Source organism: Lepisosteus oculatus, chromosome 14 (genome assembly GCF_040954835.1).
Source record: "Lepisosteus oculatus isolate fLepOcu1 chromosome 14, fLepOcu1.hap2, whole genome shotgun sequence".
NCBI classification, from domain to species: domain Eukaryota; kingdom Metazoa; phylum Chordata; class Actinopteri; order Semionotiformes; family Lepisosteidae; genus Lepisosteus; species Lepisosteus oculatus.
The window spans coordinates 32,979,514-33,051,602 of record NC_090709.1 but is presented as its reverse complement, the minus strand read 5'-3'; the positions used below and the strand labels follow the sequence as shown (position 1 = coordinate 33,051,602).

At 44.6% G+C, this 72,089-nt stretch overlaps 3 protein-coding genes and 2 long non-coding RNA genes across 5 annotated transcripts in view; 2 read left to right on the top strand and 3 right to left on the bottom strand.

Moving 5' to 3' along the window:
* The window catches only part of LOC138242341 (antigen WC1.1-like), an 11,829-nt gene extending 6,944 nt beyond the window's left edge, over positions 1-4,885 (bottom strand). Inside the window, exons 1-7 of the mRNA XM_069197835.1 lie at positions 4,687-4,885; positions 2,810-3,124; positions 2,127-2,444; positions 1,571-1,603; positions 1,417-1,455; positions 644-958; positions 1-278 (exon numbers count right to left, since the gene is read on the bottom strand). The exon at positions 1-278 is cut by the window's left edge and continues 25 nt beyond it. Of these exons, the coding sequence (XP_069053936.1) occupies positions 1-278; positions 644-958; positions 1,417-1,455; positions 1,571-1,595 (657 nt within the window). The 5' untranslated portion in view covers positions 1,596-1,603; positions 2,127-2,444; positions 2,810-3,124; positions 4,687-4,885. The remainder of the gene's footprint in view (positions 279-643; positions 959-1,416; positions 1,456-1,570; positions 1,604-2,126; positions 2,445-2,809; positions 3,125-4,686) is intronic.
* A 15,835-nt stretch (positions 4,886-20,720) lies between these two features.
* LOC138242388 (uncharacterized) lies at positions 20,721-23,749 on the top strand. Its single transcript, XR_011191542.1, has 2 exons — positions 20,721-21,437; positions 23,468-23,749. It is a non-coding gene; the product is annotated as an uncharacterized lncRNA (long non-coding RNA).
* LOC138242351 (class I histocompatibility antigen, F10 alpha chain-like) lies at positions 23,728-37,628 on the bottom strand. The gene is made up of 7 exons (XM_069197846.1): positions 36,942-37,628; positions 27,721-27,956; positions 27,343-27,543; positions 25,806-26,084; positions 25,581-25,690; positions 25,239-25,294; positions 23,728-24,191 (listed from the first exon to the last, which is right to left on the bottom strand). The coding sequence occupies exons 2-6, from the start codon at positions 27,860-27,862 to the stop codon at positions 25,280-25,282; spliced, it is 747 nt and encodes a 248-aa protein (XP_069053947.1). The 5' UTR covers positions 27,863-27,956; positions 36,942-37,628; the 3' UTR covers positions 23,728-24,191; positions 25,239-25,279.
* A 20,189-nt stretch (positions 37,629-57,817) lies between these two features.
* LOC138242550 (macrophage mannose receptor 1-like) lies at positions 57,818-61,214 on the top strand. The gene is made up of 5 exons (XM_069198085.1): positions 57,818-58,241; positions 58,703-59,053; positions 59,606-59,694; positions 61,005-61,107; positions 61,189-61,214. The coding sequence occupies exons 1-5, from the start codon at positions 57,962-57,964 to the stop codon at positions 61,212-61,214; spliced, it is 849 nt and encodes a 282-aa protein (XP_069054186.1). The 5' UTR covers positions 57,818-57,961.
* Positions 61,215-62,045: 831 nt separating this feature from the next.
* Positions 62,046-65,830, bottom strand: LOC138242370 (uncharacterized). Its single transcript, XR_011191524.1, has 3 exons — positions 65,468-65,830; positions 64,702-64,972; positions 62,046-64,296 (listed from the first exon to the last, which is right to left on the bottom strand). It is a non-coding gene; the product is annotated as an uncharacterized lncRNA (long non-coding RNA).
* Positions 65,831-72,089: the final 6,259 nt, after the last annotated feature.

Genomic DNA, 72,089 nt, shown 5'->3' with positions numbered 1-72,089 from the left:
AGAGTCTGTGCACTGGTTCTGATTCCAGGCAGAGGAGGGGCAGTGCCACAGCGTGGAGTCGTGAGGGCGGCATTTAAATTCATCGAGCCAGTGAGGAGCGGAGTACCGTCTGGGGCGAGATTCAACAACACGCCCACTCTTCCCACAGTTCAGCTCCTGACAGATCAGACTCACTGTGTCCTCACTCATGCTATTCCAGCACACGTTGCCCCAGGTGCCATTGTAGAAAACCTCCAGCTGACCAGAACAGCCCTCGGCCAGTCTCAGCTCCTTGAACTCTGGGGACACACAAGTGGACAGACTGAGAGAACCCTGCTCTGAACTGACACAGACTTCTAGATTAAAGACCTCAGATAGAAACAGCGTGTCTGATAACTACTGTGACATTAGATAATTGCATTATCTTTTTTCCCCAAATCATATTAATGTAATGGAATTCTGTTTTTCAAAAGAAAATAATACAATCTTGACATTTTTAAAATCAATGTCAACATTCAGTAAATTACAATCCAGATTGAGAATATTTGGATTATTATGTCAAGCACTATTACAGTAAAACTTATTTTCTTGTCTTGAACAGGGGATACTGTGCTTGCTCCTGGCAGTATAAGAACACAGTCCTGGTGTAACTGGAGTCCTGTACCTGAACACACCACTCCGACATCCTCCTTGTGTCCACAGTCATGCTGTCCCCACCCTGCTGAGGGACACTCCCACAGAGACGACTCGTTCCCCAGACAGCCCACCTCGTCCAGCCAGATGTGTCCAGTTCCCTGGCTGAAGGAGGCTGGCACTGGGGCACTGAGGGCCGTCCCACACTGGAGCTGCCTGCACACCACCTGAGAGTCTGCCAGGTCCCAGGAGTCATCGCAGACTGTCCCCCAGGAGCCATTGTGATAAACCTCCAGCCTCCCAGCACAGTCACCTCCTGTCCCAACAAGCCTGAGGGACAGCTGGTCTAGGAGCAGAGAGTTAGAGGTCAGTGCAGTTCTAAGAGACCACAATGATGACATCTAAAGGAAGAGAATCTGCTGTTAAAAGCTGAACATCAGCTCAGGCCACTGGGGACAGCAGACACATTACAATTACAGTGTTTCCTGACTTTTGGATAATTTAACCTACTTTAACTACCTAAAAGACTTCATGTTGATCATCAGAACTATACCATATATGTTAATGTTGTGTGTGACCACAGTTTGGCACAGAGACAATAGCTCCACAGGTGATAAACTCCAGTATTCAGGTAGATGTGTTTGCTGTAGATCCCAAAATCCAAGACTGTGTGTGTGAGATGCAGACAAAACTGCACACACATACACATGCTGCCTCACAGATGCATCTGGGATTGAGCTCAGCAACAGAGACATCAACACGCACTGAGAACCTTGGAGATAAAAAACAGGGGCTAATTCATACCTGGTGTTTTGGAAGAAGGAACAGCTGAAGAAGGGAAACCTGTGAAACAAACAGAGAGAAATCAGACTGTGAGCTGTGTGTGAGAGGAGCAATTTAGCACCAGAAACGAAACTACAATTAAAACAGCACTGAATAGTCCTTAATCTCTTTTTACCTGCTCCAGGTGAATTTCTGGTCATATTTGAGTCTGTAAAAGAGAAGGAAGGAGCTCATTTCTGTCCACAGAAGCAATGTTTCACAAGTGGAGTGTCAGCTGTGTGTGGGGCTCAGCTGTACATAACATCTTTAAACCCTGACTTTCTGAGACTCACTTTCTTTCCAGGCTCCTGTTTAATTGGGCTCTATTAATTAAACTAATTAAGCATGTCCGATATTAATTACAGATTACAGAGGTCCAGGACTTTCTTTAATCTTTTAGGACCATCAGTGATATCAATATAAATATAAAACTGATTTTTAGTCCTCAGTGTATTTGTGTATCTAACCATCAGAAAGAAAATGACAACCTAATAACCCCTTGAGGGAATATTTGAGATAGATATGACATGTTAAAAACACACTCATGTTTTAAGGTTGTGTGTTTTCATCTTTGCATCTCTTACATAACTGGCAGTGTGTAACAGAGCAGATATTCAGTCAATCATGAAAACAGTGTGCTTCTGTGTGTAAGCAGAGGGAGTGTCACTGTGTTTTAAATACACGATTCTCACCAGAGCAGATGACTCCTGCGTCCTGTCCATGAGAGCACCCTGCTCTCCCCCATGTAGAGACAGCACAGTGTGAGAGACGGCTCTCATTGCCCCGGCACTCAAACACATCTGCCCTTACTGGTCCACTGCCCTGTCCAAACCAGGCCTGTCCTGGAGCTGCTACAGCCTTCCCACAGCCCAGCTGCTGGCAGAGAACACTGGTATCTCTCAGGTCCCAGTACAGGTCACACACTGTCCCCCAGTCCCTGAAGAGCCACTGTAACTCCACTCGGCCAGAGCAGGAGTCAGAGCCATTCACCAGCCTGAACCCTGTGTATCCTGCAGACAGGACAGGGGAGAGAGCAGAGACACAGCTTCACAACATAACAACCAGCAATTACCCTCAATGCCATCTTCAAGTATACTTACAATACTGAGCTTTAAATTACTGTCATATAAGTATCTCACTAACATGTTACTGTTCAATCCAATTCAATCTGAAATACTTTATTCATCAGCAAGTCTGGTAATTTATGGTTTAATTAAGTTACTGTTGATCAGAAGATCATCGTATTGAGTTTTCATGGTTAAACACCAATCCCCAGTATTGAATCAGAGCTATAGCAACACTTATTTGTTTCTCTTCTAAGCTTCAGTTTTGAGCTCCATTAAAAACAAAATGAAATAAATTATCCTCCTCTTACCAAAACACTGCAGTCCCACATCGTTCTCATGGGTGCAGCTCTGTGTCTTTGTGGAGGACTTTGGACAGAAGAACAGGTGCGATTCACTTCCCTGGCACTGGAGCTCCTCTGTCCAGACCTGTCCCTCCCCCTTCCCGAAATGAGCCCCCTTCAGCACCTGTGAGGGAACCCCACAGTCCAGCTCTCGACAGACAACTTCTGCATCCTGCCAGTCAAAGTCAGAGTCACACACTGAGCCCCAGGTCTCTCCGTGCTGCACTTCCAGTCTCCCAGAGCAGAAATCACTGCCTCCAACCACTCTGACCCCTCGATGAGCTGGAATTTCAGAACAATAACAGAGATCACTGTCCCTGACCTTTCTGACAACTCAATGAGGTGGAATATCAGAATAATAACAGAGATCACTGCCCCTGACCAGTCTGACCCCTCAATGATCTGGAATATCAGAACAATAACAGAGATCACTGTCCCTGACCACTCGATATGCTTGAATATAAGAAAAGATAGGAAAAGAGAGCAGTAATAGAGAGTGAGTATTCATTATTTGAACAAAATTGTGAGGAATTCTAAAGAATACTAAAACTATACACTGTTTTGGAATTTTGGGAAATTGGTCAGCCAAAAATTAATCTGTAAATTATCAAGCACACATTCACTGCAGATCAAGTCACTGTCACAGAAACACTGAGAGATCAATGAAAAATAATTAAAATGACCAGAACCTCTGGACACCCCACTGTGTCATAGGGGCTGACATCCTAGAACTCTGGGCTTCAAAGTGGGAATTTTGGTTGTGAAACACAAGTGATTGACCTGCAGATATCTGAGACCCTGAACCAAGATGAAGAACACATTCTACCCCAAAGCAGAAATGAACACTTACATATAAAAAATAAAGGGAATTGGATTCAAAAATTGTAAATTATTTTTAATAAAGTTGTTTTAGACATCACATCCAAAGTGGTGCAGAGGTTATAGAAAACCAAGCCTAACACACCCAGGTAGTGCCTGACCAGCCCCCTGACAAAAACTCTAAACAGGACTGTCACAACCAGGCACTACTGGGGCAGAGCTGTCTGACCTGGGCACTGACAGATACACTGGACAAGACCAGGACTGTCACAGCCTGGCACTGCTGGAGCAGGACTGTCTGACCTGGGCGCTGACACACACTCTGGACAAGACCAGGACTGTCACATGCTGGCACTGCTGGAGCAGGACTGTCTGACCTGGGCACTGACAGACACTCTGGACAAGACAAGGACTGTCACAGCCTGGAACTGCTGGAGCAGGACTGTCTGACCTGGGGACTGACACACACTCTGGACAAGACCAGAACTGTTACAGCCTAGCACTGCTGGAGCAGGACTGTCTGACCTGGGGACTGACAGACACTCTGGACAAGACCAGGACTGTTACAGCCTGGCACTGCTGGAGCAGGACTGTCTGACCTGGGGACTGACATTTGTTATTATTCTAGTTAAATTATTCTGTATAAAAGATATTCAGCAACCAAACCGTTGAGTGTCATTGATTACATTCTTCCTCTTTTTAGTGTACTGAACACAATTTATCAGTAAAAATGACATTATAAGTTTAAGAACCCAACAAAAACAAGTATCAGTTATATTTCATGTAAACACAATTGTGCTCTGTTGATAATTATGATACTAATTGAAGGAAATTGTGAAATTCGTAATCATATATGTTATCATATTTATTTAAACATTTTAGGTAAACAGGAAATGGCTCATCCTACCTGAGCAAATCACTCCTGAATCTTCAGAATGATAGCACCCTCTATTTACTGATCTTATTATATTTGAGAAAATACATATTTTAAACAGTTTAAGTCAAGTTAAATAAGCTTGCCATACCTGAGCAAATGATGCCCGAATCTTCATAATGACCACAGGCTGAATTTGCTGATGTTGGAGAGCCACAGGCCTTCACTGCAGCCTCTGAGCCTCTACAGCTCAAATGCCAGATGTTTCCAGTCCCTGCTCCAAAGTGAGCTCCTCCTGGTGCTGAAACAGCTGATCCACAGCCCAGCTGTCTGCACACCACTGCAGCAGCATCCAAATTCCAGCGATCATCACACACTGTCCCCCACTGTCCCTCGTGATACACCTCCACTCTCCCCTCACAGGGACTGGCACCATTCACCAGCCTCACATCAGCACTGCCTGCAGAGAGAGGGGAGGGTTTTAACTCTAGTCTCCATGTTTGTTGAACAGTTAATACAATAATACATTCAGTAATACATTAGTTCCTCAGTCAAAAAACATACTCAACCAAAAAAAGAGGAAAATAATTTTCTAAGCTTTTCTTTATATATTCAGTACCTACAGATTACTTACAGTAAATGTCAGATTCATTCTCAAATTCCCATTTCACCTCACAAAAAACAATACCCACCTTTTGAAAAATGTTCGACTTATGAATCAATCAATAAAAACTAAATAACACCGAATCTAGAAGAAATCAGTACCTAGAATATTACTACAATGTGACAAGAAAAAGCCAGTTTTCCCTATTTTTACAGCTCTTCAAGGTATCCAAAAGGAAATTTGCAATTTTCACTCTTTCTTTTTTTGCACTTTACAACAAACATGCACACAGTATCATTAAACAAAGTGACAACATGGAGAAAAGGTCATTTAGAACAGAGAAGAGAAGCTGCAGTCTTGAATTATGAATCAGTGCAATACAGTCTCTCTACTCTGACACAATAGACATGAGTCTGTCAAACGAGACTGAAACATCCATAGAAAAGACTCATCCACTTTCCACTGGATGTAGATCACTCACTTTTTACTGGAGATCAACCACTATCTACTGGATAGCACTCAGTCAACATTGTAGATCACCCACTCTACACCAGAGGTTACCCACTCTTCACTCTCAGTGTAGATCATTCACTTTCCACTGTGGATCACACAGTCTACAGCAGAGACTGTCTACTGACTGTAAAGACTACATGACTTCAGAGGGCTTTGACTTGTGTGTGTGTTTTCAAAGCTATGGTCATTACAATAGTTAGTGGCTTCAACGACTGTGGTTCTAAGTTTCTGTATGCTTTGGTCACTATTGTTGGTGGAGGCTGTAATGACTGTGTTCATGGAAGTTAATGACAGTTTCCCCGTGTTTCTGAGAGGTGTCATTACTACATTGGACAGTAGCTTTACTATATTTCTGATTTTCCGGGTGCTGTGGTGACTGTGATGGTTACTGACTTTAATGACTGTATGACTTCAGAGGGCTTGGACTTGCATGCACAGTGAATATCAAAAGTCTATACACCCTTATTGAAATTTCAGATCTTGTTGATGTAAAGGCTGAAATCAAGACAAATCATGTCAGACCTTTTATCACCTTTAATAATATCTTGTAATCAAAAATATTTAAGTGCAAAACAAATGGATTATTTTTAAGAAAAATAATTAAAATGAAAATATTCAGTATAGTGGTCAAGAAGTAGTCAGTGTCTGCAATGACTTTGTTCCTGGGATTCTGGGACCTATGGTCACTGCAGTGGAGGGTGTATGACTTCAGATAAGTAATTTGTGTCTGTGTGTTTCTGAAGGCTGTGGTCACTACAGTGGACAGTGTTTTTAATGACTGGGACTCTGGGAGCTACTTTCACTGTAGAGGAAAGTAACTGCAATGACTGCATGACTTCAGAGGGTTCGGACATATGTTTCTGGGAGCTCTGGCCACTATAATGCATCATGCCTGGAATGACTGACACATCAGAGGTCTGGGGTCACTGCAGTGGTGGGTGTTTTACAGGTGCTTTACATGTTGTTCTAAAATGTACAGTATGTTAAGGGTATATTCTCATTGTCTCTTTCTAGCCTTTACCTGTCAACATATATATTTAACACACGTTTGACTTATTAAATTATATTGAAGCACATTATTTTTCACAAATACAGGATAGGTTTAACACAGACACAGATACTGACACTTATTATATTATTGTGGTGTCCTGAGAAACTGCTCAAAACTCAACTGCTGGGTTATGAATCTCTAAGTGCTTGCCTATTTAATATTTCAAGACTTAGTTTATGTGTTATTGTGTGATAAAGTAATAATTAATTTAATTTGTATTACCCATACTTAAATATGTGTATTTGATTATATACCTCCAATAAACCAATAAACATCTTATTAAACCTTCACAATATACAAAAAATATTCCATCATTTTGTAACTAAGACAACAACTAAGAACATAAAAGAAATAATTTGGTTGTGAAGTAGCACTCAAATCCTGTATAAACATAACACGACTTCTTATAGTTTTTAAATTCTTGTTGTAATGTCACAATGTCCTTTAGCTGTTAAATTATTGCTGTTACACCTCAGTCAATATTTCCCAATAATAATAATAATAATAATAATAATTCTCACAATTGATCTTAAATTCTGCATTTTCTGTTTGATAAAGCAATACAGAATGTAACCATTATCGGCCTGTCCTGCTCAATGTCAAAACACAGCAAACTTGGTCTATAGGAACCAGATAATGATAACATCAATTTTATTTTAACACTTTAAAAACTACAAGAGCCAATTGTCCTATGGCTTCAGTGTTTTACATTTTCAGAACCCAATTGTATCTCTTTAAAATGCAGATAGGTAACCCATAATTACCTATCATAATGGAACACCATTTCTTATAACACCAAAATTAAATACATGGTTTTACTGTAACTGAGTCTCGCAGGGCTTAATGACAGAAACCTGGACTGTCTGAACACACAAGCGATACAGTGGCACCATTAAAAATCCAGTGTAAACTTACTGTATACCTATTAATACATTAGTATTTAATAATAAAATACCAGTGTCTCAATAATCCTCCTGTTAGTTAATAACACGCTTATCACTATGAATACATCAGTATGTAACAATTAATTGTCAGTCTATCAGACTCAATAATACTTTGGTCTATAATTACACATATTTCTATTAATACATCACTCTGTAATAATAAAATATTAGTCTCAATAAAATTCCAGTCTTTAATAACACAATTCTATTAATACATCAGACTGTAATAATAATTGTGTCTCAGAAATGTACTAGTATTTAACAATACACTTACCTCTATTAATGTATCAGGCTTTTAATTATTTCTATGAATACACCATTCCCTAATAATAAAATGTCAGTCTCAATAATACTTCAGTCATTAATAACACACTGATTTCTATTCATACATTAGTCTGTAATAACAAAATAATAAATATTGATTTTAATTAATAAAATAACAATAAAAATACTTACTAAAATAAAATCACTGTGCTCGTTATTTTCAAATCACAATATTATATTATTATAGATACTTTTTTGTCTTCATTTTTTTCTATGTCTAAGAAATAGCTTACATTTTTTTTTATGGTGACAGATTAGGAGTTGTAAATACTTATATAGATAGTATATATATTTTATATATCAAATATTTTAGAAAGTATCAATAAAGTCCGATGATAACCAGCCTCTGCTATAGATTGATAACTTGTAAGTAACAGAACCCAGTCCTGTATCCCTAACCCTGTCCTCAGGGTGTGTAATAGCTTAGGAATGTTTATAACACTGATGGCAACATCTTAAAATAATGTTTACAGACAATTATACAGTAGATATCAACTGAAGTGTGAGCTATAAGGAATTATTTTATTAGTACTGCTTTTTGAAAAAAATGAAAATTGTTCAGGCAATTTTTTATTATTCACATACTCAGAAATAAACAATTATGACAATTTTGTTACACAGAAAGCTTAATTTTAAAAAGAATGTTAACATTTTTCAACCCAAGCTCGTTTTCAATTTAGATTTGTGTTTTTCATTTAAAACTTTGTTTTATGTCAGAAAATCAGATGATATAAAATTATTATTAATGAATTAGCTTTTGAACACTAGCAATTAATTCTTCCTGACTCATAGAACCCCTAAAATGCAGTTATAATAAATTTGGACAAATACCCAGAAACCTGAATTTAAAATAAAACATTAACATATCTAAGCCTATATTTTTCTAAAGAAGTTATAATAGAACATAAATATTTTTCAAGCCAATCTCATTTCAAAATACTTTTTTATCCTTTTTTCATCCAAACTTTAATTTCAGTTGTTGTGTGTCTAGACAGAAGAAGACTCAACACTTACTGGCTGAGCTGTGCAGCACCAGGACAGCGAGAGAGAAGATGGACAGGCAGCTCTCCATTTTCATCAAGACAGAGCGCTGTCTTCACCCCTGAGCCCACAGGGCAACTGAGCTGCTGCTCCACACCCCGGAGCCCCAGTAACAACACAGCCCCCCGCCCCGCCAATCACACACAGCACTGCCTTTTCAGACTGACAGCAGGAACCTCTCACACAGGCGGGACGCCAATCACACAGGGCCCTTTCAGTCTTCTCCATATATATCAGAGACACATCACTGTTTCCTCTCCCTGAAGACACTCCCAGCAGCGTGGAGGAGAGGAGAGACAGGAGCAGCTCTGTGTCTCACTGGAGGAAACACAGATACAGATACAGACAGCAGGGCTGCAGGTGCTGCAGGGCCAGGAAGAGATCAGATATTAAACTAAAAAAATTGTAGACAAGTATTATATTTTTAAATTAGTATCAAGATAATTAATTATGTATATACGGTCTTGTAATTCTTGCTGTCTGTATCAGGAAGTGTCTAGTGACTGGTGTCCAGAATGTGGTCCTGTCCTGCTGTCTGTGTCAGGCAGTGTCCAGTGACTGGTGTCCTGAATATGGTCCTGTGTGCCTTGCTGTCTGTGTTAGGCAGTGTCCAGTGACTAGTGTCCTGCAGTGAGTCACAGAGTTGTCGTGTCTCCAGACAGTAATGTCTTCTGGTCATGGTCAAGGGCAGTGTGAGGAGAGCCTGTGATCAAGGTGGCAGTGAGGTCATTCAGGTCAGCACAGGAATACAGAGACAAGGTGGACTGACTAAGAACTGGCTGTCCTGTGACTGTTGTAGCGGCGAGGCTTAATAATAAGACAGAATTAAGTGTTTCTGAGCTTTCCCAAATTAGGCCTCATTTCTCTGTTCATCTCTGTGGTGCAGCCACAGAGAAACCATTCATGCAAGGTGATTTAAGGTCCAAGGACAGCTCCCAAAGGGGGATGCACTTAGCTAAGCCTGGCTATCATGATCAATGGTCATCCATTGGTGCCTATCTGTCTAGGGAGTGCGAGTTGGACATCTGGATTGCATTCCTAAGTGTCAGGACTAAGTGACTCATATCTCACCTTGATCAACCAATCAGGGACCGGTAGGGCCGAGTAACCCACGTGGGACTCTGATGCCCATGGAACTTTCAGCCAATCAATGAGCTGAAGTTCCTCCAGGTAAAAACAGGCAACACAGAGAGCCTGAGAGATTCGACAAGATTGATTCAACAAGATTCAGACAAGATTCTAAAGGGAATTCAAAGGAGAATTCCAGGGCAGGACGGCCCAGGAGCAGAAGGCTCCCAAGGGCAGGACATTCTCGCAGCGCGCCTCCTGACCATCCTGAGACTCAGCCCGGACAACCACGGAACGGCCAGTGTGTCCGAGTGCCAGAACTTTCCTCTGTTCTAAGAGTCTAGAGTGGAGGTTGCCAGAGAGTAACCAGCAGTAGGCCTCGTGAACAGGTCGGAACTGTGGACAGCTGAATCACTATTCAGAACTAGCTCTTCATCATAAACGAACTGGTCCTCTTCCTGACTTGCTGGGACCCACAGTCATCTTTTCTCATGTGCACAAACTTTGCTAGTTAAAGCCAACAGTGAGCATCAGCAGCGCACCGTCGCAAGCCGCACAGCACAGCCTGGCACGGAGCCAGAGAGCGCGGATTGGACAGCAACAGCCTGCAACTGTTCCTTTGTGCCCGCAGGAGATCTGAATCCCCAAAAATTGGATGAGTATTCAACTTCAATGCATTACAGCTCGAGAATTCAATTGTTATCCCAACCAGTTGATATCAATTTAATTCCTAAGAGTTATGTACTTGTTTGAGTATCTAATGTAGAAGTTGTAACCAAGTTCACTTTACGAAACGGTCTTAATGAATGATATACTGAACGTATTTCCTCTTGATGTGTAACTCTTTGTAACTGATTGAATATATATCTTTTGTATTCTGATAACCCTCTCGATAAGATCTGTTAGGTTTATATGCATATTCTATGTATTAATAAATGTATCCTCGTGTATTAGTACCTGTGTGTGTGCGTTGTTTGAGTTATATCGCATGGTTGGATTCTAAAGCCACCAAAAGAATCAACTTTGTGATTTACTGCTACAATTAATAATTGTCTCAGTAAATGCCCAAACCCTACAGAACTGGTGCCTTCAGAGAGCCACTATGATTACATATTTGGCGTCCCTAAACCGGTATTCTCTACACTGTGATCAATAATTTAAATGAAAAAAAAAGCCCAGCAGTGATTGTCCCCTCTGTACTGAGCCTGATGGATAGCAGCTCTTCCAGTTGAGTCCCTCAGACCCTGAGTCTGTCTTTGTGCATCTCCAGTCCACACAGATGTTCCAGCCACTCCAGCTGTGGCCCCAGTGTCTCTCTGTGTGGAGCTGACTGTGAGACTGAGACTCTCTAACAGCACAGTGGAGCTGAACTGATACTGATACACCCCCAGGCTGAACAGAGTGAGGACTCAGGTCACTTCCTCCTCCTTATTCTTATAGGTAGTAGAAGCAGTAGCAGTAGGAGGAGCAGTAAAATATTAATAGTAGGTATTAATAGTAATAGTGGGTAGCAGCAATATCAGTGGCAGCACTAGTAGTAGCTGTAGTAACAGTAGTAGAAGCATTAGCAGTAGTAACAGTAGTAGTATTGGTAGTTATGCTATATTTTAACTCTTTAGTTCAACAATATAGCGTATGTGTTGCAGCTTCAGCAGAAGAGTAGGAGACAGTTTCAAAGTTGGAAAAACAGCTAAATGAAAAATCAGTCCTTGTTACAACACCCAGCGAGAACACAGCCCACCTCCTCCTTATTAATAGTAGTAGAAGTAGCAGTGGCAGCAGTAGTAACAGTAACAGTAGTACCTGCAGCAGTAGCAACAGTAGTACTAGTAGCTTTAGTAGCATTAGTAGTAGCAGTAAAATATTACTAGTTGCACTTGTATCAGTAGCAGCGATAGTAGGAGCTGTGATTTAAGGCACCAATTAAAACAATTCCTACAATGACATGACAACATATTTTTAGAAAGGGACATATTATCTTCAGTAAAACTGCACTATCTCTTCACTTCCATGTCTTTAGGAAACGGGCCTGTTTCGTCAGAGCTTTACCGGAACTGCAGGTCAGACTCTGCAGTGAGTCTGTGGTTTGTTCTGTGATGTGCAGTGCAGTGTGATGAGGCAGCTGAGAGCTGAACTGTACAGGAAGACACACAGGAGAGTCCAGTGTTCAGAGCTCTAGTGCTGTACAGAGACACACACAGGGACTCCAGTCAGAGCTCTATTACTGTACAGTGAGGCACACAGGGGATCCCAGTGTTCAGAGCACTACAGGGTGACAGGTCTTCTCCCTACACAGCTGTCTCAGTGTCTCTCAGGGCTGAACAGGACGGGCTGTTCTTATCAGAATGGAGGCTGACTCTCAGAGCTCCAGTGTCAATATGAGGAGAAGCTCTCAGACCTGACTGCTGCCAGAGCCTCTGAGCCTGAGTGGCCATGAGCCCTGAGCTCCTCAGCAGCTGAGAAAAGCCTCCTGTCTCCTGTGGTCACAGTGTGGTTGAACACCTGCACTTTCTGCTCCTTCTCCCTCTCTCCACCTTCCTGTCTCTCTCACTGTGTGTGCTCTTATCTGTCCATCTCTCTTTCTCCTCTTCTCTCACTCTGACAATCTGTGCAGAGTATCTGAAGGGGATGTAACATCACTTGGCAAAAGAAAAAAAATTCTCAGAAGCAGAATAAATAAAAAAAAAAACTCTTCACAGTCAGATTCACAGCTCAGACTCACACACAGAGCTCTGGGTCCCTCAGTACTTTACCCAGACTCCTTCCTCTTGAACAGACAAAAGCTCATCTCCATACTGTTCTCTATCCTGATAATCCAGAACCAGAGGACATTGAGACAATCAGTGCTGCTACATGAATAATATCAGACAGAACAGCCTGGACTCAGGTCACATCTCCCCCTTTTCTCTTTCCTCCCAGCCCTCTTAAGAGACAGAGAAGAGCTCCTGGTTCTCCTCTCTGTGAACTGGGCTCAGAGGTCACTGATCTGGCAGCTGTGGGATCTGTTCCAGGGCAGAAGCAAGAAGCTTCTCTTAACCCTTTCCAGGACCTCCAGTATTACTGTCCTGATTCACTGTATTTACTGTAAGTCAGCCTCCAATCCTCTGTCAGAAGTGTTTGACTGACAATTGAGCAATATGTGATTATCTTTTATTATTATTTTTACTGATTTAATGAACAGCAGTATTGCCACTGTTATAAGTGTATTATGATTCTCAGCCGCAGCAGACTGATGGTCGAGTCTACAATAGTGACCAGTTGACCAGTCTGTAGCTCTGAGCAGTGGGACTCAGATCACACAGAAGACCTGTCTGTGTGTGATTCCAGACCAGCCCTGGAATTCAGTATCTCCCACACGTCTCTCACAGAGAGTCTTATAAATACACAGTTAAACAGAGTCTGATAACAGTTACATAGTTAATTCAATCATCAAACCGCCTGAGGAGCTGAGAGCTCGAATGGAAATAAAACCAGGAGATGCACTTGAACTTCCAGGATCTGATCTTCTAGGATTATATTCTGTGGAGATTCGTGTAAAATGCTTAAAAGCGCTGATTACAGGCACTTGTGCTATTTCTCGTCTGCTCTACGGGAGTACGCTATACAACGTATTAGTCTGTAAAGTAAACTATATATTTTTTCTGTTAAATGAATTTAATTCCTCGGTTTGTCGCTCTCCTTCTCCAACTGTTATACAGTAAATCACTTCTCTTCACAGCCCGGTGTGTTTTTTTTTGGAGATGTTATATTTGTAAGAAAAGCCCCCCGGGCTCCGGACAGGAGTCTCCTCCAGCGGAGACGCGCTCTGCTCTGTCAGAAAGAGCGCTGTGACGTCACAGACACCGGCCAGAGCGCCGGGATCAGAGAGCGAGACCGCGGGAGGAGCACTGAGAGCACGGAGGAGAGATATTGATCACTTATCTATCGACAACCAATTAATTCAACTGACGAACTGTAAAATAATCGATTAACTTCACCGATTGGTGAGTACTGATTCTTTTCTTTCTTTAAATTCTTTAAATATCTAGAAAACAGTCAATACAGACTGTATCGATCAAATACCACAGTGCGTTTAGTGTTCATAATGTTCAATCCCAAATTAAAGAATGATTATTCAAATGATTGTTTAGAAATTGTATTCTAGAGCTTGAAAATTATATTCCAAGTTGATAAATTTGTGTAGGTAACAGTTTAAATGCATTTTTTCACTGTTTACAAATTATAAGTATGGTAACCACGGCGACACGTGCCACGTCACTGTGCCCAGCTAGGTGTCTCGCCTTCGTCACAAAGAGTGGTTTGACGTCACGGACTAATACTAATGCGAGTGTATTCATATTTAATATTAGTGAGAGAACAATCTGTAGCTTTAATATTAATGCTAGTGTTCATGTCAGTGTTAATGGTGATTGCGCTTCTGAGAGTTTTGATGCCAGTATTCATGTTAATATTAGTTATAATTATAGTGTTACTGTTAGAGTATTTAGACTAATAGTCATGTTAGTTTTAGTTATAGCATTACTGTTATTATTAGTATTAGTAGTGTAGTAATAGTTTGTGTCAGTGATAATGATAGTGTAATTCTTAGTGATAGTGTTACTGTTTTAATGTTAGTGGCATTTGTGTTAGTGTTAGTTATACTGTATTTGTAGTTATGAGTGTGTGTGTTTTTGTCTGTGTGTGTGTGTTGGTGTGTGTCTATAAGTATTTGTAGTCTATGTGTGTGTCTGTGAAGGTGTGTGAGTATGTGTGTGAGTGTCTGATTGTGTGTATAAATGTATATCGTGTCTGTGAGTGTGTGTAGTGTATGTGTGTGTGTCTGTCAGTGTAAGAATGTGTGTCTGTGAGTGTGTGTGAGTGTCTGTGTGTGTGTAATGTCTGTGTGTGAATATGTGTGGGTGGGTGTCTGTCAGTGTGTGATAATGTGTGTGATTGTGTGGGTGTATATCTGTCAGTGTGTGTGAGTGTGTGTGTAGGTGGGCTTGGCTTCATTTGTGTGTCTGACAGAAGTGACCCATCAACAGGTGTTGGGGTCCAGAGTCGCCTGAGAAAAGAACCACTTTCTAGATTCACGACCAACGTCCAGAGAGCTGTGAGTGCTCTGTTTTTATCACTATTACTAGTAATGACAGCAGTAGTAGTATTAATATCAGAATTAGTATTAGAATTTGTAGTCATGGTCATAGTAGTAGCAGCAGAAGTAACAACAGTGGTAGTTGGATTATCCAAGCACTTACTCCAGGAACTACAGTATTACACATTTATACTCTATTTTCCAGGTATGTTTTGTAAAGTGCTTTGATGTTCTGGATTAGAAGGTAAAATATAAGAAAAAATTGATTGATTGATTGACTGTGAGAGTGAAGTCTGGTCGAACTTGTTTGTCTAACTGAACTGTCCTGTCCACAGATGAACAGAGAAGATGTCCAAACCCACCAGAGACTGAAGACAAGTTTGAGAGTCAGGCCCCAGACCCAGAGAGCTGTGAGTCCACTGCTAATCTTCTTCATATTGTGATTCTTCCTCTTCTTCCTCCTCCTGAAATTAAAGCTCATCGCAGTAGCAGGGCTCTATTGTCCTCTCTTGAAGAAGAGAAAGACTCTACCTGACAGTGTGTGCATCTGCGTGTGTGTTAGTGTGTGGGAGTATGTGTCTGTGGGTGTGTGTGCTTGTGAGTCTAGTCCAGCCTATGTCTGTAACACAACTGTGTCTGACATCCCCAGATCAGGAAGGAGGTAACAGGAGACTCAGCCAACACAGGTTGTGGAGCCAGACCCAAGACTCCAAGTACAGTGAGTCTGCATTATTATTATTATTATTAGTAGTAGTAGTAGTAGTAGTAGTAGTAGTAGTAGTAGTAGTAGTAGTAGTAGTAGTAGTGAGAGGGTGAGTGTGTGTGAGGTTGTGTGTGAGAGAGGGTGAGCATGTCTCAAACTCCATTCCTAGAGGGTCCTGTGTATCATCTGGTTTCCTGCCCAGAGGTCTTGGTTACAATGTTGATTTAATTTTTGAATGAAACAAAAAATATTCTAATACTGTACCTTTATTCAGACCTTAAATATCCAACTGTGCCTTGAATATTTTGAGTCTTCAACAGTGAGAGACATCAAAATATATTATTAAACACATTATTTCCACATCTTCTTATAAAAATAATTAGCTTAATTGTTTAATTGGCTAGCCCCTTTTGGAAAGAAAGCCTGGAGATGCACCTGGCCCTCCAGGGATTTTGATTAGGCTTGAGACCCATGGTCTACCAGAACTGGCCCATCAAGAGGTCTCGGCAGGGATGTTGGGGATCATGAAGCAGTATAGACGAGGGCTGGACACTGCTTCTGAATCGAGGATGACACGTCACTGTCATGTAGGGTCATCTTGGCCCATGATGATGATGACAGTGTGTTTGTCTGTCTGGTAACTGTTTTCTCCTCCCCAGTGCCGCCGGGAGAAACTCCCTCAAGTTGAGAGAGGAATGGCCGAGCAGAGAGAAGGGCGTCACACCGAGACCTGGGGCAGATCTCACAGGAACGTGAGTATTGGGTTCAACAACATGGTTGGATAGCTTGTTCCACACACCCACCACCCTCTATGTACAGCAGTGCCTCCTGTCCTGACTGTAGGGTCTCATCCAGCTCTCTCTTGAGACAAGCCAGGGTATCGGCTTCAACAACATGACTAGACAGCTTGTTTCACACCCCCACCCTCCTTTATGTAAAGAAGTGCCTCCTGCTCTCATTATTAAATGCTCTTCCCAAAGTATTTATTCTGTTAGACTAAGAATAAACCTGTACTGAGACACAAACTTGGTTGGCTTCTGCTGGTGAGACTAAAGCAGTCAACTTGTTGACAGGTCTCGACAGAGACGGACGTGACCCTGAAAGGCAATAGAGGGTCGTCTAATACTGAGGCGCTGAGCAAAGATTCTTCCATTGTAAGACAACCAATGTGTTCTGCTCAGGATGATGCAGATGATAGTGTAGATAATGAAGGTGGTTATGATAATGATGTTGATGGAAAGGTGTTGATGATGATGGTGGGCATGATGATTGTAATGATGAAGAAGGATATGGTAATGAAGATGGTGTAGATCATTTATTAGAAATGTGATGAAGATGATGGTGACAAAGATAGTGGAGATTGTAATGGTGGGGGTGATGATGATGGTGATGAAGATCGTAGGGGTTGTGATGGTGGAAGTGATGATGATGGTAATGGAAGATAGTGGAGATTGTGATGGTGGAGGTGGTGATGATGGTGACACAGTCATGCCTGTGTGTGGCTGTGTGTGAAAGGGAAAGTGGGGTTGGATCAGGTCTGCCACTGTCATCTGATAGGACTGTTAGAGGAAGAGGGAGCAGACTCCCCCTGCGTCTCACCCCAGGCAGCCGAGAGCTGCAAGTCTGTGAGCCTGATATGTCTGTGACATCTATCGAAAGTTTGGTTTCAGCTGCAATGATGATGACTGTGATTGCTGGGAGACCAGGGGTAGGGCCTGGTCCTCCTGGAGAAGACCCTCTCAGTTTTCTCTCTGTTCTCCTCATGCCCTCTCTGTGTCCCTGTCCCCTCAGGCTAGCCAGCCAATCACCAGGCAGGAGACCGAGACCCAGCTGTGGAACTACCCTAAGGGCCCGGAGAGGGATCTGCAGAAGGACAGGGCATGGACCTCCTCCTTGGCAGCCCACATACCCCATTGCTCGCCCCCTCACACACCCCCTCACCCACCCCCTGGTACACCCGCTCACCCGGGCCTGACCCCAGCGGCCCTGTGGCGGCTCAGGGAGGGCCTGCAGGTCGAGCTGGAGGGGCTGCTCCAGGAGGAGGAGATACTGTTATGGTTTCGGTAATAGGGACCGAACCAGTGAGTGAACCCACTTGCAGGAGCGAACAAAACCAAGTCGTAATCCGAAAGCAAACCGTAATCGTAGGAACGAGCCGAGAGTCCAGGGGAAGCCAGATATCCGAAAGGGAACGAGTACCGAAGCCGAAGCGAGATCCGAAGTCGTAGTCCGTAGAGCAATCCGAGAATCCAGGGGTAGCCAGTGATCCAAAACAGAGCGAAAGTAACCAATCCAAGCCGAGATCCGAAAAGCCGAAGTCCAAAGGGAAAAACCACAAACCGAAATCTAAGACGAACATAGAGTAGAAGTAGCGCAACCAGGAAGCTGGAAAGGGAAAACCAATACTGAGCAACGAGGTAGGGAAGGACAGGTGTTTAAGTAGGATGAGACGGGGGTGTGGTGGTGAATAGGAAAAACTGATAGGTGAACTGATGGATAGGGGCTACGCCTACTTCTGCCTCCTCCGTTGCCGGGAGGCAGGGATCGTAACATTACCCCCCCCTCTACGGGCGGCTCCTGACGCCCTAACGGGACGATCCGGGAAGTTAAGGTGGAAGTCTTGGATGAGGTTGGGGTCCAGAATATCCTTCTCCGAGACCCACGAGCGCTCCTCCAGACCGTAGCCTTCCCAATCGACGAGATATTGTAGGGATCCACGAGACCATCGGGAATCCAGGATTTTATTGACCGTGTAAGCAGGGAGTCCATCAATTACTCGAGGCGGTGGGTTTTTTTTTGCGGTTTAGACAGGGTGGATCTGTGAAAGGGTTTAAGGAGGGAAACATGGAAAGTAGGGTGGATCCAAAGGGTAGGAGGCAAGGCCAGTCGGTAAGTTACAGGGGTGATCTGGGCGAGGACACGAAAAGGACCAATGTACCTGGGAGCAAGCTTGCCAGAAGGTTGCTTAAGAGGAAAGTTACGAGTAGATAACCAAACAAACTGACCACGTCGAAGTCTGGGTGGGATACGACGGCGCCGATCAGTCACCCTCTTCTGCTGAGCTGAGGTGCGAAGAAGGGTGGCTTTGGCCTTCCTCCAGAAGGTCTTCAGGTTAGAGATGTAGTCCTGAACCGAAGGTACCTCTGTGTTGGGATGGGAGTCAGGGATAAGAGGAGGCTGATAACCTAAAGCACACTTATAGGGAGACATGCCAGTAGATGTGGTATACAAAGAATTGTGTGCATACTCTGCCCATGGGAGCAAGGACACACAATTATCATGGGTAGAGGAGATATAAGTCCGTAAATAGGTCAGCAGGTCCTGATTCATTCGTTCTGTCTGACCGTTGACCTGAGGGTGATAAGCTGAGGTAAGTGAGACTGAGGCGCCTAGTGACTTACAGAAGGCCCTCCAAAATCGGGAGACAAACTGAGGGCCCCTATCAGAAACGATATCCTTAGGGATGCCATGCAGTCGGAAGATATGTTGTACAAACAATTCTGCTAGTTCTCGAGCTGTAGGTAAAGATGGTAGGGGAATAAAATGGGCAGATTTGGAAAAACGGTCTACCACCACCATAATAGTCGTGTGTCCATGGCTGGGTGGAAGGTCAGTAATAAAATCTACTGAGAGGTGGGTCCAAGGACGGTCCGGGATGGGTAAGGGTTGAAGATGGCCTGCTGCCCTCATCCGGGAAGACTTCATTTGGAAGCAGATAGAGCAGGCCTGGACATATTCCTTGACATCCTTGGCCATAGTTGGCCACCAGAAGTCTCTGGAGATGAAATCCAAGGTACGGTGGAATCCAGGGTGTCCGGCGAAGCGGGAGTCGTGTCCCCATTGTAAAACTGCCGATCTGACGGAATTAGAGACAAATAACTTGTCCTGAGGGCACTGAGGAGGTACCGTCTGCCCTACCAATTACCTCAATGTCCCATCTTACCGCTGCCAGGAACTTACCAGACGGGATGATGGGTTCTGGAATCAATTCGGCCTCAGGGGGGTCGTGGATCCGTGAAAGGGCGTCTGCCTTGATGTTCTTGGAACCTGGAGTGTAGGTGATCAAGAAATTAAATCTGGAAAAAAAAAGGGACCACCTAGCCTGGCGAGGACAAAGACGTTTGGCCGACTGCAGATACTCCAGGTTTTTATGATCAGTGTAAATTAAAAAAGGGTGATGAGCACCCTCTAACCAGTGCCTCCCTTCCTCCAATGCCAGCTTAATGGCCAAGAGCTCACGGTTACCGACGTCGTAGTTCATTTGGGCAGGGGATAGCTTCTTAGAGAAGAAGGCACAGGGATGAAGAATCTGTTTTTCTCCATGACGTTGGGAGAAAACAGCACCTACACCATGGCCAGAAGCATCCACTTCGACCACAAAGGTCATCATCATCGTCCCAGTGAGTCTCTGCTGCTGCTACTTGAAAATCTATAGCATAATCATGTACAGACCGGCGGCCTTGGTGGATGGAGGAGAGGCGGAAGGCAGAGTCTTGGCCAACTATGGGACGACAAAAAACCCCCTTAAATTTTCCTAAAAAAAATCATAATCCTGAATTTCAGGAGCCCCGCGATCAAGCAGAGCAGTAGCCCATTCCAAAGCGCGGCCGGTTAGCCGTGAAACTATGAAGGCGATCTTGTCCTGAGGAGAAAAAAAAGTCTCCGGGTGAAGCCTGAGAACCAGCGCACACTGTGCTAAGAAGCCCCGACATTTCGTAGGGTTGCCGTCAAACCTGTCAGGTGGAGTTAGTGGAAGAGGTCGAGGGGCAGGTGTAGGAGCTGGCGGAGGCGGAGCCGAAGCGGCAGCTCCAGCGTTGCTTCCTCGATTGCCGATGGGAGGCATTGCAGACAGGTGCGCAGAGATCTGTTGGACAGAAGCCTGGAGCTGGAGTAAGGCTTGTCCGTGCTGATCCAAAGCCGAGCGAATCTCCTCTTGCTCCGCTGGGTCCATGTTAAATGGCTCAGTATTCTGTTACGGTAATAGGGACCGAACCAGTGAGTGAACCCACTTGCAGGAGCGAACAAAACCAAGTCGTAATCCGAAAGCAAACCGTAATCGTAGGAACGAGCCGAGAGTCCAGGGGAAGCCAGATATCCGAAAGGGAACGAATACCGAAGCCGAAGCGAGATCCGAAGTCGTAGTCCGTAGAGCAATCCGAGAATCCAGGGGTAGCCAGTGATCCAAAACAGAGCGAAAGTAACCAATCCAAGCTGAGATCCGAAAAGCCGAAGTCCAAAGGGAAAAACCGCAAACCGAAAGCCAAGACGAACACAGAGTAGAAGTAACGCAACCAGGAAGCTCGAAAGGGAAAACCAATACTGAGCAACGAGGTAGGGAAGGACAGGTGTTTAAGTAGGATGAGACGGGGGTGTGGTGGTGAATGGGAAAACTTATAGGTGAACTGATGGATAGGGGCTACGCCTACTTCTGCCTCCTCCGTTGCCGGGAGGCAGGGATCGTAACAGATACGGGTGCGGACCTGGGCTCAGAACATGATATCATCTATCCAGCTGGACTGCCCGGCGCTGTACAATGAAGTCCTGCCTGACTTTGAATCAGAGGGTGCATACGCGGGATTGGTAAGTACCTTAAACCCCTCCCCCTTGCTTGAATCACACTGAGGTACACAGGGGCTGGGGCGACTCACCTCTCCAAGACACCTGCGTCATCCCACTCCCATTTCACCTCAACATGGTTCTGAGAAAATCTCCCAGCTCCAAGGGGAGAGAGACAGGAGCCGGGCTGGGTCTCCAGCCCTCTGTTTATTCAAGATTATTGCCTCAGGAGGTGGGTGAGGTGGAAGACACACTGTCTACAGATCATCACTAGGTGCAGCGTAAAGCAGGGGGTGAGACTCTTGATCATGGATAAGGATAACAGTGGGATGACTCCCCCTCTATTGACTCACTGCCTACTTATGATGTCATGAAGTGAAACTCCACTCACAGTGGTGCCTTTCTTTCTGTCTTGTTGTACAGAATTTATCATCATGGACAACATAGGTCATAGTTTAATGCAAATATTCATTGAGTGGGTGGCGGAAGAATTCATTTATACTCCTCAGCTAAGATATTTTAAAAATACAGCGCAGATTTGTTAGAGAACTTGACAAGTAAAAACGACAGATCGCCGGTGTCATTAGGTTAGGACTGTAGAGTTCTGTTATAATCTTTTGGCATATTTTTCTTAATTTTAATGTGAATCTAAAGACAAATGCTATTCAATATTTTGTAACATCCAATACAATTGTAAAATAGGCTGTTATTGTAATAAAATTGGCGAATAAGAGAAAACCACAATTTGTATGATATTATCACTAAATATCAACGTTCAGAGGAAGGATTTGAAGAATCTATCAAAGGATAAACAGTGACAGGAGTGGATTTTTTATTCGGAACCAATACTTTTGCACCTCAATAATCCACTCATTCTCGAAAGAAGAAAACACAGGTATATTTTGAGTCTCACCATGATCGTCTTCTCGATCCAAAAAAAAAGCTTAAATGTGATAGTTTCCATTGTATTTTGGATGCAACTACCCTCGAAGACAGTTTCACCTTGAGACAATGACTCTCTCACCTGGTAAAATGTGATTGAGACCTGTATTAAATCCCAGAGCCCTGGCACAGTGACTCTCTCCCAGTTGCATGCTGTAGTGTAATGGAAGGTTACTGAGAAAAAGTGTTTTATCCTAAAAATGTTGTTTAGGGACAGAGAGCTAGATACTTAGAACAAAGTGTGATAGCACCAAACTCATCAAGGGCACTGGATGTTTTAATAATGTTTATCTCTGTTGCTTGAAGAAGGGAGTATGATAAACTATTTTATTAACTGCTCTTCTTTGCTTGAAGCAGAAACCTATAAGGAATGGAAAATTACTGCTTCGCCTGTCCTTAAAGTGTTGCGTCAGCTTAAAAAAGGATATAAAACAAGGGGTTCTCCTTGCTTGCTTTTGAATCAGCCTTCACTTCTCAGTGATTGCTTTTTCCCATATTGCAAATATGAATAAAGACCTTACTGAGTGAATGAGAACACCTCTCCTGGCTCTTCTTTGATAAAATTCCACAACAGTAGCTATCTCAGATATCTGTTTACAGGGCACTCAGTACTTGCACAGCCTCACCCAAACTTCCCGCCATTCTGACATCTCCTGTCCAGCCCCACCTCCACCTCTCTCCCATCACCAACCTGCCATATCAAACAAAACACTGTGCACCCTGTTCACTCTTCACTTTAAACTGTTCCCTTTCGACAGCAAACACTTTAAATCAAGTCTTCACTCCTGAGGTTCATAGTGCAAGTAGAGAAGCATCTAGTAAACCATTACTCAGTCATTAACATGTAGCATTGCTTGCAAGCCTCAAATATTAAAGTCTGATTTATTTTATTGAAGACCTTGGTTAGAAAAAGTATTACAATAAAAGTTTCAAAACATATTCCTGCAAAATTCTCAAACAGACAGACTAGAAAGGCTTTTGAGAGCTGAGAAACATGCATTTAGTTCTCAGATTCTCTTCTTGGTGCATTTAATGTGCATTTGGTGCATTTAATGTGATTTAATTAATATAATTAAGTTATATTACTATTTTTCCTTTCCTCTGTTTTGCAGGACTAACACCGTGATCCTCATTGACTCAAATGGGAATGTCACTTTTACAGAGCGCACCTTGCTCAACTCGGACATCAGCCAGTGGAAAACAAGTTCTTTCAATTTTAAGCTCCTTGACTGAGGGAGGATGGGAGGCTGCATGTTGAGTTTAGGCTATGGAGGAGATAATCTGTGCCTTTCTGAGCTACAGCGCAGGCCACAGGCTTGGGAAAACATGCTAAATCTTTTTTAAACAGCATCCTACTCAATCCACTCATTAAAAATTAATATCTGTACATGGAAGATGTTTATTTGTTCTTTATAAGACTTTAATGTTAAGATGCTATAGTGCAGGAAAGAGGTTTCACTACCCTTAGTGTCGTCCTTTTTCAAAGCTGGTTTTGGTTTAAACTGGAGGTTGCTAAGTTAAACCAAGATATGAGTGAAAGCTGGAATGAGCAGCATCCGTAAACTATCAAGAGTAATACAGGAAGTGATCCCAATATGCACTTCCTGTCTTTCACATTGGGCTTCAGGTTAGGCTGAAAGCAGGTGCATAATTAATTTCCTCAACATATAAACCTTCTTCTTCTAAACCTCCTTATTTGCTTTGTCTCAACATCACTGTTTAGCTTCTGGCTTTTAGGTTGCAGCATGGGGTCAAATTCTTCAGCGTGATCGCAAGCTCCTCTATCTGTCACACAGGAACTGGTACTCCCCTCCGAACTGATGTGTGAAGAAACACCTGAAAGACCAAAAACAGACACACTGGCCATCACCAATCCCACAGCCACCGACTCCTGACCAACAACAACAACAGACACACTGACCATCACCACTCCCACAGACACTGACTACTGACCAACAACATCAACATCAGACACACTGACCATCACTGCTCCCACAGCCAACGACTACTGACCACCAACAACAAGAACAGACACATTGGCCATCACCAATCCCACAGAGACTGACTACTGACCAACAACAACAACAGACACACTGGCCATCACTGCTCCCATAGCCACAGACTCCTGACCACTGCCAACAACAATAACAACAGACACACTGACCATAACTGCTCCCACAGCCACCGACTACTGACCAACAACAACAACAGACACACTGACCATCACCACTCCCACAGACACTGACTACTGACCAACAACAACAACAGACACATTGACCATCACTGCTCCCACAGCCACAGACTACTGAACAACAACAACAGACACACCGGCCATCACCGCTCCCACAGCCACAACTACTGACCAACAACAACAGACACACTGACCATCACCGCTCCCACAGCCACAGGCTACTGACAAACAACAACAACAGACACACTGACCATCACTGCTCCCACAGCCATCGACTACTGAACAACAACAACAGACACACCGGCCATCACCGCTCCCACAGCCACAACTACTGACCAACAACAACAGACACACCGGCAATCACCGCTCCCACACAGACTGACTCCTGAACAATAACAGACACACACTGGCCATCACTGCTTACACACTCTGACTACCGAACAACAACACCAGACACACTGACCATCACTGCTCCCACAGCCACTGACTATTGACCAACAACAACAACACACACACTGGCCATCACCGATCCCACAGACACTGACTACTGACAAACAACAACAACAGACACACTGGCCATCACTGCTCCCACAGCCACCTGCTCCTGACCACCAACAAATACAGACACACACTGGCCATCACCGCTCCCACAGACCCTTCCCATCACCCTCCCCCTTTCAGCAGAGTCTCACCTGAGTCTCCACTGTCCACTGGGGGACTGAGACTTTTTTACTCAGCATCTCTCTACCTGGGAATGAAGCAGTAAGTCATGTTATTTAGTCTGCAGACAACACAGTCACCAGGAGTTTTGTAACTTTGAATCTCTAAATTCATATTTGTGTACTATATTAATACAGTCCAATATCACTGTCATACAGAGAGGCACTTCTCATGTGTGACCCTAGACCATTCTATAATACTGAACTACACATCCAGAATACAGAGAGACAGCACTGACAGTATGAGTGACAGATACTGTAATGTGAAGTGACAGTGCAGTACTTGCTATGTGTAAACTGGCAATGAACTCTTACCCATCTTCCTCTTCCAGAGAAGAATGCAAACCGCTCCTGTTGCAGTACCAAGCAAACTGCAGTTGCAGCTACACTGATGGCAACTCTGGGATCTTGGGACTCGGATCCACCTGACAACACACACAGCACAGAGTTATACAGTGTGTCAATGTCTATAGCACAGGAGACTGGAGAGCTTCAGTGCAGAATTAGTACAATATAATCTGAAGAGTTCCAGTGACGTACCCCATGTCAATGTAACATTGTATTTGGAGCTACGGTGAATAACAGTACATCTGTACTCCTCTCTCTCACTGGCTCTGATCTCCACAGTCTTCCTCAGCTGGAAGGTGGCGTCACCGTTGGGTCTGATCCCACTAGACTGCACCTCCTCTGTCTCGTTCTCTCCATTCCTGGACAGACTGACCACTATGTCTCCAGGGTAGAAACCAGTGACCAGACAGGAGAGATAGAGAGTCTGAAAGAATCCCGTTTGCTTGGCAGAGACAAACACCTGAGGAAAGACTGAAAGACATGGATTAATGAGACCCACTGCCTGGACACTCCAGTACATTAACACTGCACTGAGAGAGAGGGGGTTAATACAGACTTTGACTGGACACTCCAGTACATTACAACTACACTTAAAGAGAGGTTTTAATATAGACACACTGACTGAACACAAACATGCTTCTTATCTGTTTATTCTGGAATAATTTCAGAGTTCGCTGGGTCACAACCAACAAGGATCTTAACATTGTATTACCAGAGAAGGGTCAGTAAAGTACATCAGCCTTGAGAGCTTTACAAAACCATATGTAAAACCAACCAAAAATAAAAACACAGCTCCCTATTTTTAGGAGGAATAATATGAGCAACTTCTTCAGTATTACTCACTTTGTCCTCTCTAGAGTCTAAAATAAACCATCACCAAAAGCTAGACTGTCTCTCAGGTTCTCTTCAAACAAAAGCCACCACCTTTGGAGCCAGAGAGAAGACGGATAATTCCTCACAGCTCAGAACAAAAATGAGCAGGCTGTTTCCCCCCAAGGTATCTTGGGACTTATAGTTCTCTTCCTGCATAGAGGAAACTACATTTTAAACAGACAGGGTCAAGAGGGTAGAGGCTCCTTAAAACTCTAGACCCAAAGCACACTCCCTCTATAATTACGCTTATGTCGCACTTTTCTGGATACTCCACTCATAGCACTTTACAAGTAATGGGGACTCCCCTCCACACCACCACCAAAGTGTAGCCCCCACCTGGACAATGCAAAGTCAGCCGTAGTGTGCCAGAACACTCCCCTCACACCAGCTGTCAGTGGGGAGGAGAACAGAGTGATGAAGCCAGTTCATAAATGTGGAGTTTTAGGAGGCCATGATGGATAAAGGCCAATGGGACATTTTTTGACCAGGAAACCAGGGTAACACCCCTACTCTTTTCAAGAGATGCCCTGGGATTTTGTATGACAAAAGAGTGTCAGGACCTTGGTTTTACATGTCATCTGAAGGACAGTGCCTTTTCACAATCATCACTATATTGGGGCATTAGGGCCCACCCAGACCATAGAGTCAGCATCTCCTACTGTCCCCCCTAACACCTCTTCCAGCAGCAACCTTAACTTTACCAGGAGGTCTCCTATCCAGGTACTGGCCAGGCTCATGCCTGCTGAGCTTCAGGGGATTGTTAGTTGTGAGTTACAGGGTGATGTGGCTACTGGCACATTTATGCACACCTAAGTCCTGGCCCATATTTTGGCACAATTTCCTTTCACACACTCACCTGAGTGATGTCCCCTAAACTTCAGGTAGCGGTCCATGTGCATCTTGAGAGACTGGTGGATTGGAGAGAGATTCACCCACTGGGTGTTGAAGCTGTCGAACTCGAGCATGTCCTCCCCATCGTACCCAATCCAGTCGAATGATTCCACCCTTCCTTTCTCATCCTTTGAGCAACCCACAAACCTCTGCAGGACATGAACCCCTGAGAGATGGACAAGAATGAGCTTCACTGTTATCTCTATTCAACACCTGAGAGACCACCAGAGAAATAACATACACAATTCACAGGCAATCAACATTATGTGTCAACAAAGAGTTCTATACATGTGAGGACAAAATATCACATATTTGTGACAAAATATTAGGTTTTTCCTCTCACCACCAGTTACGTTTTTTAGCTCTTTCATCATTTCAAAGAAGAAAAGCTCCTCCAGAATGCATTGGTTTGCAGAACCTACTGCGACCTGCTTCAGCCAGTCCTGCTTGAACATGACTCGCTTCATTCCACTGCTGTACTCCATCAAGGGCTCCCCATCCAGAGAGACTAAGCCCTGGAATTCCCATTCTGTTCCGAACCAAGTTCAACCATATATGAGTCTACCAAAATATGTCTCTCTGGAAAAAAAAGAAATAGTATGTTAATACTTACTGCACAGTATGTACACTCCAGTACATTAACACTGCACTGAGAGAGAGGGGTTAATACAGACACACTGACTGGACACTCCAGTACATTAACACTGCACTGAGAGAGAGGGGTTAATACAGACACACTGACTGGACACTCCAGGACATAAACACTGCACTGAGAGAGAGAGGGGTTCATACAGACACACTGACTGGACACTCCAGGACATGAAAACTGCACTGAGAGAGAGGGGTTCATACAGACACACTGACTGGACACTCCAGTATATTAACACTGCACTGAGAGAGAGGGGTTAATACACACACACTGACTGAACACTCCAGTACATGAACATTGCACTGAGAGAGAGGGGTTAATACAGACACACTGACTGGACACTCCAGGACATGAACACTGCACTGAGAGAGAGAGGGGTTCATACAGACACACTGACTGGACACTCCAGGACATGAACACTGCACTGAGAGAGAGAGGGGTTCATACAGACACACTGACTGGACACTCCAGGACATGAACACTGCACTGAGAGAGAGAGGGGTTCATACAGACACACTGACTGGACACTCCAGGACATGAACACTGCACTGAGAGAGAGAGGGGTTCATACAGACACACTGACTGGACACTCCAGTACATGAACACTGCACTGAGAGAGAGAGGGGTTCATACACACACACTGACTGGACACTCCAGTACATGAACACTGCACTGAGAGAGAGAGGGGTTCATACAGACACACTGACTGGACACTCCAGTACATGAACACTGCACTGAGAGAGAGGGGGGTTAATACAGACACACTGACTGGACACTCCAGTACATGAACACTGCACTGAGAGAGAGAGGGGTTCATACAGACACACTGACTGGACACTCCAGTACATTAACACTGACCTGAGAGAGAGGGGTTCATACAGACACACTGACTGGACATTACACTGCATTAAGAGAGGTTAATACAGACACACTCAACATTATATTATATTGCAAAGGAACAAGTAATAGGTTTATTCCATGCTGAAAAAAAGAAGAAAGAGAACACAACGTTTTGGCCGTGGAGCCTTCTTCAGGTGTGTATTCAGTATTATATGTAATATAATACATTATATTATGTATAATATAATACATAATATAATGTATTATATAATATAATATAATATTATATTAACAGTGGTCCTGGAGAGATGGTTTGTTTGCATTTTTTTTTCATTCCAAATCAGCTGATTTAACATAAATCAGTTCATGTATATAAATAAAGCCTTTTTGTCACTGCCTCTCCCAGCTTTTCAGGTCTGTCAATTTCCAACGCTGTAGACACTTTTGCTCCAAATATGAGCACACTTTCCTTGGACCTTTATGAAATTACCCAGCTAGGTGAGTCTGGCAAGACACAAATTGCTAGAAATCACTCATTTATGACAACAGGCCTGTTTGTACGTTAAATCTATGGAATTGAGACGTGAAGAGGAAATTATGTTTTTGTTGTTGTTCACGGAAAGCGTATCATAATTATCATAATTAATGACCCCCAAGGCTGTAACCGAAATGTACAGATGCAAACTAAGTGACGACAATAAAATAATGATTAAAGTATAGCTTTAGCCATACATAAACATAAAAAAGCGAGCCTTTATCACGAGTTTAGTACTCGTGCATCTGGAAAAGCACCAGCAGGACTCACCTCCAGCGACCTGGAAGACCCAAAACCACCAGAGCCGCGAACAGCATCATCATGCCCCTGCTCTGTTTGATTCGAGCTCTTAAAAAAGAAAAAGAGCCCTTAAAACACCAAAGCGAAGGTGATTGTGCAGGTGAGGACGCCAGTGTTTCATAACACTCAAGTACTTTCGATTTCAGTAACCTGTCAGACTCATTTTACACGTTGGCGGTGCTCAGAAAGCCCGTGTATTTGCTTGTGTGTATCGCAGATACTGTTTTTACTGGTAAAAAAAAAACGACATAGGGAAATTATATACAAACTGATATCATGAGAGGCCCCAGGAAAGATACTGTATACAATAAAAGTTATTACAGTTTGTTGATAAAGCACTAAAACGCCTTGGTGGGGTTATTTCTGACCTGTGCGCGCGGGACAGACAGCTCTGAGTGACAGCAGGCGACACACCTGGGCGCAGGTTCACACGGACGCACCTGTCGCCTGTGAAACAGACAGCTTGAACCATCAGCCTGGGACACAGCTAACCTAGAGCCAGGCGACCCAGGGACCAGGACTGGGAACCCCGAACTCGCTGTGTTTTAGTCAGTGAATGTAATTTACCCGAGTAGGGTAAACACGGTCTCGCGTCGGTTTTAGCCTTTTAGTTACTGTACGTGTTCTGTGATCAGTATGTTTTACTTATCACGGTTTGTCCTGTCAGTGGCTTTTCCTAATTTTAATTGTGTATTTGTTTGCGTATTTGTTGTATTCAGAAAAGGGTGGGAAGTGTCTAAAATAACTTTATCAAACGCGAGAGCGCGGTGTCACTGCAAACACGATTCACGGGCTCCGTGGCTGCTGGACTCCTGTCGTCATGGCAACCGGGGGAAAGCACATTGAACAAGCCGACGTACAGAAATCCCGGAGCACCGTGAACATGTGACTCGTTTACAGCATGTTGATCCCGCAAATGAACGGGAGAGAAAGAGAAACAACATTTCGGCTGTTGAGACATCTTCATGGTCGATACTGCATTGTTTTTATAGCGTTGTTAGTCGAACAGTCATCTGATACCGAAGAGCTTTACTGTCTCAATGGATATAATAGTCTCTGGACAGACTCAGTCTTCACAATAGCAAATCACTGCTCTGTTAAAATAGAGAAAGACTCTCTGCCTGAATTCCTGTATATTATCATGTCCCAGGTCTGTCAGCCAATTACCAGTCTGTACAGAGCTATTACCACAACAGGTTCTTCTTGACTGCTAACATATCACCTCCGACATCCTACATCATATATCTAGCCTAAAAGTTCCATTACTGGAGCAACATTACCAGAAAGAAACAGAAAGATACATCAGGTTTTGTGAGTAAGATATCTAGTACAGGAAAGTGCTTGTTCCACCAAGACCACAACCATCACAGAGTAAAATATTATATTTTATTCTTCACATTCATTCCTAATCTGGATAGGACAGAGACAATCCACACTGCCCCACACACTCATCTTCCACCTCATGCTTTTTCTTTTTGGCGCCTGTAATATAAACAATGCTGCTACTCACACTGGCAACCCACTGAAGCAGTTGTGAGCCTGGGTACCTGGGAAAAGGTTGCTGCTGGAAGAGGTGTTAGTGGGGCCAACAGGGGGTGCTCACCCTGCAGTCCATGTGGGTCCTAATGCCCAAGTATAGTGACAGTGAGACGTTAAACCGAGGTCCTGACTCTCTGTGGTCATAAAAAATCCCAGGACATTTCTCGAAAAGAGTAAGGGTATAACCCTGGAGTGTAACGAACAGTTCTTTCCGGACCCTATGCGGATGACACAATCCGACGGAGTGGGGAAACACTAGGGAAACGTCATGCAGGAATACGGGGCAGAAGACAGGGGGGCGTGTCCATGGTGCGCTGGTGCACGGGGGAGGTGTGGCCGAGGCGAACAATCCGAGAGAGTAGTCCTTAGGGAGTATCCAAAACACAAGGGTAAGTCCAAAACCAGAAGATCCATCAGAACAAGTTAAAAACCACGAAGGCCGGGTCGGAACCGGCGGATGGGGAACGGGAACGGGAACAGAGGTTAAAACCTTAACGGGACCAGGCGCTTCCAGGTCCCGGACTCGCACGATATGGAAATCAGATCCAGAGCCCCGAAGAGCGTCAGCGCCTGGCTTTTAAGGTGGGCTGGGAATAGGGAGCAGGTGCAGAGAATAAAGTCTTGAGTGATAGGGCTGGAGCACCCTTAAGGAGGGGGAACTAATAATCGTGACATAGAGTCCTGGCAAAATTTCCCATTGGCCCTTACCAATCATGGCCTCCTAATAATCCCCCTCTATGAATTGGCTTCATTACTCTGCTCTCCTCCTCACTGATAACTGAGGAGTCAATATTATTCAGGTCAATATGTTCTTGCCTTCCCAAACATCACAGCTATTATCTCAACATCAAGTCCCTTACCAAATACTGTGAACTAATAAAAACTAATAAAAACACTAACAATTCTTTCTATTTGCCAAAATGTTCAGATTATTTCTACTTTTATGTTTCCCCTTTTCCTTGAATATTCCTGATACTTCTACAGGTTGGACGTTTATTCTTTCAAAGATGACGTTCATTATGCCCTTAAATGTTATGGTTCCATCATGTCGCCACCAGAGGGCACTGCAATCTCCCTTTGCTACTCCAGCTGCACAGCAGACCCACAGACTAAGCAGATGTCTGTACCCGATCTACATGTTTGTTGTGCCATGCTCTTGGTGTTTTGTTTTTCTCCCTGCATTCCTTACCTGGTTTTAGACTGGCATTTTTCTTGACTTTGTTATTGGTTTCTGTTCAATTGTTGACTTCCTGGATTACTTTCCTGGTTCTGGACTTTTTATTTGTTTCTAGGAGAATCATAAATGGACTCCACATGAGGGGTAACGATGAGTATTGGCATAGGTGAATGTAAGCAATTATCATATGGAATTATTACACTATATTTAAAAAAAAATCACATCCCTGGGTGGGCTCAAACCACAACCTTTCAGTTAACCGACGAGCGCGGGCGAACCTATTGCGCCGCAGAGACAGATTTTTTTTTTGCTAGCGGAAATTATCGTCTTCAAGGTGTATTAATTAGATTTCCATTTTTTTAAATCAAAATGTGCATTTTGGTCTGATTTTTACACATACGGGGATGTTAGCACAGTATTCGAGAAGGTGAAGCAATAAATGTTTGACTGCTGGCTCCACACCGAAGAGAACAATAAAATCGTTACCGGAAACTACAAGTTAGAATTTAGCTGGTTTGATAGAAACGATTTGCATCGTTTTCTCAAAAGCATAACTGTATAATCAGAATATTGACAAATACTACTGGCCTGGAATGTCTTGGGATTTTGAAAAATTGGCAGGTTTTATAATTTGTTGAAATTGATTTTGTCTCATGTTTAATTGAAATTGTCTTCATGAAATATATTTATTTGTTAAAAATGCTCTGATGTATATTTGCAGGTTTCGCAATGCCCCAAATTTCAGTCAAGGAAGATCCTTATAAAGCAAGATACAACATGCTCTGTAATAGAGGCTTCTTGACTTCCTTCATTAATTCATACTGTATGTACTCTATTTACATTCTTACTACTGTCAGTCACTACTTTCTGTACAGATGCTTGCTAACATTTCCTTTTCAGTTGTTTGCCAATTTTGGGAGCATATCATATCAGCATGGATTCCAACAATTACTGCTGAATTTGTGTGCAGAGTGAAAGCAATAGGATGGTGACACAAATGACATAACACTGGAAATGTAGAATTAATTTTGACTTTAGGTCAAAGCAGGATTAACGGACCCATAATGCAATTATTGAAAGACTCAAGGAGAAGGTTGAAATGTGCAATGTTGCCATTGAGTTCTGGATGTGAATTTGTGAATGAGGTATTTGTTTTGTTACTTTCCAAATAATAACTGAATTGAAATAATTGTGGCATTTTGACATATTTTACTCCCATTTTTTTAAATAAGCATTGTGAATATGCTGAACGTGAGTACCTTTAATATAATAATAATAATAATAAACTTTATTTTATATAGCGCCTTTAAAGGTGGCTTCTCAAAGCGCTTTACAGGATGACAATAACAATAAATAAGAAGACTACAACAATAAATAAGAAAATTTCACAAGACAGGACACAATTATAATTACAACAATACAACAATAACAATAGAGGAGACCATGAAAGATGGTATTAAGAAGAGCAGAGGGGTGAAGAATGGAACCAGTTAAGTAAAGGCTTTTCTGAAAAGGAGGGTTTTGAGTCTGGATTTGAAGGAGTTTAGAGAAGGTGACTCTCTAATATCCTTGGGCAAGGAGTTCCAGAGCTTGGGGGCATAGCAGGAGAAGGCCCTGTCGCCCATACAATGTAGACGGGCTTGGGGGACAGTAAGAAGGGCAGAATTTGAAGAGCGGAGGTTGCGAGGTGGGGAGTAGGGCGATAAAAGTTCAGACAGGTATTGAGGTGCCAAGCCATGTAAAGCCTTGTAGGTGAGCATGAGGATTTTAAAGTCTACGCGGAATTTGACCGGAAGCCAGTGCAAGGACTCCAGGATAGGAGTAATGTGAACACTTGCACTAGATCTGGTCAGGATTCTGGCTGCTGAATTTTGGACATACTGCAGCTTGTTCAGAGTAGATTTAGATACCCCAGGGAGCAGAGCATTGCAGTAGTCAATTCGAGAGAATACAAATATGTTGATCAGCTTTTCAGCCACAGTTAATGATAGCATAGGGCGTAGTCTTGCGATATTTCTAAGGTGAAAAAAAGATGTTTTGACAGTATGCTGTACATGTGGGTCGAATGTTAAGCCAGAATCGAATATAACCCCAAGGTTTTTCAATTTTGATTGGAGCTCAAGTACAGAGCCATCTACAGACAGGGTTACAGGACTGGCTTTACGAAGTTGATGGGGGGTTCCAATAAGCATGACTTCAGTCTTGTCACAGTTAAGATGAAGGAAGTTTTGAGTCATCCAAATTTTTATGTCAGAGATGCAATTAGATAGAATAGAGACAGCCACATCAGTGTCGGGTTTGGTATGGATGTATATTTGAGTATCGTCAGCGTAAAAATGAAAGCTGAGGCCATGTGATCTTAAAAGCTGACCAAGTGGGAACATGTAAGTGCTGAAGAGCAAGGGGCCCAGTATTGAGCCCTGAGGGACACCAGACTTGACAAGACCAATTTCAGACCTGTACCCATTGAGAGAGACAAAGTGACAGCGATCAGTGAGGTAAGACTTAAACCATTTGAGGGCAGTGTCAGAGACTCCAAACACAGTCTCGAGACGAGAAAGCAAGATGTTATGGTCAACAGTGTCAAAGGCAGCACTGAGATCAAGAAGGATGAGTATGGAAAGAGAACCAGAATCAGAAGCTATTAGGAGATCGCTTTGTGTTCTTTTAACATGTAAAGGTTAACACAGTTCTCTGCAGTTTGCTAGACATTAAAAATCTGCTCCATTTCACCCACAGACCAGATGAATTAGAGAATGAATGGCCCAATTCAGTTACATTAAAACAGTCCTGGTTACACACAAATCAGTTAATAATATATTAATATTATGTTTTTTATGTGTGATGTTAATGAACAATGAACCAGTGATCTTTGCACTATAAGCTCATAATACAACACAGCCTTTACTGGACCAGCAGTCTCTATACTGTAGGATTACAAACTTACACCATCCAGAATGGACCAGTGATCTCTGGACTGTAGGGTTACAATATGACACAGCCCAGACTGGAGCAGTGGTTTCTGGACTGTAGCGTTACAATTCGATTGAGCCCTAAAGCTCAATAAATCTCAATCCACCATGTCAGTTACAACAAATTAATCAATTTATTTATCACCCATACCAACATTTATAGATAAGTTTACAACACAATGTCCTCCTCACAGGTCTTACTGACTGGGCAGGATGTGAAAATAAGACTGGAAACTGAGTCTGCAGCTCTGAACTGATGCTGCAGAGGTGGTGGAACTGACCCCCAGGTTCAGGACTCCTGGATGGAGCAGATGTTCAGGAGGCACTGTCCCAGTGTTGCTGCATCATAGGGGCTTCTTCGCCACACAGACACCCAGAAAGTAATTCCTGTCAGGTCAGGGCACCGATACTGTCACATCCTGCACTTGCCCTCACCCTCGCTAACCCCATTACAGTCCCAAACCCATTGTTTCACGCTCTCATTCCTAATTCCTAACAGCCTTTGCCCATCGGAACAGCAGCTGAGACATTCCAGGTGGTTCATCTTCCTCTGTCTGTTCTGCTATTTAGGATGTGGCAATCAGAGCCCAGTTTTTGGCATATGAAGGCAACAGGAATCCTAGCAGGACAGAACAGTTTGTCCTCACACCAACCTGTGGATACTAACCCCAGATCACTCACTGTCCAGGTTCCAAAGAGATGAGGATGAAATTTGCCGTCCATTAATCTCTTCAGTGACACAATAATCTGAATAACTGGCAGAGCACTGATCTACTAATCTGTGACTTTAGACCATAAGGAATTCATGAAGAGCTGCCCTAGTTGTTCCAGTCAGAGGTTATTGTGATGAGTCTGTCTGTGTAAGAATTTCAGATCTCTGTGGACATGGATTGAGCTAAGAAACACCTAGATAACTTTGGACAAAACAAAACGATATGACATAGTTGAGAGTTGTACAGACATTCCCTAATTGTTAAACAGTATCTGGAAATACAGTATATATTAACCTTCTAGTCATCTCTGTTACTAATGTAGATAATTAATGATAAAAACAACATGTAAATGAATAAGAATGTTGATTCTACATCGTGTGATGATGTGTCTTCATCCATTTGTGTCACTTAATTTCTAGTGCATTTATACAGTAGGAGTGAAAGGTGAGAACAGAGCTCTGTAACTGCTGTGTTAACTGGACAGTTCAGTAAATGAATGGGAGTTAGGGGTGAGTACAGAGCTGAATGAACAGGAGTTCACAGGAGTACAGAGCTGAACCAGGTGTGTTGCATTCCATTCATTCCAAAAGAATAATGAGCAGGTGAGGCGTGTCTACAAAGCAGTCAGTCACTGCTGTACTGCTAGTATTCTATGGACTCTGAAACTGAGAAATACTTCCTTGTTCCTCTATGAACTATTACAGTGAAAACCTGTTTTTTTAAAATCTCCAAAACACATGGTGTGTAAAGATCAACTCACACATACCTTATCATCACACACTCCTAACACCCCTGTTTCCCCTGTACCTGAAAGCCCTCAGTAAAAAAAAAGTCCTCACCTGTTTCTCAGTCCTTCCTGCTGCAGGAGAGACACTATCATGACCTCTGTGTTCATCCATTGTGCACAAATAACAGACAAATTTTTGATCAGTACGACAATAGAACTCCAGGGGTTTGTCGTGATTCAGGCATACAAGTTCATCCAGATGTCCAGTAGCATTAACCATCGTGTGTCTCTTCAAACGGGCAACTTCATGGTGAGGTTGGAGGTGAGTCTGGCAGTAAGAGGCCAGACACATCAGGCAGGATTTCACAGCTCTCTCTTGACTCCCACTGCAGACAGCACACAGCACATCTCCAGGGCCAGCAGGACTGTGAGCAGGAGGAGGAGCACTGAGCCCTGTCTGCTTCAGTTTCTCCATCAGTTCAGCCAGCATGGTGTTCCTTCGCAGAACAGGTCTTGGAGTGAAGGTCTCTCTGCACTGGGGGCATCTGTAGACGCCAGTGTGATCATCCAGATCCCAGTGTGCCTTAATACAGCCCATACAGTAGCTGTGCCCACAGGGAAGAGCCACTGGATCCTTCAGCAAATCCAGACACACAGAGCAGCTGAACTGGTCTTGATCCAGGAAATCACCTGCTGTTGCCATTTTGTCATTCAGCACAAATACCACAAGGAACTAGAGAGCTGTTTCAGCAGAGGTGAAATTGAACTTTTTGTCTGAGCTCTCTTCCTGGAGATGCAGGGGGTGTGTCCTTTGTAAAGGATGTGGCTTAAAAAGGGGTGTGGTTTTGAAACCAGCACCCAGCACTCCACTATGTTGATCGCATTTAGATCCATGAAGAGAAAGTGCTTCTGTCCCTGCCTGGCTGTCCCTGTGGTCAGATTGTACTTGCAGATGGGCTGAGAGTCTCAGTGCCCTGCAGCGGATGACTACAGGATCAGCCAGCTGCCTGCTGGCTGGTTTCTGTCTTCTCACAGGTCATTCTCAACTACACCCCAGTGTTCTCCCCAGTTTGGCATTAAGCGGTGGCACGTTCTGTGTGAAGGCAGAGCCCTTGTCTAAGGGTGATGGGTTACCTTGACAACCACAGCTGGGGCAGTTAATTTTGGATGAGCCACAGCTGTGGGAGCTCTTTAGTCACACACTGAACACTTCCCCAGAGGGACCAGGTTAGTTGCCTGGGTTAGTTGCAGCTGAGAGAAGACGAATTCAAGGCTTCAACTAACAGACTCCCTCAAGGGGAGACAAGGACCGCTGCCGTGGTAGAATTCTGGCCATCACAGAGGACAGTCACCACCCCGGGCATGAGCTCTTCACCCCACTGCCCTCAGGCAAGACATACAAGAGCATACAGACACTTACCACTAGATTCTTCAATAGCTTCTGCCCACAAGCAATGCGATTGGCGAACACATTTGGCCATGCCCCTTGGACCACACCTACACCATCTACCTCATTATAATTTCTTATTTATTACAAATCTACAGTCATTGTTTACATCTGCATTGTTTGCATTTGAACTGTTTACTTGTTTACTTGTACATTGTCTGCTGTTTGTTTGTATATTGTCTTGATACACTGCCTGCACTTTGTTTTACACTTTTTTTAACAATCGAGAGACTTCCTGTCAGTAAAAATTCCATTGTACCAGTACATGTACCGGTTACATATGGCAATAAAGTTCAAGTTCATTACAGTGACAGTGTATCCTCACCAGGACAGGTTGAGTTTTTAGGCCTCGCTCACCTTTTTCTCCAGTCATGGCACTGCAGAATAGGGACAGTCCACGCTGGATGCCGCTGCTCCAAGCAGTGCACTTTTTTCTTTCTTTTTTTTCCCCATTTACACTGCTGCCTCAGCCCCCTCAAGCAGGGCATTTACTTTTACCGGTGTTTGCTGTGGCTCCTCCCCAGAACCTGCACTGTTACACCAGAAATCCACATCTTCATGGAGATTTTAAATGTGTGATACAGCAGAGTCCAACAGCCTGTGACTGACAAAATAGCACTTGCTGGCTTCAAAACTGCAATATTTAAACATCCCTCTTTATTATTAATGAAGGATCATGAATAATTAATTTCTGATTCATTAACTTGGTTAATTCGTTGATTCATTAACAGGTCATTGCTGATTCCTGCAGACAATCCTGGTTTGCTGTGTAAAGGGTTAAAACCCATTTGAGTCTTTCTGGCTTTGTCTTTTCCTTCTGTCTGGGGACAGAGAAAATATCCTCTGTCAGAAAATGAGAGTGAGAAACAGAGAAAATATCGATTTTGTTTGTGTGAAAAGGTTTTTGTGTGTTGGTTATTTTCTCTCATGTTGTGAATAAAACTCCACTGAGTCTCTCTTACAGCTGTTTTGTGTGACTCTCACTTGTGCCTGTAAAAACTCTTATTCCTGACACCTCTATCTAGAGAGTATCACACCCCTGTCTCTGTGATTCTCTTTGGCTTTGACAAGGATTTCAGCACAGAAATACAACGCAACTGCTAGAGCACTGATGAAGCTGTCAGACCTCCTGTCTGGAGCCCTGGAACAGTGGGACCCAGGACTGGGAATCAGGATTTGGTGCTGTGTGTGAAAGTCAGCGTCGTATTAATCCAGCACACCGGTGAGACAGGGTGGCTCTGATTGAGCTGTGCTGGCAGTGTCACTGTTACGGTTTCCAAATTATTAGAAACCACTAAAGAACTTAAACAGACCCTGCGCAGCACAGCAGAAGCCTTTAAAGGGCAAGTACCAAAACAACAGTCTGAACATACATTTGAATACAAAGTTTTTATAACAAACCCATGGGAAATTACAATATAACATTGTCTATAACACAGTCTAAGGTCATGGATATCAGGCGAACAGGATATCAGGATTTACAAGTTGAAATACAGGCATAAGACAAAACACTGGGTCCCTCCAAACCAGACTTGTGCGATTACGATGTAATCCAAATACAGAGTCCCACATTCCAAGCTTCTCCATACGAAGGCACCTGTCACCAGGAACCGGATACAAGGCCATTCACACTGGGAAAACCAGGACCCAGAAAACCAAGAACTTCGCAACCCAGGAACATGGAATAGGATTCATGAAGATGTCTGAACCAGGAAAACCCAGGAGTCTATGCCGAAGATCCAGAACCAAGAAACCGAAAGCTTAAGTGCTGGAGCAGGTCCGGCTGTACAAGCTGACACTGGAGATCTGACAATGCTGAGCCCCGAATACAGGGTTAATCAACCTTATATACAAGGAAGCAACCAGTAAACCGATTCTGACTGGCCACCGCATAATCAGCACCACTCAGAGTGTTCTGACAATTAGCGCTTCTTGACAGTCACAGCCCCTGTTTCACCCTGATTCACTCCTGCTTCTCTCTTGAGCTCCACTCCTTCTCCACATTCCTAACAGCCTGTGATGAGATCTCAACATCTGCCTCTTGTAGTTGGTCTGGCTGCCTCAGTGTGGAGAGAGATCTCTTCCCTGTTTCCCTCTGAAGAGCTGTTTTTTACCATCTTGTGTTTCTGTCTCAAACTCCTGAGTCTGTCTCTCCTTCATCTTGACAGATCTCTCTGACAGCTGACGGCAAAAACTGTGTGTTTTAGAAGCTCCAGACAGACATGAGGCTGTCATGTTAATCAGATCAGACAGGGTTGGTGATGACAAGCATGGGTCATCCCAGGGATGCGCTGTCTAGAAAAGACTGAAACACTGAACGATTTTATTTGGATTCAGGTCAGGGTGTAAATTAACAAGGGACTCAGTGAATGAGGTCTGGACTGTGCAGGAAGGTCACTGTGTATCCAGAGATGCTACAAAACAACAGGTTTCCAGCCCTGTGATTCACATTCACTCCTTTTCTGGGGGATCGAATGACAATTACTACAGTTTACTTATTATTGTGACAGAAGGAGCAGCTGGAACCAGAGCACCACAAACTTGGGATGCAGTGATTCAGTGTGAGCTGACAGCAATCTGATTGGTGAGAAAAGGACACACAGGCAGAACAGACTAATCCCTGAGCAGACCTCCACTACAGTCCCACCCCCACAGCCCAGTAAGATACACCCTGGTACTTATGATTGAAGATAAGAGGACAGTCAGACAGGCAGTGTGAAAACAGTCATTAAGGAGGGGGTCTCCTTTTATACCCCAGTTGTGCCCAGATGAGAGAATTTACAATTATTATCATCACCGCCGTCTACATCCCCCGATGTAGAGGTACTGTACTGCAATAAACAAATAGGAATCTGCAAATCCCGACGTTGTCACGATCATCATCCCTCCTCTAGAGGGTGCTCCTACCATTTTTTGTTGTGTTCCCAGCTTTATTTGCCCCAGCTATGTCCTTCCCCTTTTCCCTATTGAGCCTGGCATCTCCATAGTTCTAGGCTCAGCTTTGGAAGACCCTACCACCAGGCACAGAAGTGGCCCAAGGGCAAAGGCTTCACCACGGCCCCCTAACCTACTGAGTCCGTGGCTCGGAGTGCTTTATCCCATCAAACTTTTAATTATCGGTGTTCCTAGTTCCCTGTTCCAGAGTTCATCTTGGATGGATCTCCTGGCACTTGGACCTTGGACTGCGCCCTGATTTTCCCTATTGGACTTCCTTTGGACTCGTTCGTCTGCGCTCCCCCCATGCAGCAGTTCACTGCTGTCATTACCCCCAGTGTTTCTACCCGACCCGATCCTGCTGTGTCTTCCCTGATGTCCTCCTCAAGTCACTACCGGATTATACCATCTCGTATAGGGTCTTTAAACAACGCATTTTCACGGGAGTCAGAACCGGCTTCCCTGACAGACACAGCCTTTATCATCGTGGGTGACTTTAATCATACAAATCTCAACTCCGGTCTCCCGAAATACCATGTCACCTTCCTAATGAGAGGAGAAAACACCCTGGACCACGTTTACAATACGATTCAGAATGCTTACAAGGCCGTACCCCTCCCCCACTGTGGAAACTCAGACCACTTCACTCTGTTTCTCCTCCCGGCATACAGACAGCTGCACAGGCGAGTGAAACCAGCCTTCAGGATGGTGAGTCTGGCATGAAGGATCTGAATCAGTCCTGCAGGACTGTTTTTAATGCACTGACTGTGATGTGTTTAAAGTGACAGTCAGCCAGGATCAATCTAAAGAAGAGTATTGCAAAAACACACTCAAACGGGAATTAGAGGGACACTTCACCACTAATGGCCCACGGTGCATGTGGCAAGATATACAGGCCCTCGCAAACTACAAAAGGAAGAACATCTGTGCACCTGCGCATGATGCCTCCCTGCCTAACAAGCTCAACACCTTTCATGCTCAGTTTAAAGCGAGCAACACAGAACCAGTCAACAGAGCTGCAACCTCCGCAGCTGACCAGGTGCTCTCGCTGTCTGCAGATGAGGTGAGGAGATCTCTGCTAAAAGTGAACACACGCAAGGCTGCAGGATCTGACAGCATACCCAGTCACGTCCTCAGAGCCGGCACCAATCAACTGGCAGGTGTATTCACAAACATTTTCAACATGTCCCTGCCCCAAGCTGTAGTCGCCACTTGCTTCAAGACAACCACCATCATCTACTGCCCAGTGGCACTAACCCCTGTTATCATGAAGTGCTTTAAGAGGCTGGTCATGGGGCACATTGAGGACACAATTCCAGACACAGTGGACCTATTCCAATTTGCCTACCAGCCCACCAGATCCACAGATGATGCAATGTCCATTGCCATACACTCTGCTGATAAAAAGAACACATACGCAAAACTACTATTCATCGACTTCAGCTCAGCTTTTAACACTATCATTCTAGAGAAACTAGTCATGAAACTCAGTGCACTGGGTCTTGACACCACCCTCTGCAACTGGATTCTGGACTTCCTGACAGGCAGACCTCAGGCTGGCAGGCTTGGAAACCACACCTCCGGCACACTAACTCTGAACACTGGGGTCCCCCAGGGGTGTGTGCTTAGTCCATTGCTCTACTCCCTCTACACCCACGACTGTAAGGCCAAACAACACCAACTTCATCATCAAGATTGCCGATGACACCACAGTTGTAGGTCTGATCACAGACAATGATGAGAGGGCCTACAGGGAGGAGGTCAATCTCCTTACAATGTGGTGTGATGACAACAACCTCACCCTCAACGTCAGCAAAACCAAGGAGCTGATCGTTGATTTCAGGAAACTGCAAACCAGACATGCCCCTATCCACATCAATGGGACTGAAGTGGAAAGGATCAGTAACTTTAAATTCCTTGGCGTCCATATCACCGAGGAGCTCACATGGTCTCTCAACACCACCTGTCTGATCAAGAAAGCACAACAGCGCCTGTACATCGTAATACGGTTGAAGAAGGCTAAGATATGTCCCCAGATCCTCACTAGCTTTTACAGATGCACTACAGAAAGCACACTGACAGCCTGCATCACAGTGTGGTATGGCAACTGCAGTGCTGCTGACCGCAAAGCCCTACAGTGGGTGGTGAAAACTGCCCAGTCCATCACTGGGGTTGCCCTCCCATCTATCCAGGACATTTATGACAGATGGTGCTTGAGGAAAGCTCTAAGCATCATCAAAGACCCCACACACACCAGCTACAGACTTTATGATCTGCTATCATCTGGAAAACGGTACTGGAGCATTCGGGCCCGGACTACCAGACTCAAAGATAGTTTTTACCCCCGTACTATCAAACTATTAAACTCCCAGCCTCTCTCACTCTCACCTCACCTCTCACCTATGATCTGAACCTCACAGTGCCTTCTTTCTTACCAAAAACCCAAACACACATTGAAAATCTACCTCTACCATACATGTCAAAAGCTCACTCCCCATAATTTCTATCCCTTTATTTCATTCTGTTGATGCATATTTTTGTACATAACCTGTTACGCTTTTGTTGTTTTGCACATTGCCTGTTGTTGTTTTTTTGCACATTGCCTGTTGTTGTTTTTGCACATTGTCTGTTGCTGTTTTTGCACATTGCCTGTTGTTGTTTGTTGCACACTGCCTGTTGTCTCTGTCTTTCTTTTGTTATACAATTGTATTGTTGTGGTTGTTTTTTTTTCTTGTACTACTTATGTCCGAGAGCTATCTAAATAGCATTTTGTTATACCAGATACCTGTATATGAGTATAATGACAATAAACTTGAACTTGAACAATGCAACACAGTTTTTGCCCATTTCATCTCAGACACATTGCGCACACTACATGTTACTACCTAACCAAAGGCGTAAGAGTTATCGCTGGTATCTGTTGAGTTCCCCTTTATTAGGAGGTTTGTTAATACATGATAAAGCTGTCTTTGGTTTAAAGGGGGACTACAATGCTAGTTTCTGGCTTAGAGAGAATCAGCATTGACAACCACAGTGAAAGCAAAATGTACACAGTAACTTGGAAAATCTCCCATTTACATTCCAAAGCAGACTGAATCATCAGGTCTGCGCAGTGCCGTGTTCTGCGATTCAGAACAAGGCAACAAAACTCTTTTCTGGACACTCCACTCAGAGCTCTTCACAGGTCATGGGGATCCCACTACCGTCACCAGTGTGCAGCCCCCTGGATGATGCTCCAGTCTGCTCCAGCACACAGCAGCTTTCAGAGTGATGAAGCCAGTTCAGAGATGGGGATTATTAGGAGGCCATGATTGGTAAGGGCCAATGGGAAATTTGGCCAGGACACCGAGATTACACCCCTACTCTTCTCGAGAAATGCCCTGGGATTTTTAATGAGCACAGAGAGTCAGGACCTTGGTTTTATGTTTCTTCGGAAGGATGCCACCTGTTTACAGTATAGTGTCCTCGTCGCTATACTGGGGCATTAGGACCCACATGGACCGCAGGGTGAGCGCCCCCTGCTGGCCCCACTAACACCTCTTCCAGCAGCAACCTTAGTTTTTCCCAGGAGGTCTCCCATCCAGGTACTGACCAGGCTCACACCTGCTGAGCTCCAGTGGGGCTGCCAGTGGTGAGCTACAGAGTGATATGGCTGCTGGCATAATACTTAATGATCCTTTGATAATTCAGTATCAGAATTAATCCCATAGTTGCCAAGCGATGATCTGCTCCCTACAAATGTCAAATGAAAACCCCCGTCTTCCTTCTTTCAGGTTAGCTTTCAAACAGACTAAGGTCCTGGAGCCCCCGTGAGTATTCAAATCCTCATATTTCTCATGTTGGGTCTGACTGCCTTGCTGTTAACATGGTCAAACTGAAGCGTTTCTTTTTTTACTAGATGTTTTCGACAGGCCTTAAATGTAATAAATTTGATAAGTGAAGGAAATGTATTTACACTTTCTGTTGGCTTTGCCTGGAAATAAAGACAACGCGTCTGAGCTGCTGCCCTCTGCTGGCTGGTCTGTGTCATAACACTGTCACCCCCAGGGTTTCAATCCCTGCAATCATAAGTAAAAATAAGGCGCCAGCCGGAATTGGGGTCTCCAGAGTTCTGATCGCCTCTCTTGTGTCCCAGGAGGAGAGACGTGCTGACCATCACCCCCTGGCTGGCTCCCATCGTCTGAGATGGGACCTTTGACCCCTTGATCATCGACAGGATCTACAAGCCCCTCAATGTCACCATAGCAACCACAATCTTCACGGTTGGCAAGTAAGACATGTTTATCACAAAGAGTACTTAACAAAAATATATCTTCTCTATCCGTGCCTTCTTTTAGAATGTGCTCTCCTACACTCTGGGAGGAGGCACTGTTCCAGATCCCCTGTATCAAGACTAAAAGAGCATTAACTTTCTTTCTAACTAAAAGCACTCTATTGTTGAACACTAAAATAAAAAGAGGCAGGCCTCTTATTACTACTGTTGTTTTTAGACTCTTTACAAGCTAATTGTTTGATTCAAATCTAATGCCAGCAGCCATATCACTTTGCAGCTCACCACTGGCAGCCCCCACTGGAGCTCAGCAGGTGTGAGCCTGGTCAGTACCCGGAGGGGAGACTCCTGGGAAAGCTGAGGCTGCTGCTGGGAGAGATGTTAGTGGGGCCAGCGGGGGGCGCTCAAACTGCGGTCTGTGTGGGCCCTAATGCCCCAGTATAGTGATGGGGACACTGGACTGTAAACAGGTGCTTTGGATGAGATGTAAAACCGAGGTCCTGACTCTCTGTGGTCTTTAAAAATCCTAGGGTGTTTCTCGAAAAGAGTAGGGGTGTAACCCCGGTGTCCTGGCCAAATTTCCCATTGGCCCTTACCAATCATGCCCTCCTAATAATCCCCATCAATGAACTGGCTTCATCACTCTGCTCTCCTCCCCACTGAGAGCTGGTGTGTGGGGAGCATTCTGGCGCACTATGGCTGCTGTTACATCATCCAGGTGGGGGCTGCACATTGGTGGTGAAGTGGGATTCCCCATTACTGTGAAGAGTTATGGAGTGTCCAGAAAAGCACTATATAAGTGTAAGCAATTATTATTATTATTAATGGTACTGGAGTTCTGATTGAGCAGTGCAATTGAATGTTTTGTATTATGTTATTGCAGTGTTCTTGTACCGCATTATTATTGTCGAAAATGTTATGTGTTCATGAGCTTTTGATGTGCAAGACAAGTTCCCTCAAGGGCAAAAGAGGTCGATCCAATTTACTTCTGGATTCCTGGCTGAGGGGTAGACCATTTTAGCAAATCACAAACTCAAGCTGGCAGATTTAACTGGCTATGGGGGGGGCTAAACTCTTGATGTTGATTTTTTAATACATTTCACTTCATATAGGCCAGCTTTTGAAAATGCCTGGAAAAAGGAGTCGGCAGAAAAAATCTTTAGCAGGGCTGAAATTTAGGATCCGCTATTGAAAAGGCCCTGGAAAGGGAAAATATGTCTTCCGAGGGGTAGAGAAAAAAGAGTGGAGTGTCCAGGCAAGCAGAGGGAATATGGCAGGGAATATATACCCCCCCCCCCACTCCACCCAACTGTCAACAGCAGCCGGTTCAACCTTACAGCAACACACACACGTTTTAATCTCATTCCATCCTTCCATTTTCCGACCCCTTTATCCGATTCAGGGTCGAAAAACCAGGGATATCTCCTGGAATGGACATGCGTTCTGTGCAAGGAGAGACATGTGGGCCGCGTAATTTGTCACTATATTTTGTCATACAGTTCAAGAGCTTTTTAAATAAAAACTCCCTATTTGCAATATAACACAAGGTCCTGGTGACAGTTTCTGTTTATGGGATCTGCAGTGATCTCCTGCATATTTGCAAGATGCTGATATAGGCTGCACATGCACTCTTAAAACAAAGGGGAGCTGCACGGCTATTTTTATAGTTCTGGGTTAGAGAGAATCGCCATTGATGAGCGCACTTCAAACCACAATAAAAGTAAAATGTACACAGTAACTTGTAAAACCTCCAATTTGCATCACAAAATAGATTCAGTGAGGCAACAAGACTTGGGCTGAGGTGAAGCGGCCTTTATTACACTGTAAACAAGCAGGCTTGCGGATACATGTCTTTTGATCTAACAGAAATATTGCTGTCAACCTCCAGGCTGTTGTGCTGATACGTGGAGCTTACTTGTTAACTCTGCATGCAGGTCGTGTTTTCTGCAGTGAAATGTCTGCTGCACCACCTGCGCTTGTTCACTCGTCCATCGCATTACATCCGTCATCACAGTGATCTCGTGAGCAGGAAGGGCTACATCACAACATGCTTTTTGTGGGAACTCTTGCCCTCGCCTGTGGAGAGACGAGGGATTTGCAACAACACAGTGCTTTACGGCACTTCACAAAGCTTATGATTTTGTGCTTAATTCAGACTTTTTCCAATTTTTCTAAATTGTCCATGGATTTATTTTGTTACTGGGGCTTAATCACTGGTATGAGAAATTGGGACTGCCGGACCCACATGAAGACACATCACAATTGTTGAAACGTTTCTACATTTTCTTGTGCTTGTGTTGGTACATGTAAGACAATAGGGGGTTTGGGGGTAACGCCTAAAACGGTGGCGGGGGCAGCTGATTTGCCCCCCCCCCAAATCTGGCTACATCCCCCAACTGTGTTAACTTTGTCCGTACTTTGGAGAATCTTCCCTCGTAGTTTTCAGAGTTTTCGGTGCTCAAAAAAAGGCTCACAGCCTGAGTGTAAGGCGTTTGCAGCTCTCTTGAAGACTGATTCCAGTGCCGATCTGTACTATAAGATGGCAACCGGGGATTGTGCTATCGCACCAGAAGTAACGCGTCGCATAATGACAACGTAATGTACGTGATCAAGAAAGGAACAATTTCAGGGGAACCCAAGATTTTTTTATCGCCAATAACTTATTTTTAAGAAATCGCACTTTTCTTTGGTGGGCTTAGTCTTTTACGCTCAGGATCTAACCCTGTGGTGATCACGGGACAAGCAGGACATGAAACGCCACTTCACTGCCGTGATTTGCAAAGTAAATAGCAGGGTTTATGGCCACGATCCTGCACCTTCAACCTAGGTTGTTTCGAGTTTTTGCATGCTGGTACTAAATGCCATTACAAAAGGGGACCCACTGAGGTTGAAGCTGTTTTTGAAAAAGACGAGTATTTGCTGGCTAAACAAGACACTTGCAGACACATGGGAAGTGGTACTGAAGTAAATAGATTAGAATATATATGGGAAAAGCTGCCAGCAGAGATGAAACTATGTTGTGTTAAGATTGTATCGCACAGTTGGAGTAGGAGGATCTCATTTAGAATAGTGCATATAATGTTGGTGCCTCTTCTTCTCAGTTTAGGGTAGTTTCCACTTGTGGTTGGAGTTTCATGGTTCATTCCGAAGAAATCAGATGGGTTGACTTTGATCTATGTTCAAGACTCAAGAGATTCTGTCAGTGTAGAACACTACCCTTCAGACTAAAGATACTCAGCTCCTTCAGACCTGTCAGTGTGGGACATTCCCTTCAGACTAAAGACTTCTTTCAGCCTGTCAGTGTACCTTTGATGGACAGGGTGCCAGTCCGTCAAAGGATGCTAACCACTATACCAGAACTGTGCCACTTCTGAACAGTGTAAACTAATTTTCTGAAATAATCTGCTGAAACTTTGTTGCGCCACCTTCTTTGTTGACAGTGTTTTGTCTTTGTCGTATTGGTTTTGCTGGACCTTGGCCGTAAAAAAACAAATTTATCCCCCCACCCCAATAGATATAAATCCAAACCTGATTTGCCAGGGATTAAAATTTAAATGAGCCCAAAGTAAAGCAGAGAGACTGATTTGCCTAGGCACCTGGCACGGGGTGGGGGGAGGAGTCCGATTTGAATATTGTCCCTGCAGAGAATCAATTAGATAGGGCCTAGCTAAGCCCAAATGGTTTCCATGGGGACCGCAGCTAGGTGATCCGAGGGCTGTACAGGCCTGGTAACAGTCCGCGTCTACGCAGCATCCCGGGACATCGGAGACACTCCCCGAATCCAGAGGGGAGAAGAAGGGGGTGGTGACTAAATTAGAGGGGAAAAAAATATCGAGGAGCAAATTTTCAGAAAAAGTGCAAAGTTTCAGAAACGCTGTGTAATGAGTGACCTATTAGGAAATCCCGATGTTACTGTTTCGAGGTGTGGAGGAAGATTTTGAGGATTATAGGGAAATTTCAGGACATTTTAAAGATTATCAATGTCCAAACCTGCGAGAAATGTAAGCTTTGTTCGTTTGAGAGTCTGGGAACTTTTAAGCGGGTAGGTTTTTTTTTAAGTACCAAGCGAACCGACAGGGCTCAAAAAGAGCGTTTATTTCACTGTAAGCCAGCAATGTGACCTGTTTTGAAGAGGGAGTGGTTGGTTGCTTTATTAGAATAAGTGGCGACTCCAAAGCCAGGCTCTGCCTTAAGTGAAACTGTACAGGTCAAGCGATGTTGACCCAGGGAGAACCTGATGAGAAAGATGAAAAACGATCAGCTTCTCCTTTATTTTCATGACATCACCTTGCTTTAAGTAACTGCTTATCCAGTTAAAAACAAATCGGTGTCTCTGTGGCTAAGGCTCTGTGCCTGTGGCTGGAAGGGTTTGCCGGTTCAAGTCCCGCGGCTGGCAGAGGAATCCTACTCTGTTGGGCCCCTGAGCAAGACCCTGAACCCCAGCTGCTCCAGGGGTGTCGTATAAATGGCTGACCCTGCGCTCTGACCCCCAGCTTCTCTCTCCCTGCCTGTGTATCTCATGGAGAGCAAGCTGGGGTCTGTGAAAAGACAAATTCCTAATGCAAGAAATTGAATATGGCTAATAAAAGTGATCTGATCTTACCAATTCAAGGTCACAGGACCTATTCTGGCAAGCAAAGGGCACTAGGCGGGCTACACTCTGGACAGGACGCCACTCCATCCCAGGTCTTGGTAAATTGATCATGTATTATGTCTTTATTATGTATGTGTTGTGTTTGTCCGGCAAAGCCAAGTTCCCATCTGGGCCACTAAAGGCTGGAACCTAATTGGAAACTACATCTAAATGAAAATCGAAGAAATCTGAAAGGAGCTCTTAAGTGTTTCTCTGATTGCAGATTCGCCGACCCACAGTGATGGCTAAGAAGATATGCCTCACCTTAATCATCTCAGGTTAGTGAGTCCTTTTTTCATTTGTGTGGACTAACCCCGAACCTCTGTTTGGAAAGATGATGTTGCTTTACTGCACAGTATTCAAGTTCAAGTTCATTGTCACTATACTCATATACAGGTATATGGTATAACGAAATGCTATTTAGCGAGCTCTCAGACGATACGTAGTACAAAAAAACAACAAATCAATTGTATAATAAAAGAAAGACAGAGACAACAGGCAGTGTGCAAAAACAACAACAGGCAGTGTGCAAAACAACAAAAGGTAACAGGTAATGTGCAAAACAACATCAGATGTGCAAAAACATGCATCAACAGAATGAAATAAAAGGATAGAAATGATGGGGAGAGTGAGCTTTTTGACATGTAAGGTAGAGATAGATTTCAATGTGTGTTTGAGTTTTTGGTAAGAAAGAAGGCACTGTGAGGTTCAGATCATAGGTGAGAGGTGAGGTGAGAGTGAGAGAGGCTGGGAGTTTAATAGTTTGATAGTGCAGGGGTAAAAACTGTTTCTGAGTCTGGTAGCCTGGGGCCAAATGCTCCGGTACAGTTTTCCAGATGGTAGAGGGTCATACAGTCTGTAGCTGGGGTCTGTGGGGGTCTTTGATGATGCTTAGAGCATTCCTCAAGCACCGTCTGTCATAAATGTCCTGGATAGATGGGAGGGCAACCACAGTATGTGAACAGAACTGTGTCACCAGCTCTCTGTAACTATCTGAAACACAACGAAGGTTACCTATCGACAGATACTTTATTGATCCCATGAGGGGAAATTGCAGTGCGACAGCAGCACAGTCATCACAGCAACAGTGTAATGAAATGATACAACAATACAAAAACACAATCCAATCAGTCCAGTCAGTGAGAAGTGCGCTAAGAAGAGTCGCTCACAGTCCAGAATATACAAAGAGCAAGCCGGAACAGTACACAAAAAAGTTGTATTGCACAATATAAATATATTGTCCCTGGCATGTATTGCACAAAAAACAGTTGTAAACGGGGGAAAAAAAACAGAGGGAAGCAGAGAGTTTACTGTTTAGTCCAAAACCAGGTCAGTGTCAGTGCTGCTCCTGCCCAGACACACAGTGGATGAGTGGTACAGTCTGATGGCAGAAGGCATGAATGACCTCCTGTAGCACCCCCTGTCCCACCGCGGGTGGATCAGCCTGTCGCTGAATGTGCTCTTCATTCTCCCAAGCATGTCTTAGAGGAAAAGATGGGAGATGTCCATGATGGCCTGTAAGGTTTTTCCTGGGGCACACGATTGACCTTTTTGGAGTTCTCCAGTAAAGAAGCAAAGAAGTATGTGTGCAGCTTCATTCAAATACACCGTTTGCTCCAGCCTACTTATTAATTTTATTTAGAATTGGTCACAAATTTATATAGTGTCATAGGGAAAAAAAAAACAGTGAACGGTTATAGACAATTTGCCAAGGTTAATTTATGGCTGGTTTTAAAAAAATGATTATATACAGTATATGTATTGTAATCTCCTCATGTGGGCTTTTTCTCTCCTTTCCAATATGGACTGGCAGAGATGGAAGATGAAAAGACCTCTGAACTTCGGTGTTGAAAGGGCTGGCGCTTACAGTCAGTCCCCAATACAGTCAGTCCAGGGGTCTGTGTCCCCGGTCCAGTTAGTCCAGGCGGTCTGTGACCTCTGGTCCAGTTAGTCAAGGAGGTCCGTGACCCCGGTCCAATTAGTCCAGGGATCTGTGACTCTGGTCCAGTCAGTCCAGGGGTCTGTGACTCTGTTCCAGTTAGTCTAGGAGTCTGTGTCTCTGGTCCAGTCAGTCCAGGGGTCTGTGACTCTGGTCCAGTCAGTGCAGGGCTCTCTGATCCTGACCCAGGGAGAGCTCAGGTCTAGTAAATCTTACAGGTCACCCTGAATCGCCGGTTTTATTGATGTTTGCTCCCAATGATCCCTCAGTTACTTTATTGAACAGACCGCCTGTTTAATTGATCATAGTCCAGGTGATCCAGGCCTTTATTAATTGATCAAAGCACTGTTATTTACTCCTGGTCCTGGAGTGTGACGGGTAAATTTATGAGTGAGAGCCTTATAACAGTGCCAATCGAGTCTAATTGCATTTAGAGTGTATTCAAACCATTAAGAGTCCAGGAAAGAACATCAATATGCCCTTTGATTATTTGCAGGCTCCCTTTAAAACCCACTGGGAAAGGTTCAAGATGCTTCTAAATCTGGAGGTCTCAGTCCTGGTCCAAATCCAGGTATTAAGAGCCTAGGATGGAATAAAGATTAAAAGATACAAAAGCCCTCCAGGCTCAGAAATCAAATCAAATCAAAGTTTATTTATCAGATGCACAACAAAATGGCATGCAGCAGCAGTAGTTGCTGGCAATGAATTGTCTTTTTCTGCGAGCTCACAAAAACCACAAGAATCACAGAAATCACAAAATTCACAAAATCACAAAATTGAGGTTACATTTTTTTTAAATGGAATAAAACTCAATATGAGTAGAGCTGCTATGTGTCCATGGTGTATGCAATATATACAAGTAGTGCAGTTATGCTGAATACAGTGAAAACTGTGTGTCCATGTAGCCATTACAGGTGATTTGCTAAAGGAGCTGCAGGTTGGCTATTTAGCAGTCTAAAGTCTCAACAGTGAATAACAGTCTTATAGTCTCAAAAGTGAATATCAGAGCTCTGGGGCCAGGATTCATTCCATGTTATCTTCATATTTCCACAGCCTTTCCTTTACTTATGTGCTTTGTGAGGAGACTGTTCAAGACTTTTTTCTGTTGGGGACACAGTCTCTTTCTGCAGGATCAAGATGGCTAAAGTCTCATAAGCACTTGGCTCACCAATGACTGGAGTGGTTGCACCCTGGATTCAGTTCTGCTGTCTGCTGTCTGGAGTTGGTATGTGCCTCCAGTTCATGTGTGTTTCTTATAGGTTTGCCCCGGTTTCTTCCCATAGTCCAAAGCCATGCTGGTGGGTTAATTGGCTTCTGGGAAAATTGGCCCTGGTGTGAGTGTGGGCATATCTGTGCCCTGCAATAGGCTGGTGTCCCTGTGTTAACATAGTCATTCATCTGTCCTGCCTTGTGCCTGTGGCTTATGGCTCGCTCACATTGTTTCGCGGATGCAAACGACGCATCAGCATAAACACCTGTCTTTTCCCCGAGTATCCTCCCTGAGTTTTGCATTGAAAGTTTGTTTTTCCTGCCGGCACGCCAGAACCCCACACTTAGACATGATCTGTCAGGTGTTTTTGGTTTAAATCATTTGAATTTCATTTGCTGCCCGCTTCTCGGCCTCCGCTAATCCCGCTGTATCACCTGCGATCGTCTGCAGTCTGGACTGGTCCGCTCATCTGGATCTGAGCAAAGTACAGAAATGACTGGGGGGCCGAATGCTCATCAAGAAACCTGTTGCCACCAGCCTACCAACTCGGAGGTTGTACCTCCTTAGATAGATAGATACTTTATTGATCCCGTGAGGGAAAGTGCAGCGCAACAGCAGCTTTACACAGACAACACAGCCACAGTGTAACGAATGATACAATAATAATAAAAATAATAATACAATACATACAATACAATCAGTACAGTGAGGGGTGCACTAAAAGAGTTACTCACAGTCCGGACACACAAAGAACAAACTAGAACAGAACAGTACGCAGAAAAATCGTAGCACACATATGAAAATAAATATAGATCTAAATATAGATATAAATATAAATGTATTGCACGGGTCCCTGGCATATATTGCACAAAAAACGGTTGTAAACGGGAAAAGAAAAGAAGAGGACAGATGTAGCAGTAGATGTGTAGATGCGTTCAGTCCAGAAACAGGTCACTGTCAATGTTGCCTCTGCCCAGACGCAAGGTGGATGCGTTGTACAGTCTTATGGCAGAAGGCAAGAATGACCTCCTGTAGCGCTCCCTGTCGCACCGTCGATGAATCAGTCTATTGCTGAACATGCTCTTCATTTCTACAAGCCTGTCATAGAGGGGATGGGAGATGTTGTCCATGATGGCCTCTGGTTTGGACACCATTCTCCTCTCAGCTACTACCTCCAAGGGGTCCAGGTCAGACCCAATGACAGAGCTTGCTCTCCTGATGAGCTTGTTCTGCCTTTTAGAATTCACAGCTCTAATCCCAGGGCCCAAGCATACCACTGCGTAGAAAATGGCGCTCGCCACCACCGACTGATAGAACAAATGTAGCATCTTACTACATACATTGAAGGACCTGAGCCTCCTCAAGAAGTAAAGCCGGCTCTGTCCCTTCTTATAGATGGCCTCGATGTTCTTAGACCATTCCAGTCTATCGTCGATGTGCACTCCCAGGTACTTGTACGAGTCCACCATCTCCACGCCACTCCCATGGATGTAGATAGGAGTAGGTTTGACCTTTTTCCTCCTGAAATCTACCACCAGTTCCTTTGTCTTTGTTACATTTAGTTCCAAGTGGTTCAACCTGAAGTTCAAAGTCCGAAGTATAGAGAGTGAAGAGGAATGGAGAAAGAACTGTCCCTTGAGGTGCCCCTGTGTTACTCACCACCTGTTCAGACACACAGTTCTGAAGTATCACAGACTGTGGTCTGCCTGTCAGGTAGTCAGTGATCCACGAGGTCATGGAGGCATCGACTTGCATATCCTCCAGCTTCCTCCTTAGAAGTAAGGGCTGGATGGTATTGAAGGCACTGGAGAAGTCTAAAAACATGATCCTTACAGTGTTGCCAGCCCTGTCCAGGTGTGAGTAGGCCCTTTGCAGCATGTAGATGATCGCATCCCCCACACCAACACTGGGCTGGTAGGTAAACTGTAGGGTGTCCAGTGATGAGCTTACCAAGGGGTCTCAGGTGGGATAAGACCAACCTCTCCAGTGTCTTCATGACGTGAGAAGTCAGTTCAACTGGTCTGTAGTTGTTGAGGACAGAGGGGCGCTCTTTCTTTGGTACCGGGACCAGGCATGTCTTCCAGAGCACCGGGACACTCTCCAAGCGCAGGGTCAGGTTGAATAGTCGCTGGAGCACTCCTCTCAGCTGATCAACACAGGCCCTCAGAACTCTGGGACAGATGTTATCTGGCCCTGTGGCCTTACCCTGGTGCAGCCTCTTCAGCTCCTTCTTCACCTGGTCAGCTGTGATGGTCAGCCTGGCCTGGGGGATGGTGCTCATAGGGCTTTCAGTGCTGCAGGTGTTAATGGCGGAGGTGTTGGAGTGGCAGCTGTGGGGGATGGGTGGGTGAGTAGCTGTCGGGGGTTGTAGCTGTAGGCGGCCATGTTTGTGGGGGGATGGAGGAGGTGTTGGGCAGTCGCAGCTGTGAAGGGTTAGGGAGCGTGTGGCTGTGGGGGGATGGGTGTTGAGCCACAGAGGACCCTGGATCAAACCTGTTAAAGAACTGGTTCAACTCGTTGGCCATCTCCAGGTTCCCCTCTGTTGCACCCCCAGCCTGTTTGAAGCCAGTGATCTCTCTCATGCTGATCCATACATCCCTTACCCTATTCCTTTGCAGCTTGTCCTCTGCCTTCCTCCTGTAGGCGTCCTTGCTCTCTCTTAACTTCTGCTTCAGCTCCCTCTGTACACGCTTGACCTCTTCCTTATCCCCCCTCCTAAAGGCTCTCTTCTTGTCATTCAGAAGAGCCTTCAAGTCGCTGGTGATCCAGGGTTTGTTATTGGAAAAGCAGTGTACGTCTTTGGTGGGGATGGTGTTGTCTACGGAGAAGTTAATGTAGTCAGTGACACAGTCCACCATGCTGTCTATGTCGTCCCCATGTGGTTCGCACAGCACATCCCAGTCGGTGGCCTCCAAAGCACCACGTAGATCCTCCATAGCCTCTTGAGACCATCTCCTCACAGTCCTCATGGTTGCAGGTTGACGCTGGACAATAGGCTTGTATAGTGGTGTAAGCAAGACAAGGTTGTGATCTGATCTGCCAAGGGGGGGAAGGGCTGTGGAACTATATGCATCCTTAGCATTGGCATATAATAAGTCCAGTTTTTTGTTTTCTCTGGTCGGGCACTTAACAAATTGGTGGAAAGTAGGCAAAGTGGTGGAAATAGATACGTGGTTAAAGTCCCCTGAAATAGCTATAAAAGCGCTAGGGTGCTTTGTTTGTAGACTGGCTGTGACTGTGTTTATGACGTCACACGCTACCTCTGCGTTTGCCGTAGGTGGAATGTAAACAACAACAAAGATGGCGCATGTAAACTCCCGCGGTGTCCGGGTTACAGACGCGCTCCTTAAAATGAGTATGTCCACCATCTGTTGTTGACAAGCACCGCGAGCCCCCCTCCTTTCCTCTTACCACTCTCGGTGTTTCTGTCCGCCCGCACCGTCTGAAAGCCGCCGATGGTAACGTTCGAGTCCGGAATAAGTTCCTGCAGCCACGTCTCGGTGAAACACATGATACTGCATTCACGATACTCCCTCTGGCTTCTCACCAATGCTCCCAGTTCGTCCATCTTGTTCACTAAGGACCGCACATTTCCCATGATGATCGAAGGAAGGTAGGGTTTAAATCTCCTTCTCTTCGCATTTTGCGTCGCACTTGCCCCACAGCCTCGGCTTCTCCTCCTCAGCTCCTCCGGTACCAATGGCTTCTCTCCAGTGAGTAGAGCCGGACGCGCTAGCGCGATCAGCTGGTCATGCGTGTAGACAATGCCTCTGTAGCTATCGGCATTGCAACCCGATAGAAACAGAGGTCCGAGTATCAGAAAAAACAAGAAAAAGCATGTCAGCTTTCTAGTATCCATCATGTTGTGATCGCAAATCTAGTTGCCGGCAAAGGTATGAAGAAAAAACACTAACACACTAGCATTAACTAACTGAAAGAAACAAAAAGACAACAAAAAGACACAGACCTGCTGTAGCAGGCTGCCACTAACACGGCGCCATCTTAGACTGATTATCATCTGGTCTTGTTGATGCCGTTGCTTTTTGCCAATTAATCGTTCCGCCTGACTTTGATATCAGCGGTGCTCTTGATTATATGATATTCCATCCTCCCACCTGTTCCACCTCATGCAGTTCAGGGTGGTGGGACAGCCAGAGCTTATTCCAGTAAACAGCAGGCACAAGGAGTGGTACTCCATCACACTGGCACTAACTCTCCCAGACGTCAGTGAACATACCAGCATGCCTTTCGACTGGGGAGCAGACTGGAGCACCCTAGAGGAAACCCAGCGTGAGCACAGTGTCGAATATACAAACCAGACCAGAAGCAGAGCTGAACCTAGCGTCCCAACGCTGAGAAACTGCAGTCCTAAAGCCCCTGTGCCACTTCACAGTGCATTGGCAGACCCATTTGAAATCCTCCCCCAGGGAAGACAAAACCACTCAAAACGACAGCCACAAATGTCGGGTTGAGAAGTGCCGGGCCATTCCCCGACCGGATTTGCTTCTCCGACGCTTTGGCACGTCGTGCGCAGGCTTGGCCAGGCATCGCGAGCTGGTCACCCCTGCTCCTAAGCCTCAACCCTGCCTCCTGTGTTTCAGGCCTCTGGGGGTTGGTCTCACCTCACCGCTACCACTTCGTGAGCAAGCGCAGGACGTGGGCGGGGGCTCGGGCGTACTGCAGGGGCCAGTACACGGACATGGCTACCGTGAGTGGGCCAGCCGACCTGGAGCAGCTCCTTGCCACCACCGAGCCGGTCACGGGCTGCGCCTGGACCGGCCTGTACTATGTCTGGGACCTGTGGCAGTGGTCCCTCGGGGGGGGCTACCTCTACGGCGTGGGGAGGTCTGCTTTTACCAGCTGGCGTGCGGGAGAACCAAACAACTACGGCGGCAAGGAGAACTGCGTGGCGATGGTCGGCGGCGGGTTGTGGGCAGATCGCCCTTGCAGTTTCACGAGCTATTCCGTTTGCTATCAAGGTAAATGGCCCCTGAGTCTTTTACGGCCTTTTACGGTCTTTCTCACGCGACTACTGCATGTGAAGGTGGTGGAGGGAGGGGGGGGCTTGGGAGTACGAGTAATTCCTCCTTATGAAATTCCCCATTGTTCTCGGAATTGAATCCTTTGAGTGGCTCTTGGGCTGATGGGATGGCGGCACCGGGGCCCTGGGTTCAAATCCTGGGGTGGCGAGGTGGAGTTTGCATGTTCTCCCCTTGTGCGTGGGGGTTTCCTCCAGGTGCTCCAGTGTCCTCCCACAGTCCAAAGACGGTCTGGTGAGTGAATTGGCTGCTGGGAATGTTTGGCCCTGGTGTGACTGTATGCGGTGCTTGTGCGTCCGTGCAGTGGACTGGCGTCCCATCCAGGTGGTATCCTGCCTGTTGCTTGCCGAGGCTGCTCCGCGACCCTCAACCCGACTACTGACTGGGGTTCACTTCTTCAGGGGGGGAAGGCGCAGCCGATCAATACTTCCTGGTGGCTGAGGCCAAGAACTGGACAGAAGCCCTGACGTTTTGCAGAGAACATTACACCGACCTGACCCGGGTGAGGAGCCAGAGCGAGAATGAGTTAGTAAGAGTTACGGCCGGAGGCAGGGAGGTCTGGATCGGACTGTTCACCGAGCCCTGGAAGTGGTCCGATGGGGACGTCTCCACTTTCCGCCCCTGGCAGGTGGGCGAGCCCAACAATTATGGCGGCATCGAGAGCTGTGGCGCCGTGAATCTTCAGGGGAGTGCGAGAGGCTCCTGGAATGACTATAATTGCAACACCACCTACGCTTTCTTCTGCTACAGTGGTAAGTTATCGCGGTGCCACTTCGACAGCCTTATGGGGGTAACCTTGCGGGGAACGTCGCCTTCACTTTGCTAGTCCACGACCGCTTGTCCAGTTCGCACTTGTGGTGGCCCAGAGTCGGTCCCAGGGTGCACTGGGTGCAGTGGTTAGCATTGCTGCCTCGTAGTGCCTGAGCTCTGGGTTCAGTATCTGGGCTGTTGTCTGCATGGAGTTTGAATGTTCTCCTTGTCTTTGCGTGGGTTTTCTCCTGCAGTACAAAGACATGCTGGTAGGTTTTGAATCGGCTCCTGGGAAAATGAGCTGTGGTGTGTGCCCTGTGACGGACTGGCATTACTGCCAGGGTTAACCCTGCCTTGCACCTGTTGCTTGCTGGGATAGACTCTGGAGCCACCTTCAGAGCACCAGTCTTTTGTAATATTGTAAGTGATGTTTTGACGTCCTTGACCATATAACTGTCCCTCAGACCAGGCAGGGTGAATCACTTAATGCTACTTCAGAATGGGGTTTGCCTCTTTTTTTGTCTTCTATGCTGTTTTCATCCTTTCCTCCACAGGGAAGAGAGTGGTGCTGAGAGTAAGGATATTAATGGACTCGGAAGTGAATCCTAATGACCCAGATGTTAAAGAATGGCTTCTGGTCCAGGTATAGGAAATCGACTACTAGATTGTGTCAGTGTGCATAGGTGGCTTGCGATATTCCAGGCTCCTCGTAAAGAAGAAACTAAGCAAATCATACTGTTGGAGCTGCAGTAGACAAAAAAGATCATCCAGTCAATGCTATGCATAATGAGCCACACATTGCTTTGTTATACAGAAATCAGAAATACACTCAATCATAATGGTTGTCACACATTGCACGCAGTGGGTTCCTACCAATATGAATCATTATTGGGGATTTTCTTTGGTTAAAAAGCAGCATTTTAGGAATTCAGGAAACAATCAGATGAATATAAAGGGATAGTGTACTTATTATTGTAGTGTTACCTCACCTGGCTGGGGAAATCATTTGTGAAGAATGAGCCAGGGAGGCAGTTGCAAGGGTCAAGATAGGATGGAGGGAGGGGAGCAAGAGAAGATTAGCGCAGAGCTGTGGACAGACTGGGAGTATTTATAAACTGGGGAGTGGAAGTGATTAATAAACACAATACAAAACAAACAGAAGAAATTACTATTATCTTCCTTTTGGCATTTTGAATTAAGGGAGCATATGAATAGGCCCAAAAGTGCAGGGTAGAGTTATAGAGTTAATAAGGGCTTTAAACTAGAATATAAGAGAGAGAATACTGGAGATCATAGTTGCAGTTATATTGAAGCGCTGACCTTTCCCTTGCTGGCTTTGTTTATTTTATCATGCCTGCTCACGTTGGATTGCTCAAAGACCCTTCCGAGTAACCACAGCAACCGACGTGGCCACCTGTCAGTCACCTGGTTGCCGTGACAGTGCAATTGGGTGGAAGATCAGTTCCACCTGCTCACAGTCAGCCCTCCACTCGCTCAGTGTTAGGGAGTTCAGGCTTGAGCCTTGGTGTTCCTTAGTCAAGTTTTCCTTGATTCTTTGACCCCATTTCCCTCGACCTTGCTCTTGGATTGCCCTTGTGTTTGCTCCTTGGCGTCGAAGATTTCTCGCCTCGACCTCGTCTCTTAGCTGCTTCGCTTGGGTATCTATCGGCTCCGGGCTTTGCTTGCTTTCGACGTCACCTATCTGGCTGCCTCCCTGCTTCGTTCTGCAACTTTGAATCCCACTACGTCCCACGTTTTCCAGAGCGCTCACTCCAGCTGCCACCTCCCACTACAGACCACTATCACCCACCACAGGCGCTGTCTGCTGCTGCTTCCCTGTTTCGCCCGGCGATCGCGTCCTCCCTGCCGCGACAAGACCGCGGCTCTCGTTCAGGAAGATGTACCGGGCCCTGATTTCTGACCCGGGCTGCTGTGGTACTGTCCCCTCCACAGGTGACGAGAGAGCTGTCCAGGCACACCGAGCTGGGCAACACCAGCCTGCGCTGGGGCCAGGAGGACAATGGCGTGGTGTTCTCGAAAGACAAGGAAGAAGATGGTGAGATGCTTAAGCAGCACAGCCTTGGCGACGCGCATTCTGAACGCCAGGAACTTCATCGGTGATGTCTTTGCTCCACAGGGCAGTGCCACCCTATGGGAGACTGAGTGTCGGAGGATCAGTCTGCACAGGATTCCTCTGTGAAACACTGGCGACTGGCCACTGGCGACAGACCGACGTCTAAGAATAATGCAAGCTTCAAATACCGTAGCATTTATATTAAGGTTCAATATATATGGATATAGTATAATATTTTCTCTATGAGTGGTTCTCTGTTTAAACATCAAGGTCTGGTCTCAGTACAGTGAAAATGCATTGAGAGTTGTTTAATGAATATATATATATATTATCACATTTAAATGTAGTAGTAGTATTCAGGTCCAAGGAAATACTTTTTGAGAATTGTTTGCTTTGGCAATCACTGGTGTATTTTTCCTCTCACATATGTTTGGAAGGGAACATTCGATCAGCCTTACTGGGCAACTTGACTTTCTGACCAGCTGCTGAAAAGTTGGATTTCAAAAGTTTTAAGGAGAATAAAAATGGTTGGTTAGTTGATGGTTGATGACATTGAAACCAGAGATCAGAACAGGTGGACTTACAGTAAGTGGAATATGATTAAACGTCAGATTTTCAATTTTGACAGCTTAGAGACTAACAATAGACTAAACAGATTATGAACATCTATTCTACACAGGGGGACATAGTGGGATCTTTGTAAATTATTCCATGTATTATAAGTACATGTGTACAGAACAAACACTGAGCTCTAATAAGCTGAATTGTCTATTGGTATCATTAACTTTTCATATGTTCTTAAGTAATTTGATTTGTTATAAATAATAATAATTGCTTACACTTATATAGCACTTTTGTGGACTCTCCACTCAAAGCTCTTTACAGGTTAATGGGGATCCCCTCCACCCCCTTGTGAGCAGGGTGACAGTTGATCCACTGTGAGAGCGGAGGGAGTGTCTCCTTCTACTGCACGGACACCGGAATTCAGGGATTAAGCCGCACTTCCTTAGTGACCGTTGCTATGCACGACTTTCGTTTTTTTTTATTGCAACAGCAAAAATTTATACCGTACAAACAAGAGTACATATAACATATAACACCAATAACACCGTCAGGGGCTACATACTGTAATACAATTGCACTTGACCAAAAAAAAGACTAAACAAGGTAAAAAAAAGATAAGGTCCACACAACTCTCACATTCTTACATTTAGAAATACTGTATTGTAGATAACGCCCTCATGCCTATTTTAAACTTTTCAAACATGTGTCTCAGACCATTTCATTTAATCAATATAAGAAAGTGTAGTATTAATGATTTAAAAGGAACATACTTCAAGGAACTTCTTGAAGGAGACATACTGTATATATCTGTGCATACTCAGGGTTATAGTGCTACTTAATCACGCTGGAATGTATGGAATAAATAGTGGATTATAGTGACCATGCAGCTTGGTGTCGGTCACCAGAGTAATTAAACATAGCAGTAATTGCCTTTGCTCCTAACAAGGCTGTCAAGAAAGGATCGAGGCTGTCAGGGTTGTATAAATCTTGAATATACCTGCTCAATATCTGGAACTGCAGTCGACTTTCATGAGCGTAAGACATCATCCAAACTAGGTACTGTGTAATCATCGTGGTCGTAGCTCCTCTGTCATCCAATGGAAGCACAAGGCACCCGCGTTCAAGTCTTTTGTGAGATCATGTGCATGCATCCAGGATGGATAGTGGTGTACCCTGCTAGTCCAATAAGGGACACACACACACGGAAGAATATGCAGACTCCACCCCGACAGCACTCTGGGTCTGGAATTGAACCCGGGGCCTCTGCAGTACGAGGCAGCCAAGCAAAACCACTGAGCCACAGAGCTGTCCCCCGGGTACTCCATATATATCAAATAAGGAGTCTCAGAGGCTCCTTAACACAATTCTAGCTCCTTAACCTGAAGCACTGGACAATAATGAGACAGGCCAATTTCTATTAAATAAAATAAAAAGCAAACTCGAACTAAATCTCTTCCTACAAAGTGGATGTCCAAAAGCAAACAGAGTTTTAAAAAATGCATCACCATCTAGGACTACAACACCATGCTTTGACACCCCCAGGGTGGTAGAAACATTCACCACATAATTACTCTGTAATCAGACTTCCTGCGGTTTCAATGTGAAATATACATCTTTCAGCTCAAACGTGTTCTTGCTCTGTGGTGTTGTCATTGGAAGCTTATTAATATTCGTGTCCAGCATTCATGTTCCATGCGCCTGAAGTGTGTTGCCATCTTAAACAGCTTAATAATAAAAATTAATAATAATCCCTTACATTTATATAGTGCTTTTCTGGACACTCCACTCAAAGCACTTTACAGGTTAATGGGGATCCCCTCCAGCCCCACCTGGATGATGCTCCAGTCCGCTCAGCACACAGCAGCTCTCAGTGGGAAGGAGAGCAGAGGGATGAAGCCAGTTCAGAGATGGGGATAATTAGGAGGCTGTGACTGGTAAAGACCAGGGGGGGATTAGACCAGGACACTGGGGAAACACCCCTACTCTTTTCGAGAAACACCCTGGGATTGTTGATGACCACAGAGAGTCAGGACCTCGGTTTTACGTCTCATCCGAAGGACGGCGCCTGTTTACAGTCTAGTGTCCCCATCACTATACTGGGGCATTAGGACCCACACAGACTGCAGGGTGAGCGCCCCCCTGCTGGCCACACTAACACCTCTCCCAGCAGTACCTCAGCTTTCCCAGGAGGTCTCCCATCCAAGTACTGACCAGTTGCGAGTTGCAGGGTGATATGGCTACTGGCTATCCAGCCTGCGTACTTTAAAAATCTTAAAATCTTTTTTAAAAATCTGCGGCCGGCAGAGGAATCCTACTCCTTTGGGCCCCTGAGCAAGGCCCTTAACCCCAACTGCTCCAGGGGTGCTGTACAATGGCTGACCCTGCACTCTGACCCCCAGCTTCTCTCCCTGTCTGTGTGTCTCATGGAGAGCAAGCTGGGGTCTGTGAAAAGACTTTGTGAAGACAGTGGTAAAAATGGCACACAGCACAGCTTCTTCTGGTGCAAGATGACTACAGCCCCTGCTGCCATCACACACAGAAGTGCCAGAATCACCCTGACATGCAGTCTGGAATCCAGGTGGTTAGAGTTCAGACATGCGGCATAATCTGTTATAGAGACAAGAAAAGTTTCAGACGTTACCTGCTGCATAACAAAAATAATGTGACTCTGTTATCACCCTAGTGTGTGATACAGTATAATACACACTGATCTGCTCCAGACTCACCTGTGTGTGATACAGTATAATACACACTGATCTGCTCCTGTATCACCCCTGTATGTGATACAGTATAATACACACTGATCTGCTCCAGACTCACCCCAGTGTGTGATACAGTATAATACACACTGATCTGCTCCAGACTCACCCGTGTGTGATATAGTATAATACACACTGATCTGCTCCTGTATCACCCCTGTATGTGATACAGTATAATACACACTGATCTGCTCCAGACTCACCCCCGTGTGTGATATAGTATAACACACACTGATCTGCTCCAGACACTTACCCCAGCTCAGCGTGACGCTGTGGTTGGAGCTGTGATGAGTGACAGTACAGCTGTATTCCTCGATCTTACTCTCTCAGATCTCCACACTCTTCCTCAGCTGTCTCCATTGGGTCTGAGCCCACTGGACCACACGTCCTTTCCCTCGGTCTCTCCAGGCCTGGACAAACTGACCTCTATGACTCTAGGACTGAAGCCCCAGTGACCAGACAGGACAGGGAACAGCTCTGTGTGTTTCCCAGATGCTCGGAAGAGACAAACACCTGAGGAGAGACTGAGAGGGAGACCAGAAGCAATGTTAACACACTGAGAATTAGTGTGGACACTGTGCAAGGTGAGGCAACATCGCTGCACAGACAAAATATTGTGTGGCTCCTTTCTGCAAACCTTTACAACCAAAACATGTCAGTATTAGACAATTATACAAATCAAACACATTTTCTCTTTGTCTGTTCCTCAGGCTAAGAAAGGAGATCACAGTAGAACTGGAGCACTGCAGACACGTCCTATTCACACAGGATCACACAAGCTTCACATTCACACAGACACAGACACACACTCACACACGAGCCAATTTCCCATAAGCCAATTTACCCACCAGCAAGTGGGAGGAAACCCACACAAACATGAGGTGAACATGCAAACTCCACACAGACAGCACCCCAGAAACTGCACTGTGCCACCCACTCCTCTGCACATGGGGGAACTTCTTGTGTAGAGCTTCTAGGTGCATTTGTCTCATATTGTATCTGATATCTCTCTGTCTCACCTTTGTGTGGTTTTTGTGTTTCTTTCTGTACTGCAGGAATCTCTTCAGTGTTTCCATACAGTCAGTCTCCAGGAAGAATCTGGTATACTGGTTTTTAATCTTGTTCTGGTTCCAGTCCCTTTGAGTGCCCTCTGCCTCCAGGGAACTTGCTCTCCAGGTCATGTTGTCCACCTCAAAGGACAGGAAGTCTTGTCCATTGAAGCTGTAGTGATCAAACAGAGCCACACTCCCATCATCCTCCAGTCTACAGCCTTGCCACCTCTGGAGCGCATCTGGAGAGAGAGACCGAGGACACTGACACAGACAGAGAGACCAGGGACAGTGACACACACAGAGAGACCAAGGACAGTGACACACACACACAGAGACTGGGGACAGTGACACACATAGAGAGACCGGGGACACTGACACACACAAAGAGACCGGGGACAGTGACATCCATTTTCTAACAGCTGTATCCAGTCCAGGGTCACAGGGGGGAGCTGGAGTCTATCCCAGCAAGCAACAGGCACAAGGCAGGGTTCACCCTGGACAGGACACCAGTCCATCACAGGACACACACACACACACCCTGGACAGGACACCAGTCCATCACAGGACACACACACTCACACACCCTGGACAGGACACCAGTCCATCACAGGACACACACACTCACACACCCTGGACAGGACACCAGTCCATCACAGGACACACACACACACACTCACACACACACCCTGGACAGGACCCCAGTCCATCACAGGACACACACACACACACACACACACACACACACACACACTGGACAGGACACCAGTCCATCACAGGACACACACACTCACACACCCTGGACAGGACACCAGTCCATCACAGGACACACACATACACACACCCTGGACAGGGCACCAGTCCATCACAGGACACACACACACCCTGGACGGGGCACCAGTCCATCACAGGACATACACACACACCCTAGACAGGGCACCAGTCCATCACAGGACACACACACTCACACACCCTGGACAGGACACCAGTCCATCACAGGACATACACACACACCCTAGACAAGGCACCAGTCCATCACAGGACACACACACTCACACACCCTGGACAGGGCACCAGTCCATCACAGGACACACACACACCCTGGACGGGGCACCAGTCCATCACAGGACATACACACACACCCTAGACAGGGCACCAGTCCATCACAGGACACACACACTCATACACCCTGGACAGGACACCAGTCCATCACAGGACACACACATACACACACACACCCTGGACAGGGCACCAGTCCATCACAGGACACACACATACACACACACACACCCTGGACAGGGCACCAGTCCATCACAGGACACACACACACCCTGGACGGAGCACCAGTCCATCACAGGACACACACATATACACACACACCAAGAAGTCAATTAACCCCCCAGCCTGTCTCTGGACTGGGAGGAAACTGGAGCACCAGGAGGAAGCCCCCACAAACACAGTTCAGAACTCCACACAGACAGCACCCCAGGTTCTGAACTGATCCCAGGGCAGGAAAAACCACTGAGCCTCCCCCAGACATCTATACCTTTTATTTGTACGGAAAGTATTATATATAGAGACATGTAAATATCACTTCTCGAACCTGTTGTTTCCAGCTTCCTGTAAAGTCGTTTGGAAAGTTATTTATTTCTGATACGAAGTAGGAGTGAAACTCCGAAGTAATGAAGACAGAAGTCGGTTCAACGACAAAAGGAGTCAGGCGCCTCTGAAGTCCGCCTACGCGTCAGAAACTGGTGCGCGTTTATGCCCTGGGCCGTTGTCATTGTTTTATTCGGTTATGCAGTTTAAAATATTTTTAAGTTAAAGAGAGCTCTCTACTTCCGTCTCTGAACAGGTTTACGATGATGATACACGCGTTTCCTTGTTCTCTGACTGGCCATGCGGCGGCCATGTGACGAGGAAACGGGAGAGAGCAGGACGAAAATGAAAGAGAGAGAGAGACGGTGGAAATGTGACAGTTAAAATAAACTGCCAGAAGAGAATAACCGTCTCCGTCCCGTCCCTCTCCCTGCAGGCGGAGTGTTTAGTCACCGCCGACCTCTCGTACCCTACAGCAGTTAGTGAACAGGGCACTAGGTACTACTGAGCTTCCGTCCGGACTAAACCCGGAGAGGACGGCGGTTCACTCACCCGTGGGGCAGCCCGGACCCAGATTCCCGTCTCGGGTTTGACAGCCCGTCTCCTGCGGAGCCGGAGCGGACTGGCGACGCGTACACCGGCCAGGCAGCAGTTTAATCGGAGGTTGTAATCGTGGGGGGGGGGGAATTTAACATTACGAGAGTTTCTTCTGTTACATTTTTTTTTCTGTTAGGGAAATTCATATTACAGGATAATGTAAATTTACTATGTAAGACGTTTAAAGGTCGAGGAGAGGTTGGGAAAGCCCCTGAAACCCAGCGCTGGAAACGTTGTCCGTCTCCACTAGGTATAGAATGCACTCTTTACACGTCATTCACAGGCGTCACGTTACTCGGGCAACGGAGGTACGCTTATCCTCGGTGGGCAAGTTGATGTAATTCAGTAAAGCTGGAAAAGATACTCAGACACGTTAATTTATCACCTGCATATATTAACAAAGTTATTTTAGATGGACTTGCAGAACTATACTGTAGCTGCGTCGGCATGCGTAGGCTGCAAAGGAACAAGTAAAAGGTTATTCCATGCCTTCTTCAGTTGTTAGAAAGACAGGGCAGTATGCAAAGATAATTTTCTTTTTATCTTTGCTTACTGCAGTTTATCTTTGATGACAACATCAAAGACATTAAGGAATTCTTACAGCTAACAGCTCCACATCAACTTCCTTTTATAACTAACCTCATCAGATCTCTCAACTCCCAACTCTTCCAGTTTCTCACTTCAGAGAACGATAAAAAACTCAATCATCCTCTACAGAGAAAAACCATCAACATCCCTACCACCTCCACCAATCCTAACCTCGTTTTTACTATACCCTCTGACCTTTCCCTTTCACCCCTTTGCATCCTCAGCTAACATATTTTAATATTACAACACAATTACAATAGATTGTACAGTATTTACAGTTTAAAATTAAGGTAAATATGTCAAAATATCAAAATCCAACTGCACAGTGCTAACAAAACAATGCTTGTCAAGTTCTCAAACAAATCTGCATTGTATTTTTAAAATATTTCAGCAGAGGATGTGACGGGAGTATAAATGACGATTCGACGATCATTTTTCTTGGGTGAATATGGTTTTCTGGGGAGTTGCGATGTTGGGCATTATTGGACATTTTTGACACGTGTTGAACAATCGCATTTCCTACAAATATTAAAATGGCTGTGATTTAGCTGAGAAATCCAATCGACCTATGCGAAAACAATGTTTACATCGCAAAAGAAACCCGACCCTGGGTGGACTTGAACCACCAACCTTTTGGATAACAGCCGAACACGCTAACCGATTGTGCCACAGAGACTGACTGGTGGAGTATTTTCTCGAATCAAAAAAAAAATATCTTACCGTTCTTTTTGCCAGCCGGTAATATTTCTTCTGCACTGATAACCAAAAACTGAATTTCATGTTTCGCAAGCTGTGTGAATTTAATCAAAAACAAGTTTTCCAGAAAGGAAATGAACACATGCATTTAACGAAGTCAAGCCCTTTGTGATTGCCCAAAATGGTACGTTCTGTACTACAAGATAGGAAGAAATACACAGCTGGGATTTGAGCATAGGTTCTTTTGTTTAATTGAGAAGCGCTTTAACCAACTAAGCTACAGCGACAGGATGACTGTCACCTTTTACAGCTACTTGGACACACTGCTCTGAGACATCTGCGTTCAGAAAGTGTTGAACCTGCTCTCAGAGCAAATTGCCTCTTTTACATACAGTAGCAGCCCCGACACTAAGAAACTAAGAGAAATGGCTTTTATTATCACATCCACCAGACTCTCCAACTTCTCCAGACCTTGCTGGGTGAGCATTCGCTCCGATAAATTAGGTCACGTATCATGTTAAATCACTTCTTCTCAACACAACATTTCCTGGTACACGTTTTCTCTATGAAAAAAAGACATTCTCAGCAATAATATTTCAAAATTACAGTTCGGATTTATTGGAAAACTTCACAAGCATTATGAGATTAGGACTGTACAATTGTTTTTTAATATCTTGGTATATTTACCTTCATTTTAATATAGATATAACCATAAATGTTGTTAAGCATATTGTACTTTTGTCGTACTTTTTAAAACATTTTAGCTGAGGACACACGGCGACTATTATACCTTGTGATACATGCAAGACATCTGTTGTGGAAGAAAACAGTCTTTCTTTGAATTCTCAATCAATTGGAATTTCAGTGCGGAACATAAAGCCTTTGTCTGATTTAAAGAGATTATATTTTAAAACTCATAAAAAATCAGAAAACACACGTTTCTCACTTTGAAATTTTAGACGGGGCGGTATATTACTAGTAGCAACGCTGAGCACACTATTGGGGAATTCAGGTTATGTGAAATACCAGCAGTTTAATAAATAACGCATCTGATGTTGGATCATAAGATTGTAGGTTCGACTTCTACCTGGCTCATGTAAATTTTATTCAAGCTCCTCAGTAATAGATGTCTATTATGTAATGAACCGCACCTGAAAGCAAACATTGGGTCTGTTTCCTTTGTTTTCCAGCATGAAATAGCAAATCGTTACAAAAAGTACCTGCTAATGTCCAATAGCGTTTTTTTTTCAAATTACATTTTCAGGCTTCAGACACTTTTTAATAAAACAAAAGTGTCCAGAAACTCCCTAACTTTCAGGTTTGCTTGAACCTGTATTAAAAGAAATTATTTGAAACTTCCGGGATTCCATTCTCTGATGTAGCTGTCTCTAAAGACGGATGTGATGTTTCGCAGATGTGAACTGTGCCTTCTCTCTTGTGTTCAAGGGTATTCGCTGTGGGAGATCCTAACTGTATGTCCAGTAGGGCTCTATTTTGTTTAGATTATCTATGTGGTGTACAGATAGAACTCAACTACATGGTGTGAATTCCGTGTTCAGGACGAGCAGAACCTGAAAAACTAAAAGCAGACCTCGACATAATTTGAACACACAGCCTTCTGATGTGGAGTCAGACATGCTACCTTTGTGCCACAAGGTCACAGCTCTCAGCTGTTTTGAATTCCCCAAAGGAGACAAATCAGCTTCACAAAAAATTGTCCTGTGAAGAGCGCCGCTCTTCCGAAGAGAGTCTCTTCATCTCAGACCATATTTTATTCTTCCTGCACAGCTCTTGTGCAGGTGTTGTTCTTGATAACAGATCCAGGAACACTGACTGTTTTTCTATTTTTTTTAATTAAGTACCCCATGGTGCAACGGTAGCATGTCTGACTCTAAATCCCGAAGTTAATTTTCAAAGTATATCGGAGTCAACTGATACTGATCAGGTTCTGCTGCTGCTGAACCCGCAGTCTTCACCTTAAAGTTTAATTCCCCAAGCCTTATATGTCCATCCCTTCTCGTCAAAACTCATATTTTCACAGGGTACCCTTCAGAAATCGCAGTATAGAATGAAAAACTCCAGTAGATCTCGGCCGCTGTTGGTGATTTTCCTTTAAAAATAAATGAATCTCTGGAAATTTTACGGAGTGTATTACTTTCACTGAGACCGAGGAGTGTTAAGATGTACATGAGTCTTTGTGGCTCGGTTGTTAACCAAAAGGGTGGTTTTATGTTTCACACTAAATTGAGATCTTGAAACCAAAATAGTTAGAAATATGGAACACAACCGTTGTTCCCCAAGAAGGAAAGCTGTTTTGTACTGACGTCACTCCTTTTTATGTAACCCAGATTGTGAAGACAACTCTGCCCTATCAAAGGAAAATGTTACACAAAAGTTGGAAAGCACACTCTGAACCCATCTGTATATTTGATTCCCGTGATCCGTTCAAAGCTGCTTAGTACTTTGCAAGCAAATCAAATCATTTCAGGGAAGAAACTCAGTTTAATGAACTACTTTTGTATTTTCACTCATTGATTTTGATCTTTGTATTCTCTTCGCATTCTCAGCAATAATATTTCAAAATTACAGTTCGGATTTATTGGAAAACTTCACAAGCATTATGAGATTAGGACTGTACAATTGTTTTTTAATATCTTGGTATATTTACCTTCATTTTAATATAGATATAACCATAAATGTTGTTAAGCATATTGTACTTTTGTCGTACTTTTTAAAACATTTTAGCTGAGGACACACGGCGACTATTATACCTTGTGATACATGCAAGACATCTGTAAACGAAGATGTAATTACAATAAAATTGGCAATTCACAGAAAAACACAATTTGTATAATATTATTCCTCTATATCAATGATCAATTGAAGGATTTGAAGAAACTATCAAAGAAACAGCAGCAATAGCAGATGATTTTGGTTTTGAACCCATCTTTACACCTCAATAATCCATTTGTCCTCGAAAAAAGAAAAGACAGGGATATTTTGAGTCTCATAATTATCCTCTTCTTGATCCAAAAAAAGCGTTTATTGCTTCTGTACTTTTTTGGATTTTCTTACGAAGATCTCACGAAGTATTGCCAGGATCTATATTTAG

Bases quoted from the DNA above. Each gene is read 5' to 3' on its own strand.
- LOC138242351 (XM_069197846.1), bottom strand. From the start codon at position 27,862: ATGGAGTACAGCAGTGGAATGAAGCGAGTCATGTTCAAGCAGGACTGG. The intron at 26,085-27,342 runs GTGAGTGTGTGA...CATGTCTTTCAG, and splicing joins GTTTAGGGGACATCACTCAG to TCTTTCCTCAGGTGTTTGTC. The intron at 25,691-25,805 runs GTACGTCACTGG...GTGTGTTGTCAG, and splicing joins CAATGTTACATTGACATGGG to GTGGATCCGAGTCCCAAGAT.
- LOC138242550 (XM_069198085.1), top strand. From the start codon at position 57,962: ATGGCTACCGTGAGTGGGCCAGCCGACCTGGAGCAGCTCCTTGCCACC. The intron at 58,242-58,702 runs GTAAATGGCCCC...TCACTTCTTCAG, and splicing joins CTATTCCGTTTGCTATCAAG to GGGGGGAAGGCGCAGCCGAT. The intron at 61,108-61,188 runs GTGAGATGCTTA...TTTGCTCCACAG, and splicing joins GAAAGACAAGGAAGAAGATG to GGCAGTGCCACCCTATGGGA.